The 56,727-nt window shown below is 38.1% G+C and overlaps 11 protein-coding genes across 12 annotated transcripts in view; 4 read left to right on the top strand and 7 right to left on the bottom strand.

Moving 5' to 3' along the window:
* Positions 1–1,207: 1,207 nt before the first annotated feature.
* On the bottom strand, positions 1,208–5,197 carry LOC103403048 (protein PECTIC ARABINOGALACTAN SYNTHESIS-RELATED). Its single transcript, XM_008341861.4, has 11 exons — positions 4,833–5,197; positions 4,659–4,709; positions 4,480–4,570; positions 4,290–4,366; positions 3,554–3,642; positions 3,168–3,287; positions 2,967–3,083; positions 2,655–2,798; positions 2,453–2,576; positions 2,161–2,352; positions 1,208–1,850 (listed from the first exon to the last, which is right to left on the bottom strand). The coding sequence occupies exons 1-11, from the start codon at positions 5,142–5,144 to the stop codon at positions 1,491–1,493; spliced, it is 1,677 nt and encodes a 558-aa protein (XP_008340083.1). The 5' UTR covers positions 5,145–5,197; the 3' UTR covers positions 1,208–1,490.
* A 694-nt stretch (positions 5,198–5,891) lies between these two features.
* Positions 5,892–9,115, top strand: LOC103403049 (ribose-phosphate pyrophosphokinase 4-like). The gene is made up of 7 exons (XM_029095399.2): positions 5,892–6,655; positions 6,772–7,087; positions 7,301–7,396; positions 7,516–7,584; positions 7,965–8,093; positions 8,391–8,490; positions 8,595–9,115. Exons 1-7 carry the CDS (start codon positions 6,291–6,293, stop codon positions 8,726–8,728), a joined length of 1,209 nt encoding a protein of 402 aa, XP_028951232.1. The 5' UTR covers positions 5,892–6,290; the 3' UTR covers positions 8,729–9,115.
* Positions 9,116–9,539: 424 nt separating this feature from the next.
* On the bottom strand, positions 9,540–13,134 carry LOC103403050 (uncharacterized). Of its 2 annotated transcripts, XM_008341863.4 has the most exons (10): positions 12,030–13,134; positions 11,781–11,938; positions 11,615–11,698; positions 11,465–11,517; positions 11,290–11,371; positions 10,846–10,953; positions 10,541–10,664; positions 10,301–10,386; positions 9,845–10,102; positions 9,540–9,719 (listed from the first exon to the last, which is right to left on the bottom strand). In XM_008341863.4, exons 1-9 carry the CDS (start codon positions 12,898–12,900, stop codon positions 9,884–9,886), a joined length of 1,785 nt encoding a protein of 594 aa, XP_008340085.1. In that variant the 5' UTR covers positions 12,901–13,134; the 3' UTR covers positions 9,540–9,719; positions 9,845–9,883. The 2 variants fall into 2 exon arrangements, with proteins under 2 accessions (XP_008340085.1, XP_070671311.1); XM_070815210.1 differs by lacking the exon at positions 9,540–9,719 and having other exon boundaries at positions 9,843–10,102; positions 12,030–13,041.
* Positions 13,135–19,372: 6,238 nt separating this feature from the next.
* LOC103403052 (peroxidase 57-like) lies at positions 19,373–20,793 on the bottom strand. Its single transcript, XM_008341866.3, has 2 exons — positions 20,456–20,793; positions 19,373–20,316 (listed from the first exon to the last, which is right to left on the bottom strand). The coding sequence occupies exons 1-2, from the start codon at positions 20,690–20,692 to the stop codon at positions 19,543–19,545; spliced, it is 1,011 nt and encodes a 336-aa protein (XP_008340088.1). The 5' UTR covers positions 20,693–20,793; the 3' UTR covers positions 19,373–19,542.
* A 1,675-nt stretch (positions 20,794–22,468) lies between these two features.
* Positions 22,469–24,141, bottom strand: LOC103403051 (peroxidase 57-like). Its single transcript, XM_008341865.4, has 2 exons — positions 23,717–24,141; positions 22,469–23,503 (listed from the first exon to the last, which is right to left on the bottom strand). Exons 1-2 carry the CDS (start codon positions 23,960–23,962, stop codon positions 22,727–22,729), a joined length of 1,023 nt encoding a protein of 340 aa, XP_008340087.1. The 5' UTR covers positions 23,963–24,141; the 3' UTR covers positions 22,469–22,726.
* A 2,718-nt stretch (positions 24,142–26,859) lies between these two features.
* Positions 26,860–30,181, top strand: LOC103403318 (lysM domain receptor-like kinase 3). The gene is made up of 10 exons (XM_008342132.4): positions 26,860–27,665; positions 28,064–28,285; positions 28,399–28,538; positions 28,620–28,709; positions 28,800–28,905; positions 28,977–29,128; positions 29,222–29,319; positions 29,408–29,546; positions 29,641–29,739; positions 29,952–30,181. The coding sequence occupies exons 1-10, from the start codon at positions 27,008–27,010 to the stop codon at positions 30,120–30,122; spliced, it is 1,875 nt and encodes a 624-aa protein (XP_008340354.1). The 5' UTR covers positions 26,860–27,007; the 3' UTR covers positions 30,123–30,181.
* A 383-nt stretch (positions 30,182–30,564) lies between these two features.
* On the top strand, positions 30,565–34,113 carry LOC103403053 (AP-1 complex subunit mu-2-like). Its single transcript, XM_008341867.4, has 11 exons — positions 30,565–31,023; positions 31,281–31,427; positions 31,531–31,593; positions 31,682–31,858; positions 31,962–32,065; positions 32,482–32,589; positions 32,707–32,803; positions 32,928–33,025; positions 33,115–33,256; positions 33,362–33,484; positions 33,744–34,113. The coding sequence occupies exons 1-11, from the start codon at positions 30,895–30,897 to the stop codon at positions 33,840–33,842; spliced, it is 1,287 nt and encodes a 428-aa protein (XP_008340089.1). The 5' UTR covers positions 30,565–30,894; the 3' UTR covers positions 33,843–34,113.
* A 472-nt stretch (positions 34,114–34,585) lies between these two features.
* Positions 34,586–37,445, bottom strand: LOC103403054 (L-tryptophan--pyruvate aminotransferase 1-like). The gene is made up of 5 exons (XM_008341868.4): positions 37,186–37,445; positions 36,708–37,014; positions 35,661–35,953; positions 35,266–35,570; positions 34,586–34,899 (listed from the first exon to the last, which is right to left on the bottom strand). Exons 1-5 carry the CDS (start codon positions 37,296–37,298, stop codon positions 34,700–34,702), a joined length of 1,218 nt encoding a protein of 405 aa, XP_008340090.1. The 5' UTR covers positions 37,299–37,445; the 3' UTR covers positions 34,586–34,699.
* A 3,473-nt stretch (positions 37,446–40,918) lies between these two features.
* On the bottom strand, positions 40,919–44,472 carry LOC103403055 (uncharacterized). The gene is made up of 8 exons (XM_070815614.1): positions 43,609–44,472; positions 43,386–43,480; positions 43,124–43,227; positions 42,903–43,003; positions 42,438–42,541; positions 41,713–42,150; positions 41,489–41,620; positions 40,919–41,393 (listed from the first exon to the last, which is right to left on the bottom strand). The coding sequence occupies exons 1-8, from the start codon at positions 43,879–43,881 to the stop codon at positions 41,234–41,236; spliced, it is 1,407 nt and encodes a 468-aa protein (XP_070671715.1). The 5' UTR covers positions 43,882–44,472; the 3' UTR covers positions 40,919–41,233.
* Positions 44,473–49,017: 4,545 nt separating this feature from the next.
* Positions 49,018–51,765, top strand: LOC103431863 (large ribosomal subunit protein mL101 (rPPR4)-like). The gene is made up of 2 exons (XM_008370034.4): positions 49,018–49,759; positions 50,360–51,765. Exons 1-2 carry the CDS (start codon positions 49,535–49,537, stop codon positions 51,602–51,604), a joined length of 1,470 nt encoding a protein of 489 aa, XP_008368256.1. The 5' UTR covers positions 49,018–49,534; the 3' UTR covers positions 51,605–51,765.
* Positions 51,766–53,962: 2,197 nt separating this feature from the next.
* The window catches only part of LOC103431861 (protein neprosin-like), a 4,670-nt gene continuing 1,905 nt past the window's right edge, over positions 53,963–56,727 (bottom strand). The window contains exons 4-7 of the mRNA XM_008370033.4: positions 56,547–56,711; positions 56,011–56,064; positions 55,736–55,882; positions 53,963–54,598 (exon numbers count right to left, since the gene is read on the bottom strand). Of these exons, the coding sequence (XP_008368255.1) occupies positions 54,221–54,598; positions 55,736–55,882; positions 56,011–56,064; positions 56,547–56,711 (744 nt within the window). The 3' untranslated portion in view covers positions 53,963–54,220. The remainder of the gene's footprint in view (positions 54,599–55,735; positions 55,883–56,010; positions 56,065–56,546; positions 56,712–56,727) is intronic.

The following is a 56,727-nucleotide window of genomic DNA, read 5'->3' as shown; positions in this document are numbered from 1 at the left end:
GCGTAGTCAGGGCCCAAAGCGGACAATATCGTGCTACGGTGGTAGAGCGGGCCCGGGATGTGGTGGACCCCGGGCCGGGATGTGACAAATTGTTATAAGAGCCTAACCCTGGCCATGGTGTGCCGACGATGTCATCGGGCCCCTTAAGGGGGGTGGATTGTAAGATTCCACATCTCCCAGGGGAGTGATCCTTATATGTATATTCTCATCCCTATCTAGCATGAGGCTTTTTGGTAGCTCCCTGGCTTCGGGTTCCATCGGAACTTCGAAGTTAAGTGAGTAGTGCGCAAGAGCAATCCTATGATGGGTGACCCATTGGGAAGTTCTCATGTGAGTTCCCAGAAACAAAACTGTGAGGGCGTAGTCGGGGACCAAAACGGACAATATCGTGCTACGGTGGTAGAGTGTGCCTGGGATGTGATTGACCTCGGGCTGGGATGTGACAGTTGTATATCTCAAGTTCAAATACTTCTCACACTTTTAGTGCAAAATATCACTTTATTTGAGAAAAAAAAAAGTTCATACTCATGCCAAGACTGTAAGCATAATTTCCACCCAAAAATGAAATTGATTATTGAATGTTTTTTATTCATGATCACACATATCCAGAGAAACAAGGGTGTTCAAAGACGAAACTTGAGTATACATAAATTCATTCTTATTTAAAGCACATATATGGTTATCTTATTTAAAACATATATATGGTTTTGATCGTATTAAACAAGTTTAGGTGATCTTATTTCTGATTTTATCACATTTCATATTACCACTATTTTCAAAATCTTAGATTTGGATTTAAGCCATAAAACAAAATATGGGCCACTCTTAACAACCCCATCTAACAAGGCACGAATTTCTCCTTGCATAAATACACATCTGCGTGGACCTTCATTTGATCCTAATTTTTGGGTAATTTATTTCTTTTTTTACAATTTCATGATAATTACGATTTAATGATATTCCTACTTTTCTCGGTACAAAAAAGTTTAGGAAATGGAAAGGCTACTCCATCCGAGGACCAAGGCATAATATAAGCCTCTTTAAGGACTTACAGAAGAGGTCTTAGCCATTTTGGTGAAAGTTTTACATTTAACTTCTATAAATAAAGAGCAGTAAGATAAAATTTCGATTAACAAAGTATTAAAATAAACTAAACACCATGGACTAGGCTGCTAGGTGCTAAAATAATGGATCACAAAAATCAGCATGGAGTGATTCAAGCAGCGTTCACTGCCTGAAAAACATCTTTCACATTTCTCTAATAATTTACACAGTTCTGATAATGATACAGGCAAAACTATTTGACATTCTTGACACAACCGCAAATGAGTTTGATGCATGCCCTGGTTTTCCCTCAATTTTCTTCATCACATAGTGCAACATTCTTTCAAACCTTTCGGGGAGAAGTTCGCGATTTCATTTCACAGGTATACAATCTCCGGGCTCTTGGAATAATCAAGTGTATTCGGTTTGCCAACCTTATATTTTGTTCAAGCTTTACACATGCAAGGAGTTAGAGGGTTCTCCCACAAGTCATAGTTAGGGAAGGTCGCTTCTGGTAATCCAGTTCGTGTTTCGTGGGTAGTCACTACATCGTCTGCAAAGGTGGCCCATCCCATGTAAGGGTCCCCAAAAGATTTAGACATCAGCCCCTTGTCTGGTTTTATTGATTTTTGACGATGACCCATGTACCGGCGTGCCCCTATGATCAGCTTAGCAAAGTTGCCTCCGTGGGTCATCACGAATACATCAGACTTCAAGCATACCAGGAAGTCAAGCGCTGCCAAGCTAGTCACATGCTTCCTGAATTTATCCAACTCCTGCTTAGCCGCCAACTCCTCTTTCGTTACCTTTTATGAATAGTAAAATGAGCATATCAATCAAGAGGGGGGAAAAGAAGGATTTCAAGTGAAGAAGTTTCCGCATGTCCCCTAAGTTTCCGCTTTTAAAAGATTACATATTTATACGAAGTAACCCCAGCTAGAATTATACCGAACCCCATTTTCTGAATTCAACTAGTCATCCAAGTAAGATATTCTTAATAACGGAAGGGGTATAATCTTTTAGATCTGACTTACTAACACTTCAAAACTAATGGGCTGTCTTCACCAGACAAGTTCAGTCAGTAGTGCTATGGTAGAATAAATTAGAAGTTCATACCAGATTTGGGAACATGTTCCTCAACGGCGCCATCCTGTTGTGGCCACCATAAACCTGTCCTGAAGCAACATAAATTTGAGTTTCCTTAGGATAGCCCATTGCTCGAAGAATGACAGCCACTTCCCCAGGCTCAAGGGGGCATCGCCCTTCCTTTCGCTTCTGCAGGGCTAGTTGCCATAGATGGGTACCATTCTGCATACCAAAATCACCATCAAAAGAAAAAGAAACACAATAAGACTGATATTCTTTCAAAGTTCTGACTCCATAAAGTTGACCTAGGTATGTTATTTACCTTGTACCGTCTTGGCCATTCTTTATGTCTGTATTCTGCCATTAGAGCTTTCTCTTCCCTTGTGCCCACAAAATCACAGAAAGATAGGCCTACCATCCCTTTCTCAAACCTAAGATGAAGAGCCCTGCAAGTGTAGAATTGTTAGTGAAGTTAAGGTACAATTACCAGAAATTTGAATGGATTTAAGTACAATGTTACATACATATAAGGATTGGAACCTCCAGTGCGATTTCTCATCCTTGACGCCAATAAATCAGCCATCTCCTCTATCTCAGGTAGAAATTTAAGAGCATGATAATTCACCCTGCACCTTAGCCTGTTGATTTCTTGAGGGACATTGTCGTACCTGAAACCAGAGAGGTATGATATTATTAACTTGTTATACATTCTTGATTTCTAACAGATATAAACACTTACATTTTTTAAAGATAAAAGAAACTTTCAGTCCTTTTCTTTCTACAAGAGTGTGACTTGTGAGCTTTGGACAGCACCTGTATAAGAATTCCCAACTTACCCGAGTCGATCGACAAAAGGTTTTAGGGCCATTATCTTCTTCTCCTTGATTCGCGGCAGAACATTGTCTATGTAAAATTGAGCAGGTGCATATTTTGGAATGTTCTTTACTGTTCGTCTAAAGAAAAAAATTTACATATCAGTGCGAGTTGCAGAGAAAAATCTATACAAATTGGGGGGAGAGAGAGAGAGAGAGCTTAACCTTATACTTGTAAATAGCTCAGCTTTGTCAGTAAACCACTCAGGAATATCACGAACAATTCGTACATCATCCTTCAGGTAATCAATGAAATGGTCAACATCAAAGATATCTTCAAATTTCCTGCAGAAGTTGTAATACTCAAATCAAGAATTGCAAGCATAAGAGATCCCAAAACAAGATCTTATGAAGCAATTTCAAATAGGGATACTTTCAAAAGATCTTTAAAAGCATGAAAGCAAAAAGATTAGTTTTTCAAGATCTGTAACAGAGACCATTAACATCAAAATGGTATTTTCCTGTTATTTAATTGTGTATATAGTTATATACTGTTTTTATGACTTTACACTAATATGACAGTACTTATAAAAATAGAGGCAAAATCTCACGTTTGGTCTTTCCAAATCTGGTCCTGCTTCAGCACAGGCAAAATAAGGGTGGCATTCATTATTTTGGCTACAGCTACTGCATTGCATATCTGCATGGAAAACATACACATGACAGTTCACATACAACAATAAGGCAGAATCATCCGGCTAAACTTACAGAACCATATCTCAAACTAATATGCAAATAAGCAAGCAGACTAGCGCAACCATTATAATCCAATGGAAAATTGCTTTCTGTAAACCATGGAAAAGCAATGGAAAATAAGGGGTTGAAAAAGTAGCTAAGTGAACAATTTTATATTTGAACAGAGAAATTCAGCCAAGCTACAAGGTCATATAAAAGATCAGTCAAGCTCTTATGACGAAGACAACAGCAGAGAAAAAGTAATGAGCTTAAAGCCATTGAAAGAGAGACAAGCTAACAAACAAACAAATCAACCGCAGTGCCGCACCGGCAGACAAGCTGTTGCCTTCAGACAGCCATCCCCAGCTGGACACCAAGCACAAAAACATATTATGGTCGTTGTAACAGATTAACTGTGACAGCCACCATTTAACATTGCAACCAATCTGTAGGAGCTCTTCTCGGTGCAATTCTAGAACCTTCTTGAAAAAGTGAAATTTTTGTCTTACATCTTCTCTAAGTTACTCTTTCACTTCATTCTTACAATGTGCACAAATTAGAGGAAATAAAGATTTCTTGAACAGATAAACAATAAGACCGAGTAGAACATACTGCAATTCTTTGCTGATTTAGGCCACCCTCAGCATGAATAAATATGTACCCAGTTGTTTCGTTTTCAGGTGGAAGATCTGCACAATGCCGGAAAGATTATAAATTTAGAAAGGTGGAACTAGACATAGTAATAAAGAAGATCATAGATCTAGTGCAACACGTCAACAACAAAAACAAGAGCTCAGCTCACCTGAAATGCCACCAAGGCGGCGCTCGGCACAGGACTTCCAAGACGTGGTTGCTGAATACGGATTCTCCCAAAGCGAAGGCGATTCCTTGACCTAGAAAAGTAAATTTACATTAAAAAATCTCACAATTACATCACCGAAATTCTAACATTGACCAAGCAAACAGCTTTCCCCAACTTACATGAGGACAGTGAAGAGTAATGCCATCTTTTTTACACAAGTAAGGAGTATTCTGCAACACAAAGCCAAACAAACCAATTGAAAAACATCGATTTGCACAGCTCTAAGCAAGACTATCTTATCCCAATTGCCAAACACCAGAAATCCGAACAGAAAAAGCACCAAAAAGCCATACCACTCGTTTCACGATCGCCAGAATCGAGACCAGGCAGAAGACTGCGACGACGATGACGACGAAGAGTGAGATCCTGGAGCTGTTGGAGTCGTCGGCAATTGAGGGGCAGATGGATTGGAAATGGGAGAGGAAGGGACGGTCGCGATCTTTGTAGGGAGGGCGACCGCGGCCGTCGTCGTCGTCTTGGGGCTGAGTGTCGAATATCAGAGGGGAGGAGTCCTCGTCGCGCTTCATTGGAGAAGAAGTGGCTCGAGCCCCCACCGAGATGGAGTGCCTGAGCTCCGCCATGGCACGCTTCGGACTGTAAGTCATGTTTCTGGCTCTTGGTTTGTTATATGTGGAGAGTGGGGTTAAAGCCAAAGCCGGTTTAGTTTTTTATTATAATTTGCACGTTGCGTAATTTTATACAAATTTAAAAAAAAAATTTAGACAACAAATGTATAAAAAAGAGAAAGAAATAAATTAATATTAAGCTCGTTATTTATAAAATTTAAATTTAGTTCTCTTGTCGAGACATTAAATAAAATCGCTTTAGTTTGAGATTTGCTCGTAGTTATAGTCCGTAACTGCAGTTACTCTTGTTCTTGAGCTTCTAAATTCTAACTTTAGAAAATTAAGGTAACATTTCAAATTGAAAATTGAATTGAACAAAATAATTGATTTGGTTCAATTTTGATTAAGTGGTTGTTCTCGAACTCATCATCAATTGAAGCTCAAGTCTAAAATTCAACTTTCCCCATGAATTTTATCACCAAACTTAAAGAAAATTACCCGTAAAATTTGAATAATATATATTAATGTATTTAATTGGGTAAACTTAATTCAATGGTTAGGCCAATAAAAGCAGTTTTTCAATCAATGTAATTTTTTATTGACAAAGAATAAATTTATTAAAACTTAAAACCTCTAATATAACTGTTTCCTATACAATCAAAATTAAAAACCTCTATAGCCAAAGTTGGAAGATAAAAATCCCAAAAATGTGGGTTGGCAATAGCGAGGCTCACATGAGTTAATGCGTCTACTATAAAATTAGCATTCTTATAAATATACTTCCAACTGATATGCTGAAATTCAGAAGACAACCATTTGATATCTTCTATGATAGGTCTAAGATTCCAAGAAGGCATCCAAACATCTTGCATCACGTGAATGACAAGTTTAGAATCCCCTTCCACCATCAACTTCTTCTCAATCAATGTATGAGTTATTTTCTTTTCCAATCAAGATTTTGTAATTAAGTCTAAATCCAACAACAACAAAATAAAGAAAATTAGATAGATCTAAAACAAGTTAAAAAATTGAATAAAAAGCAAATATTTTGCTCGACGACGTCGTACAGAAATGGGCATTTTCGGACATTTAAAACTATAGCCGTACACCGGTGACCAACCAAAGCCGCCACGCAGACAGAGCACCGAGCAGCTCGGCGCTCTACTAGCACACCACTGCCGCCACATGGCGGCCACTCGACCTCTTCCGCCATCCTTCCAAAAACCTAACTTCCCACCCGCGCCCAAATCTCCCGATCCCTCCTCCGCCGCTTTCCACATCAAAGCCTCCAACTTTAGGAAGAAGAAGCAGAACGGCAGCAACATCATCAGGTGCGAGATCAAGAGCTTCGGCCACAACCTGACCATCGAGCCGGACTCTCCGGTTCACGTCTTCCGCGCCGCTTCCGAACCCCAATTGTCAATGGCTTCCGATTCGGCGGTGAAGAAGGCGAAGAAGGTCTGCCTCTTCTACTGCGCCGAGACCAAAGCCCTCGCCGAGAATGTCGCTGCCCAGTCCGACTCCATCGAGCTCCGCAGCATTACTTGGAGGTGAGAGGTCCGACTGCAAGCGTGGCAATTGGGCATTTGCCTCGAAAATTTTAATTTTTAATTTGTGGAATTTGGCTCTGTTGTGCTTCAATTTTTGTAAATTTGGATTCTTTTAGGAAATTTGATGATGGGTTTCCCAACATTTTCATACCCAATGCTCATGGAATTCGAGGGCAACATGTGGCGTTTCTCGCCTCGTTTAGCTCCCCGTCGGTGATTTTTGAGCAGCTCTCTGTGATTTATGCATTGCCCAAGTTGTTCATCTCCTCATTCACTCTGGTGCTTCCATTTTTTCCGACGGGGACTTCGGAGCGTATGGAGGATGAGGGAGATGTCGCCACCGCTTTCACGCTTGCCAGGGCCTTGTCAAACATTCCCATTTCGATGGGTGGGCCTACTAGTTTAGTTATCTATGATATCCATGCCTTGCAGGTTTTTCTATACCACATTTAGTAAACAAATTTGCCTTCTCTAAGCTCTTAGTACTGGTTTGGTACTGAGGTTCTTTTATAAAAAGTGGGTATAAGAAAAACTGAGCTCAAAAATGTGTTTTTCCAAAGCGCAACGATACCAAACCAGCCCTAAGATGAGCAATGTGCAACGATTATCTGACCTTGTTGTTTTGGTTGTTTGTTGCGTGTTTAGGAGCGGTTTTACTTTGGTGATAATATCTTACCATGCTTTGAGAGCGGGATCCCTTTGCTCAAAAATAGGCTCCAGCAGCTCCCTGATTCCGACAATGTAAACTGTTTTCTCCTCCCCTGTCTGTTGAGTCCTAGGAGTTTAGATGTTGATAAGGAGTAATTATTCATTAAAAAAATTATTTCTGACATTGTATGCTGATTATCTTCCCAATTTAGATATCCATTGCTTTTCCTGATGATGGTGCGTGGAAACGATTTCATAAGCAGCTACATCATTTCCCTACGGTATGATATGTTTTATTCTCCCTAGTAACAAGGAGGATCTGTTACCTGTGCATGTTTTTGTGTCTAATTCTAAGAGTCATCAAAATATCATCTAAGAGTATTCATTAAAACAGCATAATTATGATAATTGCATTATTTTCGTCACGTTTGTTCTGATTGTTTTGACTTTAAGGATCTGACTATTGATGCCTGTGCAATACACCTCATAGATATCCATCTATAGTCTTGTGTAAAAGGCACAGCTAAACAGTGTTTTTTTTTCAACTAATGTTGTGCGATCTCCTTCACTGACACTTTCACGAGCCTTACATTTGCTGCATGACGGCTTGCTTTAACTATGTTTCTTGCAGACTGCCTAACCTTTAAAGAGTTGAATGCAGATTGTCTGTGCTAAAGTTCGGGAAGGTGACCAACGAATTGTACGTATTAAGGAAGGAGACCCTAGAGGACGACATGTTGTGATCGTTGATGATTTGGTTCAGTCTGGTGGTACCTTGATCGAATGCCAGGTATCCAGATCCTGAGCGAACTTCTTATTTGCTGTCAACTCTATAATATTGGCCGTAACACAATGAACAATGTAATTCAGATAAAATACGGCTATTCGGCATGGGAAAGTTTTAAACTTGTCCGTAGGTTGGGACTTGAACTTAACTACTTGGCCCGTAGATGGACATTTGACTTATGCTGCATTTCTTGCCACATTATATTCCTGCTTTAGTTTCATTTTCACAGAGGAAAAAGAGTCCTTCCATTTGTTCACAAGTTAATCTGAAATGCCATATTACGTTTTCATCTTGTTTTAGAAAGTTTTAGCCGCCCATGGAGCAGCAAAAATCAGCGCGTATGTAACACATGGGATCTTTCCTAATCGATCATGGGAACGCTTTCAAAGTGATTATGGAGGTATTACATGGTCTACTTATTACAATTTGGTGCTAACTTGTTCAAGACTCTCCGAGTACAATTTCTAATTCCTTTGTGCATTCCTTCCTTGTTTTTCCAACCAGGGCACCCGGAGCACGGGCTGACCTACTTCTGGATTACGGACTCGTGTCCAGTGACAGTGAAAGATGTGAAGAACAACCCGCCATTTGAAGTTCTTAGCCTTGCTGGTTCCATAGCGACTACTCTTCAAATGTAAGAGTAAGGTATGAGCACTAGATAGAAAGTGTCCTCTTTGGTTTTTGCTATGTTTTTGCCCCACCCTTTCTTCCAATAAAGGGGTTGAATGGATTATAGAGGAGTCGTCAGGCATAGAGAAAAGTTAGCACTTGAGAATCCGGGTGCGGCGAAGAATTTTTCACTTTGTTTAAGAGATATGATGGCCGGCTTTAGAACTTGGATAACAATAAAACCCAACTTCAGTCAGTCAGCCATAATGTAGCTCTAGGAATAGGGCAAGCGCGAATAACCGTTGATAATGTACAAAGTGGTTCTTGCGTACACTTTCTTCAAGTTGTGGATTTTCGTAGTGTAATTCAGCGATCCGAATCAGTTTTCTAACTTTTTCAAGGATTATTCATGCCAATTTTGCCCAGTCAATAATTTTTAGTCTTTTGATTTTGATTGTCCACATTTCATTTCAAAATGAGAATCCTGGAAATCTTCAAATCGTGTCTGTTTATCGTATATCGTACGTTTAAAAATCATTTTAAATACTTTTATTTAAAATTAAACATGAACAATATCTGACAAAAAACATTATATACTTTCATTTATACAAGCCTCTTTGACCAGAAACAAAAAGTCTATCCATACAATATTATATGTATGTCTTATATTTACGTGCAAAACAAACAAAAGCTTTTGCTATTTATTTATCTTTCTTAAAAATGCTGGTTCGTTCTGCGGTTACAAGTCAAAAGTAATTCGTTTTACTCAAATTAATTAATTAAAAAAAAGGTTTATGTTGCAGTTACCCGATCAGTTCATTCTTTGCTTTACAAGTCGAATCAAACGAGAAAGATTTACATGGCACATGCGCACCAAGCTTTTGATATATGCACACCTGTCAAGCTTTTGATAGTTGCACGTGATGAACACACAAAAACATTTACAACTCAAATGACAAATCAAAATTATGTAACAATTTAGCCGCCACACATACATTTTTGAAGTAGCCTTCCTTGGACCTACAAGATAACAACGACGTGTATCACAACTCACGTACAACGTATAACATTCAGATTGAAGTTTCAAGTGGATGCATGATAGGTTGATGAACCTTGTGATGAAAGCGAAAAATGAGCACAATTACCTCTTAGTTAGAGCAAAACGAAAACACATCCCTCCTCTCTCACACTTCGTTTGAAACTCTTATGTAATTCAAGACCTTTTTTAGAGCCTTTCCACTGTCAATAGCCTCTCTCGCTCTATCCAGGGCAGAGGTTATGTCTTCTGCACCATCACATCCAAGTAAGTGATCAATCATTCCAGCATTCAACACTATTCGATCATAAGCTGGTCCCCTTTGACCACGAAGCGCTGTTAAGCCCAACTCTATATTCTTCACAACCTGAAGTTGCAGAAAATGTAATTATTCGTCACAAAACGCTGGCTTGTAAAAAAAATGAGTGCAAAAACCTGTGTTTGTATGTGTGTGCACGCATGTGGGTGCGCGTGCGCATGTGGGAGAGAGAGAGAGAGAGAGAGAGAGAGAGAGAGAGAGAGAGAGAGAGAGAGAGAGTGCATGCCACAAGATGGAAGGAATTACCGATCTATCAGTTCTTGGAGTGTCGGTGGGTTCAAAGCCATAGTCTACGGCATTAACCTCTAGACTGAAGCTCTGACGTGAAACACCTGCAAACCAATCTTTCGAGTCAGTTTTGATGGTAGGATACTTTATGCAAGAATCTCAACATTTGTGGCAGCTACATGCATAACGCAGAGCTTTGAAACTACCATTACAAGTGTTTGAGAAAATGCAGAAAATAACATAAGGACTTGAACAAACCATCAACTTGACAAGAGGATGCAAAGCTTGTTGAACGAAACCCTGAACAGTAGTTTACAGGAAGTCCTTGTGATGAATTTACTGACCGCAATCTGGTTGTCATTGAGAGAGCTCCTTCCTCACCCTTCAGTAATAGTAAAGTTAGACGGTAGTAGTTTATTTGAATTACTCGGCTGATTAAAGAATAGTAAAGTTAGACTCTAAATTCTTCTATCTAAGATTTCAAAAAGGTTGATTAAAAATATTAAACACTCTAGTATTTGAAGCACCATCCTCTTCAACTGCATAATCAGCAAAGTACCAACCTTCACCACCAAGCCAGCATTGACACCTCTTCTTTTCATAAGCATTAAGAGCGGCTCCTCAAAACCTTCATGATAAAACCCAGCAACAATAGCTTCCTTCCCCCGGGCCTGTTGAGAAAGCAATAGATTTTTCATATTTCTGTATGGTGCACCCCAAATTTGTATAACGATGCTAGGGTACTAATCACTTTGATCAATAATTCGATTGGAGGTATTGCAAGAGTAAATTCGGTTATTTGCTGATGCCTGCTAAATTTTCAGAATTTAAAGTAGATAAATCAATTGCACGGTAGGTAAAGAAGTATTCTAAATGCACACTATTTTGTGTAGTTTCTAAATTTTACACAGATTTCTCGGCAGAAAAATGCCAGTCGAGGTTTCCATAAGAATAGAAAGGATGAGCCTTACGAACAAGTTATTAAAGAAAACAGTGATGTGGCTTACCTTCACGAATTGCTGAACCTTTTCGGTTGTCGCCAGTGGGGGACGTTTCTTAATATGCTCTCTCAACTTAACTAATGAATATCTGCAGAATTCAAACAAATATTATTATCAGTTTCATCCCGATTAGAGTAAATACTAAGCAGAGCATGCCAAAATGTTGGCTAGAGATTCACACAGAGAAGGGCGGGCTTCACGTTGACTTATATAGGCAAAACCAATGTCTTCATCCTGAAATAACAAGATAAAGAATTTAACCACAACCCGAAAGACATAAAACCAAAGGAATCAGTAACCATTGCAAGAATTATATGGGAACCTCAGATACCTCAAGAAGTACTTTTGCTTGCAACGGGGTTAAGCTCGTATTTGCCCCCATAAACTTAAGCATCTGTTCTTCAGTAACTCCTCCCTAAAAAAACAAAAACCTTATCAAACCGGCCCTATTAGTTTATGCTATCGGGTCAATTGGTTGAGCAGAGCTGAAAGCTCACCTTAGGTGGCATCCAATCCAAGCCGTGAAGCAAGCAAGATTCGGAATAACAAGATCGAACCGCAGCAACGAACAATGTGCTTCTAAAGAAACGCGTGTTACCATCGTAAGGTTCACCATAGTGAGTAAGTGATTTAACATCAACAATTGGAGTATCACCTAATTAATCGATCATTAAGCAAATAATTCATCCTCTGAAAAAAAAAATTAAGAAAAACTAATTGGGATTATTAATTAGACTAGAGCTTACCGAACTCATCATCAAATGCAAGGCAGTAAGCTTTCAGCTCACGGTCCGTTTCTCTGTTCATCCGCTGACCAATCAACAATGCCGAAAGCAACGCTTCACTCACACTATCGGACAACGTCGCATCATCCACTGATTTCAACGGAAGAATGTCTCGCAGCACGCCTTGGACTTCTTCGAATCCTAGGTGGCCGCCGGCGAGGACCTCCCGGAGGGCGCCGACCAATCTCATCTCACTCGCGCCGTTCCCGACGAATTGGGGGCCGATTGAGCTTCCCGCGCCCACCAACGACCCCTCCGGATCGGCGATGAACACCACGTCCGCCGGAAGAGCCCGAACCAGAAGCGGCCAGAACTGGTTCATCGCCCGGATCTCGCCTTCGCTCCACTGCGTCGCCTCCGGAAAAGCGTTGGCGCGAATCGACATAGCCGCGAAAAACGCGCCGAGCTGCGACTTCGACACCGGCTCCTCATCCTTCAGCTCGCCCTTGACCGATCTGTAAATCGTGTCGAGCACCTTGAAGGCCTGATCCTCGCTGAGAGGCTTGGTCTGTGTGGGGCCCGTGCAAACCCTAGTCTGAGCGTCCAGCACCGTCTGATTCGGCTTCGGAATACCGGACCTCCGAAACGAAGATGAAATCGTCGGGTTTCGGGTATCGTATTCCGGGATGTTTGAATTTTTTACGGTGACGGACTCCAACACGGATTTGGTGGTTAAGGTTAGTTTTCTTCCGGTAAGGCGGTGGCCGTTATATGCGGGGAGGTTGAGGAGTGTTTGGGTGAGAGGCTGAGTGAGGCTGCGATGCTTAGCGGTGGTGGAAGTAGTGGAGATGGGGGTGAAAAGAGAAGGTTCTTGATTGAGAAGAGCTTTCATGGTTTGCTTTTCTTCGCTGCTGTGTTTTCTTCTTCCTCCTTCTAATGGTGCTGGTGCTGGTGCTGGTGCTGGTGCTGCTTGGGAAGAACGCAAAACTGAGATAGTGCGGTTGGGTATTGATGTTTTCTATGCACTCCAAACCTTTTGTTTGTCATTTATTATTTTAAAATTTCAACGTTCGGACGTGGTTTCTAGAAAGGACAAGGATTGTCTACTCTGCTTGCTTGTTCCGTGTCCTTCCATTCCCTCTGTTTGTGATCACAATTAAATCACGTCAACATTTTATATTACTATTTATTTTTATCTTATTATCTTAAAAAAACAATATAAAATGTTGACGTAGCTTAACCATGATCACACAAAACAAAAGAGCACGAGAACAAGAAGGGCAGACAATCCTTGTCCTTCTAGAAATGCAAGAGAATTTTTTTCAGACTTCTTTTATGAATTCTCTAACACTTTAACATTCAATGTTAATTTTCGTGATAATATTATAAAATATTGTATAAAAATATAAGGTGGCTAAGAATTTATAGAGAGCCTTTAGCTGTTTTTTTTATTTTTTTTTTATGAATACATTGATATTTTTACACTAAAGGGAGAGGGAGTTCGGCTAAGTCACACAATGGGCAAACCTAATTTGGTATTGAATTCGCCATCCACGAGATTCAAACCTAAGACCTCTCACTCCCAAATGAAAAGAAATATCATCAAACCGCAGTACTGAACAATGTTTTAAAAGGCAAAGGCGTGGACGAGACATTTGATTGACAGCTCCCGCCTAGATGAAAGCCTTAAGACGTGAGGCGACCTAATTTTTTAATACATATTTTATACATATAAAAATATAATAGTCACAAACAAGTTTAACTCACATAACCAAGTTTAATCAAACATTCAAATTAATCAATTTCAAACATCTACTTAAGTAAGTGCCTATTTATATGAGAGTTTTGGATAATATTTAAGTGGGATAGGTAGTCTTTAAAAAAGATAAATAAGAAGAAAAAAATATAACGAATTAAAAAAAAAAGAATAATATAACATTAAGAAAATAATAATCCACATAGAAAGATGTTTTCATTTCTACGTCAATCATAAGAATATTCAGAAAAATAATAAAAACAAAAACAAAACAATGCTTATCTAATATACATCTAGTATATGAGAAAATAAATATTAAAAATAAAAAGTGAACATAAAAGAGATAGTGGGATAATAAATGTTATTGAAGTGGGATTAGTTTAAAAAAAGTGAAGATAATGGGGTAATAGATGTGGCAAAGTAGAGTCAGTTTAAACATTAAAAAAAAAATTTAAAAACACCAACTCAGCCTAAAAAACCTGGTCGTCTTCTTCATATTCTTCATCTTCTTCATCTTCTTCGTTGGTGTTCATGACTTACAACTCAAAACAGTTTTGCAACTCTAAAAAAAAATTAGATTTTTGAAATTTAAAAAAAGAAAAAGGGACGCCCAATCGACACCTCAGGCACGCCCAAAGAAACCTAGGTGTGTATTTTGCCGAAAGAAGCCTACGCATGTATTTCGTCCCTCTGACCACCAGGATCAGAAATCGATCGATAGTTGGCAACTGGGTTTCCTCCTCCCTGGCTATGCTACATCCAGCTCGCTCACGATCACTTCTCCTCCTCTTCCGACGTCCTTCTCACCGTCTGCTTCGCCGACAAAGTTGTAGTGAGCCCACGTTTTTTCTCAAGGACAATCAGATGCATGGACACAAGAGAAAGCCACCGTATCTCGTATCTGACACGTTGAGGATATGGATACGGATACGTGTGGATACACACCTGATACGTATCGGAGTGAAGGGATACATTTAGGACTGATAAGATACGCGTATCGTATTGTCGAGATATCAGTATCCTACTTCTTGGATAAGTTTCAAACTAAAATAGGAGGATAATCAGAAATAATAATAATAATAATCACAATAAATCCGCACATAATTGTGATTGATCGAAGCTAGCTAACTGAAATCACATTAAAATCGGAGGATATTAGAAAGAAAAAAATTCGGATTTAACTCTCGAACCTCATAAATCATTCAGCTTGGGAGACTTTCACGAATCACCATTGACCGTCATCTGTCGTCTCCGTCGTCTCCATCTTCTCCATCTACAATGCTCCATCGTCTCATTCGTCTCTGTCTGCAACTGTTCGTGAGTGGTGAGCTTTCATTTTCACTTTGTTAATAGTTTCAAATCCGATGCTTTCCTGATCTTCCTCCTCAGCTTTACTGATTCAATGACTCCATAGTCCATTCGAAGCTTTAATCTGATTCCCCGAGGACAAAGCCCATCTCTGAAACTAAAAACTTAATCTGATTCGAAGCCTTTTGCTTTTCTCAAACTAATATTACAATATTACAATAATATATTATAATATCCATACCACTACTCCATAGTCCATTCGTAGCCTTAATTTGATTCCAAGTCTTTTGCTTTTCAGTTTTTAACTTTTTTGTATTATTATAATATTATTGTATTTTACGTATTATAATATATTATTGTGTAGTGGCATGGATATTCTTTTTACTTTTTCAAGTTTTAAGACTAATTGCTTGTTAGATGCAATATCTTTCTAACTGTTTAGAGTTTATTGAAACAGTTAATTAGAATTAGATGCCTCATTTTAGATTTTTCTAAATTAAACATCTGTTACTTTTCAACTTTTGATTAAAGTGCTTTTACTTTTAATTAAACTTTATATTCCAGGTAGATTCTTAATTTAAGTATTTTATAAATTATTTAAATCCATTTCTATGTAAAAAAAAATGCACTCAATAATATTCATTAATTTATTGCTATTTTTATGGAATCTCATCCCTTCCTCAATTTAAGGATTCAATTATATCTACTGGGGTTCAAGATTAATTGGATGAAATATAGTTTTTCCAATTTCCAACTCAACATTTTATATAGATTATAAAAAAAACAAGAGCTCGTTTATAATTAAAATTGAGATGTAGACTAGACTGCCTAATTTCATGCAACTGAAAATAAATTTGAATTTTTTAACAACTACTTATAGTAGAAACGTGAACTAAGAGTTTTCACATTTTTTTTATTTAAAATGAGTCCTTAGTCCAATAATTAATTATTAAGAGTTGACAAAATATTTTTTAGTGCAATGTTTTAATGTGAAAAGTTATCTTTTTTTTGGGTTACACAACTTACACATAACGTACCATAAGTTTTGTACGTACCAAAGTAAGGATAATACAACGTACTAATAACTTGGTACATACTAAATAAAGAATTGCATAACGTACCAAAAGCAATATTTTATAATGTACCAAAATACTAATATGTACCCAGATTAAATTTATATAACGTACCAATAACATACCAAATGATTGGTACGTTATATTTAATATATCTGTTTGGTACGTTATATTTAATATATGTGCATGTTATATTTCATAATTGTATGTTAATAGGATGTTTATGTGTTTTTAGAATTTAAAACAACAAATTATTTGAATAAGAAAAATTCATTTTGAACGAATTATGATAAGATAAGCTAGGAAGTTTGTGATGATTTTAGAATATTTGTGATATTATTTTCTGAACTAGTTGGTTAATTAAATACAATAAAAATCATAATTTTTAATTAAAAATTAGTAGAAGAATGTTTGATCAAAAGTTTAAAAGTTATAGATGTTTGATTAAAAAAATTCAAATTTGAGGCATCTATGTCAAAATGCCCCTTATTGAAATAAATTTGAACTTGAGTAATAAATTTGAATGCTTATTTTATAATGTTTTAGATATATTTATTTATTTATATATATTTTTAATTGCCATATCCCAGACATATCGTGTCTTCGTTTTTAGAAATTTGACATGCCCCATCATGTCATATTCCCGTATCCGTGTCCATGTCCATGCATTGTAATAAATTTGCCCATTTTCCATACGTACACTACGCATTTTCACGGCGGCCAAACGGTATTTAAGCTCAAATATGATAAATAAAACGAGTTCAACAAGTGCTAGATTGTTTATAGCTAGTTTCTGCCGGAGATTACTACGACTACGACGTTGTTCTTTGCTTCTTCCCAAAGAAGTCTCGTAACCTTGCAGGAAAAGTATTCAATAGACGTCAACTGTTTAATATTAATTAATTAGCTGTTAAATCCCCATATTTTACTTAACTCTTGTTTGGTTATTTCCTTTTCGATACTTAAATGCTTGAGCATTCAATTTTTATGATTTTCCCCGCTTGATTGTTTCTGTGGCTTAATCAACAAGTAATGCAGTGAGGATTACTGGGATTTTGGGTTGTTTTTCTAGCCTCTAGGCCAAACTTTCTTTGTTCCCAATTTGTTTGGTTTTTCGAAGATTCGTAGATTTCATCTGGCAAACTCTTTGAATGATTACGACTTAACATGTTGCAGGAGGAGCACTATGTTTCCAAGCGGCAGTATGTTTGGCCTCACGTTTCATGCAACCCGCGACTTCCTTCCAAGGGTACCAGAGCCGTGCTTGTCAGCTATCGAGACTGTGTGGGCGAGGCAAGCTGCGCAATGCTTTTTTTTTTTTTTTGCTACAAGAACTCACAATGCCCTTGTGTTAACTAAGATCTTGTTTGCAGGTCCAGAAGTTTGCGTTGCGATTTTTGTCAGTCGATGAGGCAGAGAGATTTATGATCTCTTTGAAGGTGAAATCATTACTGCAAACAAAATCCAGTGTGTTAGTAGATGAAATATCTTTTCCTTTGTATTGCAATGGTAATAGAGTTACGATTGGTTTTGTTTTTCAGGGGATCTTCGACATTGAACCTCTTAATACTGACATGGAATCTGAAGTTTCAGCACAGTGTGAGTTCGTTTATTCGGCTAGGCCACCCCTCGACCAGTAAATACAAAACCTGCAATCTCCTAAATTCTTCGTTTCCCCTTGAGCTGCGATGGTGTTTTGCTGAGTTTCCAGGGTTTGTACACGCTTTATCATGACTCCGGTTCAGACTTATACCACTCAAATACTGCCAAGCTTCGGCAATGCAGGTGAGCACTACTCATATGCTCATCCGATGATGCATATTCATAACTTTCAACAAAACTTTCCAGCCGTTCGTCCAGGTTTCACCACATAGCTGAATGACTATCGCGGCACCGTTGAACAAGGTAAATTATATTTATTTTTAGACAATTAAACAAGGTAGAATGTACGCCTTTGCAGATAACCAGAAATTTTACTACCATTAATCATGATTGAATGTACGCGCAGCTCAATCAACTGTATCAGAGTCTGTCAATCTCAACTCCCATATCATGCCTCCAAATTTCACCTCATGACTTGGGAACTCTCAACCTGTTTTTGAACAAGGTACATTCGCGACCTTAGCAGTAAACCGAAATTTTATTCAACGGAAAATTTGTCCTTGATTGAATGATTCAATGGCAGCACAATCATTTGTATCACAAGAAGTCATTCTCATATCCCAACTCGCAGTAACTATTTCTAACACCTCAAAGTTTCTCGTCATAGACAATTTTCTTCGTCAGTAGAACAATGTGATTCCATGTGATGAAGTATTAACACAAATGTTTGTTATGTAGCAGAGTTACAGGGGAGATGCTTCCCCCCAAGGTAGTAGCTTCACTTTTCTTTTTTTCTTCTCTGAGAATTATTGCAACGCATGAAATGGTAATTTGTTTCTAATTATTTATTTCTTCCCTGTTATTTTCCAGATATGTTGAGTAACATGGAGAGAGTTATCAGTGAAATGGGGGTTGATACGACTCTCTAGTTTTATTTCAATTTTTTTGTATATAAAGCTTTAACCATTTCATTTTATTTTATCTGCTTTTTCTTCTCTTTTAATCATATGGTTTAGGTTGAAAGTTGAAATTCAAGGTATTTTAAAAAAGAATTCTGGAAGGTTGTCATTAGTAATACATTCTAATGATATATCAGTCGTTTGTGAGTAAGAAATTTTATGTTTAACTTCCATATGTGGTAAGTGTTGGAATGAGTTGACTTTTGTGTAATTAGGGGGATTTTATTCCCGTTTGAGTTCGTATAATTAGAGTAAATATTATTGCACATTCTTACCTTATAAATCAAGTCAGTAATATATATTTGCCTCCTTGAGAAGAATAATATCAAGAATTGAAACTCCAAAATAAGCCTAAATTAACATGGTATCAGAGGCAGGGAGCATGTCCCATTGGCCCAGTGCGATGATGGTGGGTCCCTTGACCCTGCGTGTAGGGTGAATCCTCCTAAGTTGGGGACAATATCGTAGTATGTTGGAAGTGGGTCTTTGGCCTGTCTCTTTGATAATTTGACAAGATACAAGTGTTGTAACATGAATGAATTGGTAACCCCGTGATTGGCCATGTTGTAATTATTAAGTTGGAGATAACATCGATGTTGTTAGAAGTGGGCATTTGGCTCTCTCTCTCTCTCATAATTCGACAAGATGCACATATTACAACATGAATGAATTGGTAACCCCGTGATTGGCTTCGCTAAGGTTACACGGAAAAATCAATCAGCAAATAAGTCAGTCAACAAGAACAGTAATTGTTACAAAAATACAACAAGGTTCTTCCAAGCCAAGCCACAATTGATGTTTAAGAATTAAGAGCTGAAACATGTGCTCCTAGTCAGTTAGATAAATTTCCGACAATTTTTCCGTATCTCTCCTTGATCTTCAGTGAGAACATTGATTCTCCCCATCTTAATCATGGCGTTTGCAAATGCCCGAGCAAAAGAATCAGACCTAGCCAGTTTCTCCACCACCCCTCTGGTGCGAGGGTCGATCACCAAAACCTGATCCGACTCCATCAATCCTCTCCCCTGCATCAGGCTCTTGTAGTAGTGATTGTCCAGGACGAGCGGTGTGGTGGGGTCTGAGTCAACAGCCCTCTTTTTAGCCTCCTCCGCGGGCAATGCGTTGGGTGCAGGGCACTGTTGAGCAAGCTGAGCCGCAAACACTTCGTTTAGTGAAGGGTCTTTCGGCTTACCTGGTGCGAAATTGTACATCCTGTAATCGAAGAAGCTGCAGTGGACGGTGCCGATGGAGTGCGCTCCAGACAAGGCAACCATTTCCTCAAGGCTCAAGCCTTTTCTGGAGAAGAAGTCTATGAGCTCCTTCAGAGGTGTTGTGGGAGAAGGAAGTATGACGTCGGAGGCACGGGAAGTGCGGCTGTCGCGGCGTCCAGCAGGGACTTCGTAACGAGGCAAACCGGACAGAGCCACAGCTTCCCGTGAGGCAAAAGCTAAAATGTCGGCACATGAGACGGTTCCCGGGCACTCCTTTTCTACCCTAGCCTTGATCTGATCAATGACTTCTAAACCTCGGACCCCGAAGCTGGCCGGTGATAGCATCTCTACGGGCTCGCCAGAGGGTGTGACATCCAGCAGAAGTGACGCATCACAGCCCTGTATGTACATTCATGAATATATTTTAAGTAATAATCACAATTTGACATGCATGACCCTAAACGGCATTGCCACAAATGATATATTACATGTAAGGAATCAAGGCGTTATCCCAATAGGCACAGTAAACTGTATTTACCTTGACAAAGCAATCGTGGAAGAAGAGGCGAATGAGGGCAGCAGGAAGCTTTCGGTCCTTCTCTACAGCCTTGGCCACAACGTCAATCACAATTTTCTCCAAATTGGGACATTTCCGATTGTAAAATCCAACATGCAACCCGTTCCCCGGGTTGTTCACATCTGCCGAATAAGCAACGACGATCATGGAGCACAAGGTGACGGCAAAAACCGGCGCGGCAATTAAACGACTACCCATCTCCCCGGTAGAAGATCGGTGACTGTTTGTGACTTGAAGTGGCACAACCTTAGAGAGAATTGTTTGGTTTCTTTCTCTTTTTGTGCCACAGTCACGACGGAGACACGATGCGGGGCTGTGTTTATATACAAAGTGAGTGACTTAGGTTTGCCTTTGTTTTACCTCGTTATTCGTGGTTAAAATTGCAATACTATAGAAAGATGGTTTTTTTTTTTTCACCATTTGTTCGGCTCTTTTTGATTAATGGATACTATATCGTTTATAGTCAAAATTTAACTCCTAAATTTAAAAATGTTGTCATTTATAGTCAAAACCTCATATCAATTAAACGAAGTACCCTCAAATTGAAAATCAAAAGCCACATAGATAGGCTCTTTCTGTCTGTTCCTTTTTGTTCTTTTTTTTTTCTTTTTTGTGGTTTGATTATTTTCATATCCCAACCCGAGAGCATGAGAAAATATTAAGAGGTATTCATTCTGATGGAAATTAAGTCGATCAAATTGTCAAATTAATTTCTTAATTGAGAAACCTACAAGGCTACAATCAAGACGACCATGATGAAAATTTCACATAACTACAACTTCTGAATAGTTTTCTACAATAGTTAATTGGTATTTTTCAAAAAATTTCATAGAACTATAACTGATGCATTTTTTTAGCAAATGATATTATAATATTTTGCAAGTTTTTATTTTGATGGAAACTGCCATTACATGTTCTCATGCATTCTTCCGCATATGAGTCCTTAAACATAAGGGTTACCCTCATTACGTATTTAATTAAGTGATAGAATTTGAGCATAATATTTAGAAGTAGTGAAGCAATTTTAACACCATGGATCTGAAAAAGAAGAAAAGAAAAAATGAAAAAACAAAGGAGACAGAGGAAGTTCTTTGCGGCAAATCGGCATTCTCCCCAGAAAAAGGGCGTTGGAAGAGGACCATATATGTTTTTTGCCCCTTTATAAATTTCTGTGCTTTTTATTTTAGAAAAAATAATGAAAATGATTTGAAGACTTTGGGTTTTAATCAAAAGGACAAAAATGTGTTGTAAGTAAATAGTACCAGGAGTGACTTTTTAAGGTAAATATGTCTTTTTTGTTAAAAATGAACAATACTGAAGTGTTTCATTAAAACTTTTTTTTTCCTCTAAAAGATGGGATATAGTGGTTGACCGATCATTCCCATAATCTTATTAAAATAAAAGGAGAAATACAAACAAAGAGAACATAAAGCCAAACCTCGTTGAGGAAAAAATATAGCAAGTAATTAATACGGCCAGGAAATCAAAAATCAACCCCACGTACAAAGAAAACATATAGTAAAAATCATCTGAAATGATATTTGGTAGAAGCAGAAATATCATGAAAGCAGAAGCTGCACATGAAGGAACATTAGACCACCAACAATATGCAGCATGATTTGCACCAAAGTTAGCTAAGGCCTAAGCCACACAGTTGTCATCGCGAAACATATGGGAAACAAAAACACGCATATGCCTAATACGCCATAGGCAATTGCTCCAATCAACACGCATATAGCCCACACGGCCTATAGACTTGAAAGACCCATCAGTATTTACCTTGATCCACCCCACCATAGGAGGTTTCCATACAACAGGGATGAAACTCTAGTCAATCTTAGTTAGCGTTGCATGCCTACAATAATGAGTAATGCCCTATCATTTATTTGTGCCGTCTCTCTAATAGAGGTGCGAGCCCACCAACACATGTGGGCCTCATTTCTATTAAAAAGATGATACAAACGATAACATAACTAGATGATAAGAGTAACGTCTTTATTAAGAATAACTTCAAAGTTTCTTTTTCTGGTCAATTGAGTCCTTCTAAATTACATTCTTGATCAATTCCTGTTTCATATATTAAAAATAAAATCTTTGGTCGTGACATGTACGACGTCGTTGTGCATGACTAAACTTGCAGGGAAAGTGCCCGAGTGGATTCGATACACTACATGGATATTATGTACACAATTACTTTTTACACCATATGGATATACACAATTGGTCATAATGTTAGTTAAAGGTTCTGCAATTTTTCCTTATCTCTCCCTCATCTCGAGTGAGAACGTTTGTTCGCCCCATCTTGATCATGGCCTTGGCAAACCTTCGACTCCAAGCTTCAGAATCCGAGGCCAATGTCTTTACCAACGCGCTGGTGCGAGGATCAGAAACCATTATCTGATCCGACTGGAGCAAGGTTTTCCCTTGCAAAAGGTTCAGGTAGAAGTTGTTGTCCAGAACAAGTGGTGTTATTGGATCGAAGTCCACGGCCCTCTTTTTCGCTTCGTCTGCAGGCAATGTATTTTGTTTCGGGCACTTTGTGGACAGATCAGCAGCGTAGGTTGAGTTGAGGGCAGGGTCTTGGGGCTGAGATGTGTTGAAATTGTAGAGTCTGTAATCAAAGAAGCTACAATGGGCCACCCCGATGGAGTGTGCACCGCTCAACACAACCAGTTCGTCGAGGGTGATGCCTTTTCTGGTGAAGAAATCTATGATATCGTTGAAAGGTGTTGTAGGAGCAGGGAGGCCAACATCGGAAGCACGGGAAGTACGACTGTCGCGGCGTCCAGCGGGGACTTTGTGGCGGGGTAGACCAGCCAGAAAAACAGCTTCCCGAGCAGCAAAGGCTAGTATGTCGGCGCAAGAGACGGTTTGCGGGCACTCTTGTTCTAGCCTGGCCTTGATCTCATCAATGAGTTCAAAACCTCTAATGAAGTCATTTCCTTGTGCTTTTTTCTCTACAGGCTCCTTTGAGCGTGTGGTCTCCAACAGAATTGAGGCATCGCAGCCCTGTAAATTGTAATTGTTAAAAGCCTCAAGGGGGTGAACTCAACCAATCTAGACAATAAAATACTACGCGATATTTGTACCATCTTAACTGACTGACTACGTTTTGTACGAGAATCGAACATGTAGGTCTCAATGTAGGTGGATCTCGTCCCTATTAGCGAGATGTCTGGCATGTCAGTTGAGATGATATAAATAGTACAATGCTGTGCGTACCTTGACAAAGCAATCATGGGAAAAGAGGCGAATGAGGGCACCGGGGAGCTTTGGATCTTGCCGGTTAGCCTCGGACACGATGTCAGCCACAATTTTCTCCACATTCGGGCAACTGCGACTGTAGAAACCTACATTTAAGCCGTTCCCAAGGCCTTTTCCAGCTGCCTCTGTACAAGGAGCGATGATGACGACGATAACGATGCTTAAGGTGAAGATGATTGTCTCGATGATCATTAGACGACGCATAATGTCTATGTGTGTTAATTAATTAATGCGATTGATGGCGATTAGTGACTAATGCTTTTCTTAATTAATTGCAAATGTCACAATCAAACTACGTACCGGTGAATCATGGATGGTTGCCTGCCTTCCTTGGCGAGAGGGTGGTAGAGTGACAAGTAGGAATTTTGTCCACCGCTGCTTCTTCTGTTGCCCCCTCGCCGGTCACAAGATGGCAGCAAAGTCCAAAAGTAGCAGAGGTTTTCTTACGTTGGCGGGAAAATAGCAAATGTTTAGGGCTCAAATATTTTCCTGTAATTAGTTAACAAACATTCACAAGTTGATTTTCTTTCTATTTTCTTGTTGTATACTTGTTTCACAAGTTTCCTTTATTTAAGGCTTTTTATTCCAAATGATCTCTGAAATAGTAACAACTTATCATTTTGGTCTTTAAGATTTAAAATCAATATACATGGTTTTTTATATTGTTCACCGTCAATCATTGTGGTCTTCATGTGAAAAATCTTCAATTGAAGAAACCACTAGTTCAAGGGGAGGGGTTAATTTGACAAAGATACCCTTAAATTAACGAAGATTTCTCATATAATGACAAAAATGATTGACGATTGACAATCTCAAAGATCACTTATATCGATTTTAAATCTCAGGGACCAAAATGAGAAGTTATGACATATTCTAATTAATCTAATATCTAAACTATAAGAATGAAGATTTGAACATGAGTATATTGCTCTAACCAACTTGACTACATCGTCTACAATTCGTCCTTTTATTATTGTACCATGACTGTGACTGAGGTAAACGCATGCTCCAATGAAATATATTATAGATTTTTAAACAAATTATAATTGACAAACTTGACAGTAACTTGGCGAATTAAAATTGCCAGCCTGCTTCCTCCCTCCCAAAGACGCATTGACTTCTTGCATCAAAGTCTCTAAATATGTTTTCTCTTAGCGGGCACATAACTCCGAAGAACTAATCCCTAACTCCATGATTACCTACCCTAACCATCCACAATTAAACGTTAATTAGCTCTTCGTATCGCTAGCTAATTTCCAGTCGAACGACACCAGATAAAGGTAGAAGTAGATACGAAAAGGACACACCAGTGCTTAGCTAGCTCTTAGCAGAGTTCTCAAGGTATATAATTCTGATTAGTGACAAAATTAAAGCATAAGCATATATTTAATTGCTCAAGAACAATATACTGTTTCAGAAATCCAGAACATGGACGGCCGCGTGCCCCCCCCCCCCCCCCCCCGGTTAATTAAAAACAAAGAAAGAAAAAAGTTGTCTACTATTTTAACGGCCAAGAACAATATTCATGACTGTGACAAAAGTTGTGTACTATTTCAACGGCCAAGAACAATATTCTTGAGCAATACACTGTGACAAAAGTTGTCTACTAATTCTGGTTAGTGACAAAATTAAAGCATAAGCATATATCTAAACGGCCAACCATGCTTTACAGACGGCAAGAACAAAGCTGTCTACTATTTCATGACTGTGCATGAGCTACTGACTCACAACTTTTATTAATAATAAACTGCATAATAATGTCATAAGTTACAATGAAGCAACAAGCTAGTTCTCTCTGTCTATATCGATCGGTGGTTAATCTTGAACCGTCAGATCACATCTGTTATTAGATTTATAAAGAGTGACATTATTTGTAGACGTGAGTTAGGTCAGTTAATCAGAGAGTATGCTTACTCGTTTGTATTTAAGATTAAAATAGTCTTGTAACAAAATATCACACTAGTTATGGAAGGCTTATTAATTGAAACGGTGATTTTCGTCATCTTGAGACTTATTTTGTCTTTGCCCCATGAAACTATGATTTTCTTCCATTCCATCAAACAAAAGTTAAATTAAAATGTAGTATGGACATTTTGTTGTTACTCAAGTAAAGATAAGCCCCATGCTTGACAACGTGGCACTTACATGAGAATTTTGGTTGATCACCACGTATTTACCAAGCGGCTTGGTAAATAAGTAGTGATAAAAAAAACAAACTTTAATTTAGCGGCAAGAAAAATTGGAAAAACAAATTAAGTGAAAGGGAAGGAAGAAATTTAGGCTTGTGAATTATAAAGAGTGACATTATTTGTGGACGTGAGTTAGGTCAGTTAATCAGAGAGTGTGCTTACTCGTTTGTATTTAAGATTAAAATAGTCTTGTAACAAAATATCACACTAGTTATGGAAGGCTTATTAATTGAAACGGTGATTTTCGTCATCTTGAGACTTATTTTGTCTTTGCCCCTTGAAACTATGATTTTCTTCCATTCCATCAAACAGAAGTTAAATTAAAAAGTAGTATGGACATTTTGTTGTTACTCAAGTAAAGATAAGCCCCATGCTTGACGACGTGGCACTTACATGAGAATTTTGGTTGATCACCACGTATTTACCAAGCGGCTTGGTAAATAAGTAGTGATAAAAAAACAAACTTTAATTTAGCGGCAAGAAAAATTGGAAAAACAAATTAAGTGAAAGGGAAGGAAGAAATTTAGGCTTGTAAATTCAATCCTTAAGTTCAGTCGACGGTCAATGTTCATACTACTTTTTAATTTAAGACTTGTTTGACAAAGTTGACTAAATTTGGTGAAATGAGACTAAATGTAACGAAAATAGCAGTGTCGAGAGACAAAATAAGTTTAAAATGAGACCAAATGACAATTGCAAGGAAAATCAATTGATAAGCCTTGGTTGGAACGGTGCACATATTCATTCGGTCTAGCAGGCGCAGCACCCAAAATCCAAAAAGGTTCCGCGTTTATCTCAGCATGACAGTCCAAATAGCTGGTATATGTTGCAGTTGAACATGAAATAACTAATATAACCAAACTCCCCCCAAAACCAGACAAAAATCTGATGAAAGTCATAATTTTCGTCGATGCTTACAAAAATATGAACTCAGCTGTCTTTGCAATTACATCTCTTTGTGTTAATTGAGAAACAAACAAAAATAAACTGTGCTTTGATTCTTTGAAACTATGTTTTCGCCCGTCTCTCTGAAATCTTGACAGTCCACCATCCCACAGCCATGGCATCCCCCCATCTCCTCCTTCCATGCATGCTCCTCTCCCTATTTCTTAGTCTATTTTCTGCAGTTTTCGCTGCCGATGCATCCATCAGGTCTGCTCTCGTAAACCCTTTGAGTTGCTCTGCGAAAATCATGACATGTAACGCCTCGCTCTACCACATCAACATCGATCTGAAGGTAGAAGAAATTGCCACTTTGTACACCGTGAATCCATCCGAAATCAGACCTATAAAGCACAACAAGAAGCAAGATTACCTGATAAGTGTGCCTTGTTCTTGCAAAAACATATCCGGCACTGTTGGATACTTCTATGACACGACCTACAAGGTGAAACAATTTGACACGTTTTATAATGTGTCGACGAAGATTTACAGCGGGCAGCCTTTGTATATCGAAGAAGAGATACCGCAGTTTAAAACAGACGCTGATTTTCCCATCCATCTCCCATGCGGTTGCGTACAAAGCCAGTCTCAGATTGTGGTGACATATACAGTTCAGGAGCATGATACACTGTCGGATATTGGCACGCTACTGTCTGCGAAGATTGAAAACATTGAAAAAATGAACAAAAATATGACCGAGAATCCTTCATACATAGTTGTGGGTTGGGTGTTGTTTGTCCCCATGGAAAAGAATGGACTCAGAACATCAAAGCCAGGTGAGAGCTCTCTTTAAGAACTTCTTGAGTTGATTTCATTTGACTGAAATATCAAAAAATCTGTGTCCACAGTTTGAAAAGTAAAGATTCAATGTTTCTGTGTGTTAAGATGTCGGAGAGACGGACTGTCCGAGCACAGTTTTATACAAAAGGCTTTGATGCAATTAGCAATGGTGGAATCACTCATGATATGTTATTCTTTAGTTTTTTGGGGTTTTTGATATCTGACTTTTACATTTTTCAACAAAAAATAAGTTCTGAATCAAGTCGAAATTTAGTAGAAATCAGATTACGTATGTTTGTAATCTTACATACGTAAGTTTATACAAGAATTTCAGAAAATTCACAGATTATTTTCTGTCCGAGTTGATCCATGTTCCCTTTGTTTTGATCATCAGGATTCAGACACAAGTGGTCAATATTGGTTGCAATTTTATTAGCTGTGACATTGCTTTCAATCAGCACATTGATCTTTATCCTTTATCGGAGAAGAAAACCGGAACAAAATGTGGAAGTTCCAGATAAACCTGTATCGACAAGCTTGAAAAGCTCGAAAAGCTCGGCTCCTCACCGATCCTTGTCGTTGCATAATCAGTTGCTTCATAAAGAAAACATGGGAGGTCAGATAAAACTCCAGCAGCATCTCTGTAATGTAATAATTTGTGCATGTTAGTATGCCTGAAAGAGAGAAATTTCTGCTCATGACAATAAATCTACATTGTTTATTTCATAGATGTGGCAATTTTTGAATCAGACGGACTGGTCATATTCAGCCTTGAGGAGATTGAGGAGGCAACCGGTTACTTCGATGAAACTAAGAAAATCGGAGAGGGTGGATATGGTAGCGTGTTCCTCGGAGTAATAAGGGGGAAGGTATGGCAAGAACCCCACAAATTTTCTCCGTTTCTACTCGAAAAAAGCTATGAAACTAAGCTATAAATGTTCAACTTTCAGGAGGTTGCCATAAAGAAGATGAAGTCTAATAGTACCAAAGAATTTTTTGCAGAGCTAAAGGTCTTGTGCAAGATCCATCACATTAACGTGGTGAGCAATCATTTCGGAATAAATTGACCTCTAACACGGTGCGAAAGGAAGTGCTTTTAGTCTAATCACTTGTTTAAAAATCTGTTTTAGGTGGAGCTTTTGGGGTATGCCAGTGGAGATGACCACCTCTACCTGGTCTATGAGTATGTCCAGAATGGATCGCTGAGCGAACATCTTCATGATCCTTTACTTAAAGGTACTCAGATCATTGCGCGCACACGCCTCTCTAGTGTTTATGTGCGAAGCTAACCAAACGAATTAAATCAGGTCATCAGCCACTTTCTTGGACTGCAAGAACACAAATTGCAGTGGACGCTGCAAAAGGTATTGAGTACATTCATGACCACACAAAAGCGCGATATGTGCACCGTGATATAAAGACTAGTAACATTCTACTTGACGAGGGGTTCAGAGCAAAGGTATACCTGAAACATGAATCGTTATATCATTTCTGTTAAAAGATAGAATAAGTTCTTTCTTCTAATTAGTAGCTTAAAATCCATTTTCTGTAGGTAGCAGATTTTGGCTTGGCAAAGCTTGTTGGAAGAACCAATGAAGAAGATGTTTTCGCAACACGGCTGGTTGGAACACCGGGCTATCTTCCCCCAGAGTAAGCTTCGTTCGAGTTTACCTGCACATGGAAGCAAGTTTGCCCTAGTTTTTCATGTATCTGACTGTGTATGTGTTAATTCTGAAAGATCCGTGAAGGAGCTCCAGGTGACTCACAAAACCGATGTGTTTGCATTCGGAGTGGTACTAGCAGAGCTGATCACAGGGCAACGTGCGCTTTTCCGTGACAATCGAGAGCCTGGGAAGATGAAATCCTTAATTACAGTCGTAAGTTTCAACCCGACTTGAACAAAGACTCTGCATGTCCCTGATCACTAGTAGTACAATACAAATTTGATTGATTTGCTACTCATTTTGTCAGATAAAAAAGGTGTTCCAAGATGATCATCCAGAAGCAGCTTTAGAGGCTGCCACAGATGGAAACCTCAGAAGCAACTATCCTATGGAGGACATGTTCAAGGTGATCTAATGTATACTGCTTGGCTCGTTACAGTTAAGGAGCCACTCCGCCCTAACTGCAAATCACAGATTGACACAACAAAACAAAAAGTTTCTGCACACGTGTCAAATTGTAATTTGTCAAAACATTTTTGATAAAAAATTTTGGAAGGAGGAAACGCTTCTTCCAAAAAATTTCGATTAAAGTGAGTAAAAACATTACTTTGGTTGCAGATGGCAGAAATTGCAGAGTGGTGTATGAGTGAAGAAGCAGTGGAGAGGCCAGAGATGAGGGAGATTGTTGTGATGCTCTCGCAGATTGCGACATCTTCGATCGAGTGGGAAGCAACACTGGGTGGCAACAGCCAGGTTTTCAGTGGTGTATTTCAATTCACTGGAAGATGATCCAAACCCTGTAAACCGCATTGGATTGAAGTTCATGATTTATCAAGTGAATTTCCAGATAGTTTGTTGTATTTCTCCCCCCCCCCCCCCCCCTCTTAAGACTAACGGACGGGAGATCTATGTAACCATGTTGTGTTATATTCTAGCTCGTTTGTACTTAATCGATATTTGGCATATAAGGTGGAAAAGTAAAAAAAAAAAACACTTGAAATGCTTCTTCTTATAGAAAGCACTTTAAGTACTTTTTCATATTGCATTTTTTCTAAGCATTAATCCCAAAAATATTTTCACCATAAACGCTTTTAGCCATTTTAAATACACTTCTAAACGAGCCTATATTCTAAAATACAACAAGACATTATAAACATATGAAAAAGGATGGTTGTTTGTATGTAAAACATCAATTTCCAAATTAATATTAGAAAGGGAAATCCTGAATGGTAATTGAATTGTACATTACCTTGGAGTTTAACATGAAACGGCGTCGTAGAGAAGAGAGAGACGCGGGTCTCTAACGTCCGGAAAAAGCAAAATATTCACCGCGAACACCTCCATTTCCAAAACTCAAGACTCCTTCCTCTTCTTCAGACTCTGAGAGAGATTGAAGATGGCGGTTGATGTTCCAACCGTAGTAGCAGACGGCGAACGGAACCCTAACGCCTAAATCCTAAAGCCTCAAGATTCAGATTGAGATCTATTACTACGCCAATCGACTCCGCTGCTATATCCGAATCAGATCGCATCCAGTTGCTGCAACCGCCGATCAGATCTCATGGCAGGGGCAGTCTCGGCGCTGTTCCTCCTAGACATCAAAGGCCGCGTTCTCATCTGGCGCGACTACCGCGGCGACGTCTCCGCCGCTCAAGCTGAGCGCTTCTTCACTAAGCTCATCGAGAAAGAGGTCCAATAAAGCTTCTTCTTACCCAAATTTACTCAATTTTCCCCGGATTATGCACTTTATGTTTCTTAGTTGTTTGAGGAACTGATTGGTTGCTGAGAAAACGAAACCAAATTGTCGTTTATTGATAAATTATTCCCTTTTTTTTATCAGTTGATTCCGAAATTAGTGAGGCCAATTTGGATTTCATCTGTTATGTTAGAGTAGAAATTGATACTGGCATTTTTTTTTCTTTTCGTGCTTGTTGCGATGCGGTTCAGGTTGATCCGGAGTCTCATGATCCAGTTGTTCATGATAATGGCGTGAGCTACTTGTTTATACAGCATAACAATGTTTACTTGATGGCTGCGTCCCGGCAGAACTGCAATGCCGCTAGTCTTCTTTTCTTTCTACACCGCATAGTCGATGTAAGCTCTATTGGTAATTATGATAAGTTTCGTTCCTCATTCGTCGTTGTTTGTTTATGCACCTATGAATTGCGTAATTAGTAAATTGATTATTGGACGGCAGGTGTTCAAGCATTACTTTGAAGAGTTAGAAGAGGAATCGCTCAGGGATAACTTTGTGGTTGTGGTAAGGAGATGTTTGTGCCATTCATTTTGCTTAATTTTGGTCGTGAAACATTGCGATTTGATGTTATTTTTTTGTCCTTTGTTTGAAGTATGAGTTGCTGGATGAAATGATGGACTTTGGTTACCCTCAGTATACTGAGGCCAAGATTCTCAGTGAATTTATCAAGACTGATGCTTACAGGATGGAAGTTACACAGAGACCTCCCATGGCTGTAACAAATGCAGTGTCTTGGCGAAGTGAAGGGATACGTTACAAGAAGAATGAGGTACGTGCATTAGGAAAAATGAAGACTTCTTATTCTTCTTTGATGCCGCTGGTTTTGATGCCACAACCAGTGGATGACTTGCCTTTCTTTTTTTTTTTTCAAGGTTTTCCTGGATGTGGTGGAGAGTGTTAATATACTTGTTAACAGCAATGGACAAATCATTAGGTCGGATGTTGTTGGTGCATTGAAGATGAGAACTTATTTGAGGTGTTTTTCCGTCCTAACCCAGTTAAATTTATATCTGTGCTTTAGCATTCTAACTTGTGCCTTTTTCACTGAATATGCTTTCCAAATACCAAGTGAAGTCCGTTTAAGATTTGCTAGCTTGTTGTTTGGTTTATGCTAGAGTTATAATTCATTCGTATAAAGAAACCATGTTTATGAGGACAATGGTATAAATCGTAGTTTCAATTTCTCTTGTTGAGTACTCTGTTTCGTGGAGGACACTAACTTGATTGAAGTCATAAACCAGTTCACAGAAAGATAAAACTAGGGTTTGGGGAAATTCTCTGAAGAACACAAGAGGGACTTAATTTCTATTTACATCTTAAGAGTGATCTAGAGTGATCTGTTTTATATGCTGATACCATCTGGCAACTAGTGCTTACTCATTTTGCTTGCAGTGGTATGCCCGAGTGTAAGCTGGGCTTAAATGATAGAGTGTTATTGGAGGCACAAGGCCGAGCAACAAAAGGAAAAGCCATTGATTTGGAAGACATCAAATTTCATCAGTATGTAGCTTTCCTTGATTTATCTGAGTGCTGCATTTGTGTCGTACAAGTGTTTGAGATTTTACATAAACTAATCTTCCTGCAAGTCCTTACATTAAATCATAAAATTTGTTTTAGGTGTGTCCGTTTGGCTCGGTTTGAAAATGACCGGACAATATCCTTTGTACCACCTGATGGAGCTTTTGATCTCATGACATATAGGCTGAGTACACAGGTATCCCTCATGCTCTGCTGATTCTGTTTTATTTTCTTTGTGTCTGCGGACGCATTTAGTGGTGAGGGGAGGTTTATTTACTGCTTACATCATTCCAATTAATTGTTGTCATTTTCCCTTTCAGGTTAAGCCTTTAATTTGGGTTGAATGTCAAATTGAAAGGCATTCAAAAAGTCGCATTGAGATTCTGGTAAAAGCTAGAAGTCAGTTCAAGGAGCGTAGGTATTGAAAAAGTTATTTGGTCAATTGCTTTGTGCTTTGGGCACCCAAATGTTTATTCCCTTAGTACTCATGAAAATTTAACTGCACAGCACTGCTACAAATGTTGAGATTGAGGTGCCTGTGGTATCTGATGCAACTAATCCAGATGTTCGGACATCATTAGGATCTGCAGCATATGCACCTGAAAGTGATGCGCTTATCTGGAAAATAAGATCTTTTCCTGGAGGCAAGGTGTGGACTCGTCTTATTGCTAGTCTAAGAAGACTATCTTGTTGTATCTTGTGCCGTGCACTTTAGCCCCTTTTATTGATCTTGTTTGTAATCCAAATTGCCTAGGAATACATGTTGAGAGCAGAGTTTCGCCTTCCAAGTGTAACGGCTGAAGAATCAACTCCTGAGAGAAAAGCTCCTATACGTGTGAAGTTCGAGATACCATATTTTACTGTTTCTGGAATACAGGTATTCCTTTATGGATTGATTGCTTTGCTCTATTTTGGGGACATTCCGATCTCTTTCTACCATAAACTTGTTAACAGTTATTTGAATGGCTTGTCTAATATTCAAACAATGGTGAAATGGTTTTAGGGCCTGATATGATGATATCCCAGAGCAACTATAGAATTTGTATTCCAGATGTCAACATGTTAAATAATCAGCCATCATAGAGCTAGGAATTTGTTGTGTGCGGTTTTCTTATAAGCAAATTCGGGTTTTGTAGGTTCGTTACCTCAAGATTATTGAAAAAAGCGGATACCAAGCTCTTCCATGGGTGAGATACATAACCATGGCCGGCGAGTATGAATTAAGACTAGTATAAAGTTGCCCCTGCACGGTGTCTTCTGGGGTGCAGCATTCACGTACGATCCTGAATGGTTCAAACCCAAAACTGATGGATAGATAGACCGGCTTTGATTGCCCGTTGCCTGCGATCAGTAGTGATCGCAGTTTGTTGAGAATGAATTATCTGGCCTTTGCTTTTGTGCATGTACAATGAAGGTTTATCCAACAATGTTGTATGTTTATCGTTACCGGAAGGTAGATTTATTCAGTACGTTGAAATAAGATTTTGTTATTTTGGTTTTGGATTCTGTCTGGCTGTCATTTTTCCTATTCAATTTTTGTTTGTTTGGGGACCTGTCCGAATTAGTACATATTTTTTTCTTATCTTTTCTCTCCTCAATTGAGATTCGTATTGAAACAGAGGCTCGTTTCCTACGCGTTGCCGTGTACTTGGATCGGTCTTGGAAAAACCTCACTTCTATTTAATTTTGATTTCATTTACTGACGTGGTTGCCTAGGTTTTAAGTATCAAATTTTGAAGTTTTAACGATAAGGCCAAAATAAAAGGGTTTGAAAACTGAATTTTAACGACAAAATAAAGAGTAAAGTAAATAATACCAGGATTGACTTTTTAGTGTAAAAATGTGGTTTTTCGTTAAAGTGAATAGTACCGAGAGTTTTTCGTTAAAGTTCCTTTTATTTTGATCGAGCCTCGCCCAGTTTCATCTGTTTTGCTGTGGTACATTGCTCTTATACAAACAAGGCTCTGGTACGTTGCTCTTATACAAACAAGACTTGTTTTCGCCGCATTTCAGATTATACCAAAGAAACCGAATTACAAATAGAAAATAATAACTCTGCGATGGTCTGTGATTGAGTACTAGATTAAACTAATTAATGACCATTAGTAACGGATTTGATAGTTGATAATCTCTCCAAGAACTTGTTAAACACGTCTTCCCCGCTCAGCATGCTAATCCTGACGTACCTCTGATCAACGCCAAAGCGCCTCCCTGTTCTTCCTTGCACCTTAATCTGTCCTCTCAGAACCTTCTCTGTGTCTACATCCTCATTGGCCTCCATCCATGCAAATGCTGCGCATTGTACAAAAGCATTCCCAACATTAGAAGAGCCAATTTAATAAATATCATAATTTCATCGATGGGGAAGTCTTGAATCGGAGAAACAGAAAGAATGAATAGGTATGAGATTAACTAGCCTCCTTAGTTGATGCGATTTCTGTTTTTTCAAGTATTGGATCACGAACTTTAAGTGGAACCTAACTCACGCTTTGTTTTATTATGTGATGATAAACACATGGGACGTCAGGAATTGGAATAATGCCACTATCCAAATTTCATTAAACACACGAAATTAAGAATCAGAATGATTTCAATACCCATTTTATGTGTTTAGTTAGTTACTTAGATATAAAAAGAGAGTAAAAATTATGATTTTACCTGGATATGGTTCAGTGGACTCTCCAGAGAAGATGCAGTACTTTTGGGGGTAGTTGGGTAGGCTGAAAATTACACTTTGCTCGACCACTTTTCTTAACCTCTCCCATCTGTCCGCCATGATTCGACGGCAATGGTCGAAGAAGAGCTCAGAGTTGTCAGTGGACTTGCAGTTTTCATAGTCGTCGCAGATCACTCCCATTATCTTAGCAGCTCGTTGCTGGGAATCCTTGGACACACCAAGTGAGCTTAGCTCTACAAACTTTGACATCTTTCTGGCAACCTCTTTGTCCTTCACAATGGCCCATCTGATAAAATACAAGGCCGAAATGAATAAAGTAACTTTTTTTCAAGTGTCAATAACAATTCTCGTTATGATTTATTATACATGGACTCACCCAATGCGAGAACCGGCATGTCCGGTGCTTTTGGAGAATGTAAAGTACATGATGTCATGATCGGCCGGACAAGTAATTGGAGTGTACTGAGGCCAATAGTAGGCCAGGTCATGAATGAGCTTCCCTTGATCACCCCTGTTCTTCACGATGGCCTCTCGGATAGTGCCGTCGGGGTTGTTTGGGGTGTTGACCACTTCAATGTAAGGTCCATGTCCAGTTTTGTTAAAGGTATATGCATCGCCTGCCCATTTATACAATGCAGAACGAATATAGTCTGTTTCATCCGGATATGACTGCAAACATTAAGTAAATATTTGACACAACTTAGTTAATAACGACCTGAAAATTTAAGTAAAAATCGAAGTTATATGGAGTTTAATAGAAGGAAAACAAGTAATTAATTAGAGCGTAGAGAATCCAAAAGTAAGGTTGGCTGGAAGTAACCTGGTTAGTAACAAACAAGACATGGCCATGTTACTATGTTTAATTTTCCAAGGGTTTCAAAACACAGGACTACGTGCATATGTTTGTTGCATGTTCCCAAACATGATTATGTTTCAAAAAGACATATTTGCCTCTTTGTCGCATTTCCCATGCAAAACATCAGCATGTTCCGCGACAGTCGTCTCGTAATTTCACCCCTCACAACTCAAAACACCTTCCGCAGAGTGCAGATCGAATACTACTACATTCGCAGCATGCCAAAGGAAAACTATGACATAAATATCTGTACTTAAGTTTTATTGATCCGTTAAACAATTTGATATGTTATGTTTAAATTACCGAGTCTAAATTATCTAATATACAACTGTTTGAAGTTATATATATATATATATATATTATGAAGTAAAACAATTAATATAAACTGAGTAATCCAAATTGATTGTCAACCGCTGAAGCAGCAATCTGTTGATCCTTTGGAGTTGACTTCACTAATTAACAAAGCCAAAATCAAGATCCACAGGTGATCAACAAAATACAGAAAATCAACGGCCGTAATTTCATCAGGGAAACTTTGCCAAATGTCAACGAGTAGAGAACCCTCACCGAGTAGTAAGGGGCGGCAGACACAACGCTGACGGGCTCGGGCCCGCCAGGAGAAGTGAGAGCATACAGGGCAGCCTGATACAGCTGAGTCGAGCCTGTCCCCACCACGATATGCCGATCACCGTCTACGACGGCGTTTCCAACCGTACGATGAAGTCTTCTGACCGCCGCCTCCAATGCTGGCTCCAAAAACCAGCACACGCTGGTGAAGTCGCTGATATAGCTCATCAATTCGCTTCCGGAGATCACCATCGTACATTTGTCCCCCATCTTCCTCCAATAGGATTCGTACACTGCCGGGTCGCCCCTGTCATCATCAAAACCGGAAACACCATTAATGTCGATTGCATGTTAACCTAATTAGTAAACTAACCAAAACGATCAGTTGTTGGAAAGATTCGCGGCCATTAAACGACACTAAATAACAAAATGTTACATCCTCTCTACTCCAAATAACGAAGCTAAAGAGAGCACTTACTGTTCGAGGTTGAGGACATGGTCGGATGGCGGTATCGTGCCGCCGTTACCATTGGCCGGGGACACAGAGGAGGTTTTGCTATTGGAAGTAGGGTTCTCCGTGGTGCCGCACATTGTCTCTGTTGCTCTAACAAAACACAGCTATTAATTTGTCTTGAGTTTTTGATGTGGCTCTATTCTCTCTCTCTCAAGTCTCAAAGTTGGGTCTCCTCGTCTGTGTTTATGTCCCTATTTATAGAACAAAATATGGAGAGGGTGTCTACATTCAGGGACACCGAGGTGCATGAACCCTAATTCCTATTTCTTTCTTTTTTTTTCTTTTTTCCTTCTATTTCGTTAAAAAAAATATAAAAAAAATAAAAAAACTGACCATACCAAGCATGCTCCGTCCCCTTTTAACATGGAAAATATAAGAACCTCCCAATAAATAGGAAAGAACTCTCAACAGCAATGACCGTAATTAAACAGTGATCTGTTAGAGGGTAAGATTTTCTGAGCGAATTACTTTCCAATTTTGTTTTTCGAATAAACGATTTTATTTTTTTTTAGCAATAACAAACGATATTATCTACACTAGCGAGGGGGTAAGTTTACCCCACAATAAGCTAACAATAGTGTGGTTCAAATTCGTTTTTGGAGAGAATCAAATCTAAGACCTTTTACTTACAAACAAGTGAACAGAAAGACCAGTAGACCGTATTACTAAATGTTAATTACTTTCCAATTTTGGAGGAATTTTTTTATGCGTCCATCTTATATTTTAAGTTTCCCGTTATAACGTTCAGGTACCAACCACACCAAACGGTGAAAACTTATTAACTTGATATTTTTTTAACTCACGGTAATATTTAAATTTAAATTTTATATTTTGTGAAATTGACGTTAATGATCACGATTATTCACTAAATATATGTACATGTGCAGATAGATGCCAGTATAAACAAATGTATTTAAATTTTAAACAAGTCTAATTGTTACAGATCGTTTCCAGAAAAATTGGTAAATTATAGTAGATGATCCATATATTAACAAGGCTGGTATAGAAATTTCAAAACTAAAACCTTGTAACATGTATAGGGGTTCATGCCACTTGAACCCTAAACTTATTATATATCATGTTAAGAAAAAAATCATGTGAAAACAAAAAATCTCAAATTATATATTGGTAGGAAGTACGATACCTTATCACCTCCACGATCTTAGAACTAAAGTGAAGTAGATCCAACAAATTAAATAGCTTCACCTTCATACATAGATCCAAAAGAGACGTAGTATATCCAAACAAAAATTGAAATGAAGTAACTCTTCTATAGAGGGCAATCAAATTAGCAAACTCCTCTAAAGAGGAAAATCAAAACCAAACTCTAAGACAATTCTTTGGAAATGATTAAACATAAACAAAATAAAAAGGATACCAGCTGTACGCATAGTGTTGAACTAACTCAATCTGATCGCGACACAATCCGACATCTTTCATGCTTTCAGCTTCAATCCTAAATCGAAGGTGAAAATTAAATGAAAATCTTGCGCTTACTGTGTGCGTGGGCTAAAAGACAACAACTATGTACAGTGACAACATTTTGCAGCTAGGTTTTTAAAACAAATAAATAAAAGGAATATTCATTGAAGTGGTCCTTAGCTATTTCGATTGTTTTAAATGACAAAGCAATTCTAGTGTCTTTGTTGATCGTGAATTAATTCCTTTGAATAGGAAAATTGTTGAAGTCCTTTTAAAACTAAAGGCATAGTAAAGGCTTAAATCGAGCCAGTTTCCCACTTGATACAGTCGCTCGATTAGAAGTCAAACATGTTTACTCGAAGTATCTAGTAGTCGCAATTTTTCAAAATCAATCATTTGATCTATTTAGAAAGTGAAAAAAAAGGTATCTTAGCGCATTTTCTTTGAGAGATGCAAAATGCCTTAAAATATGTATTTTATAATTTTTGGTAGTCGGAAAACTCTCTAATTAGAGAGATGTAAAATATCCATTTTGGCTGACAAGTATTGTAAATAAAAACTTAAGTTTACACCTTTTTTTACATCTTCTGATAACGGGTCTCGCAAATCAAAGAGAGAAATATAAATGGAATCTCAAATTTGCTTCCTTTTTATAAAGTAGAACTCTCATTTACATCTATCGAAAATATAAAATGAGATGTAAATGTGATTTTTACATCTCAAATTTACATATCCGCATTAAAATGCTCTAACACGTTTAGTTTACACAATAACACAAAACAAATTAATGCATCAGTTGTTTATTCGGTCGGCCGATCGACTTCGATTCTTGACTTCAAATCAATGCTTTCTAGTCAGATTTTGACTTAAGGATCACAACTGAAGCCACATAAATTATTAGTATTTTTAGATTCCTCTCTTTCATTGGGGTCAAACATTGTTCAAGATGTGTAGTTTAGTCGACCAAATAATAGTTTAATTCTGAACTGTGTTGTTCTTTTGGTTTGAACACTATATTATAACTGTTAATTAATTAGTTAACTTTGGTTTTATGCTTTACAATTATGGAGTGGAGGTTTAAGAAATGAGTTTTGGTCCCGACACATGCATTGCGTTGCATCAACAAAAACATGCATATTCCCATGTGCCACCATTGATGATGATGATGATGATGCTCATGCATGTGCTGATTTTACTTACTAAGAGCGAGCCTACGTTTAATCCTTGCTAATTAACTGCATGATTTCGTTAATGCAGTATTAATACATAATTGACAAATATATAAGGATTTCGAGGCTTTCCATCATCTTAGGGCTCGTTTGGAATTGCTTTCAAAATGATAGAAAAAACTTTTGGTGAAAATGTTTTTGGAATCAATCATTTGTAAAAACACAAGTGAATCCTAAAACAGCACTTGAACTAATGTTTCCTAGAAAAAGCACCAATTATTTTGAAAGCACTTTCAAACGATTACTTATTGTTGTTGTGGTAGAACACTTTTTAATAAATCCAATTATCTTGGGTATCACATTACAATATTGTAAAAGTATTGTAGCCTAATTCTCATTAAGAGGCGGACGATCAAATGCATGGTTAAAAGTAACAATGGTGTAAGGATTTGTAATTTTAAAGATGATTTTTTCCTATTTATAAAAGATGTGGACTTAACTGTTACATGTCGTAAACCACAAAATGCAGTGTGTGTTGAAAACGTTGGCATTGTTATGATATGAATGCCCACACACACACATTTTCAATGCCCATGCAAAGTGAAATTGAATTTGGAAATGCATGAAGATTGTATTGTCAAAGGAAGTGCTGTAAACTTCAATGTGCAGTTAATGCATTAGTTTGGAGTTGCTCTATAAATAGAGCGCTCCGTATACTTTCAATATACAGAAAGATAGAAAGATCGATAACATCATCTATTCCTCCCTCTTTTATTTGTCATCCCCTAGTGCTATAGTTTCAGTATGATATTTTACACATGTTTCGCTCCTGTCATTAGTAAAGGTTATCTCTCTAACTTTTACATATTTATAAGTGTGTAATTAATCATAAAATCTATTTATATCTCACTTGTCTCTTTATTTGGATATTCTTGAGAAACAAAACGGATTTGGGCCTTTACAAAACGGAGCATAAAGATGTATGGGCCTAGAAGGTGTCGTAGGTCTAGTTCAGCCCAAGTTTAATTTGTCCAAGCAAGCAATGCACGTATGATCCAGATTTGTTGGAGTAAGGGAAAGAGGAAGGATCTAATGTAGCAATCGAATTTTGGGTGTATAACTTAAATTATATACTCTGTTTCCCAAATACATCAACTCTGGAAAGACCAAAGAGGTCTGATGTACAAAGCTAAACCCTATAAATATCTCTCACCACACTACAACAAGGCTATTCAAATTGTACCAGCAGTCGGAGGGTGAGTGAAAAAATTCGAAAAATCGAAGGAAGAAGAAATAAACATATACATGAGGTCAGGGAAGGGGAACAAAGGCTACTGCTGGTGCTAATGAATAGCTTTCTTTGTTTTTGATTTTAGATTCTAATTCTGTAGTATATTGCGTGAGAGCAATGGAATGCTGAACTAATGGTGTGTTTCGTTCGGTAAAGTCTGCGGAGTTTTTCTAAACACATGCTTTCTGCAGCGTTCGAAAATGCTGTCGTATATCAGATCAAACTGAACTCCGGCTCTCTCCCGATTAATAATGAAGAATATGTGATCAGCTTCCACAATCTTATAGTACCTGCATTGTAATCAAGTTCCACATTTATTGTTTTGTTCAATGACAAACAATGAAGAATACGTAGTGATGGTCAATCGAGAAGTGTTTGTACTAACCAGATGCCAGGTTGCAAAGGATGACAATCTGAATCATCTTTTACAAACCGACTGGGATGTTCAACGGGGAGAAGAGGGCGAGTCATGGAGATGGTATTCAAAGCTCCATCATTGTCCTGCCAATCCTCATCCCTGCACACGAATTATTCACACAAGGATTGAGTCACGACAATGCAATTGAATTCGAGTATTCAATTACTTTTAACATGTGCTTAAGAACACACCTATAGCCTTTGTATGGGGGAGGGACATCCGGAGGGTGGCGCCATTGGCTCATTTGCAATACTCTAATGAAAAGCAATGGATGAATTCCGCATATGCTTGATGGAACTGTGACACCCAACACCTTCCTCGTTCGCTTAGTGGCATAGCTGAAGTAGTATGTGTTGGGAAAGGAATGGAGATGGCTGTTGAGTCTTGCGGAGCCTTGAAGTGTGAGGTCTGGGAGAATCCAATCAGTAGAAGCGAATGGGCCTGAGTTTCCCAAGAGGCAATCAACAAGACCCCTAACGCCCACTTTCTTCCATGTCATGTTATAGTGATCAAACCCAAAGTTGTAATAAGCCTTCAGCCAGGGAATGTCCAACCAATCGTAAATTATCACTCCTAGCCGGCATAACTGCAACAGACATATAGGTTTCAAGGTTTTTCCATCTTCTGGCCTGCGAAATATAGAAACCACAGTTAGTATTTTAGCATTCAAAGATTATTATTAACAAATTTTCTGGTCGTTCTGTTTTTACCTTTTGTTTTGCATATGAAATTATGGGTTATTATAAATATAAAACAAAGGGAGACAAATATCCTGAGGTCACAAAAGACGATTCTTTCTATTGCTTTGCTCTTTTAGGCAGCCAATCATCGTATTGCATAAGTATGTGCATACGTATTTGCATTCGTCACACAGAGTTTATAGACAAAAGAATAAGATGATGAAATGGAAACTCACTGCATTCCATCCAAGTAGGTTCTTGTTGTTCCATTGAATGCTCCTGACAATGATGATATGCTCAATACCCAATTCTCATTTGTGTTCTCAAACCCCTTGAACGCCTGAATACAAACTCAAACGTTTCAATCAACAAAATGAAACATTTCGGTCAAAAGTAAAAGGATGATTCTTCACTTGGCAAAGGTAAAAGAGGATTTGGAGTGTTGTTTAAGGAATGTTCACTAAGAAAGCATTGTGACGAAAAATTTGAGTAGGGGTGCCTGACCACGTCATCCACAGGGTATACCTCTCACAAAAGCATGAGACCGTCTGTACTTTGATCCTGCTTGACCACTATTGGTCTTAGCGTGTGTGAGAGCTGCCCTCCCTACCCAAGTATCTCTCACTCGGAAGAAAAACTAGTCTAAAACCAATTCATATTCTTGACTATAGCATTAATTTTAGGATGCTAATTGGACTAACCTTATCAGCAAGCATTTGCTGCAGCACACGGACAACCTGTGCTCCGGCAGAATGGCCGACAAAGTGAAGAGGGTGATCCTCATCCCATTCAGGGTAGTGCCCTGCATAACCCAATCACAAATTAGCAATCAGAGACTCGCTATGAGCCTATGAGGCCTATTATTTCCGTACAATTTATTTCATCAAATTACAAAACAAATGAACATGAGGAAAGCGCGAACCTTGTTCGTAAACTCGACCGAATTGTGAGTGCCCACAAGCCTTGCTGTGTTCTTCACCGTAATCGACTCGCCCGCCCTTCAAATAGTAGAACAATTCACGAGCCCTGAAACCCCAAAACCCTCCATTAAACCTTGTTAGCAATAGGATGCAGAACAAAACAGCTATTGGGGGAAATATCCGAGGTCCTTAGTATGATTCTCGCTAACCAATTATCACTTGTATCGGAAAAAGGAAAATACTTTGAGGCTCCAAAGCACAAACCTATCATAAATGCTCGTTAGAGATCCCAAATCCGGCACCAGAACCCTCTCATCCTTCTTCTCCGCCCCGGCGAAATACGATAAACCTCCCAATCTCTGCAAAACACACGAAATCCGAAACACCCAGTTACAAAAAATGAACAAAATTCGATTTCGAACCGCAAAATGCTCCATTTTGCGGAAGGAACCGGAACCCATTTCTGAAAAAATCAAAACAAACATACCCCTTTGCCAAAACCAAATATCCCATGGACCAAAACAATAGGTGGCAGGCTGCCATTGGCCGGCGGGTCTCTCTGCGCCACCACATCCTTCACCTCAATGCTCATGTTCCGCTTCGATTGCAAATTGCTCAGCGCCTGCGACAGATCGCCGGCCACGGCGGTGCTGAAGATGTAAAACCCGTACAGCAAGTGAACCAGGCTGCTCACAAAAAGCTCCGAAAATTGCAGGGCCGCAATCCATAGTCTTATCATTTTCTCCAAACTTCTCAACATTTATTATTACAGAGACTTCTCCTTCCTCAAGAAACACAAAACCCAGAAGGCTCCTTGTTGCAGAAAACGAAAAGGTTCGAGCTTTTTTATATAAGCATGAAATTTGAAGGATTCATGAAGGTCCCCCTTCTATACAATTTCAATAGAAGGGGACAAATCCGAAAATCCAAAGTCTCTGAAACTCCGCGGTTCTTTGTTTTTGTATCAAACAAGAGGGAGAGGAATAAAAGGAGGTTAAAAAAAGAGGAAATGGTATAAGGATTAGTCTTTGTATGCTTTTGAGAAATTGGAAAAAAATGGAAAAAATTGGAAAAAAATGGGAGTTGGAACTGCAACCACAATTCTCTCGTTTCCCAACTATATGCGTCTCACGCGAGTCACAATCCTCTCAGCCAATCAAAGGGGCCTACTGTTAGTTCCTTCTTTTGTCGTTTGAGTTCAAGGCAGAGAGGAGGGAGAGAGAGAGGGAGCAAAATAGAGGCCAGAAAAAAGCAAAAGCTGTAGAGAAAGAGAGGGAGAGAGGGTTGGTGGTATGGATTGACGCAACGTGTCCCCTTTAGAAAACTGCTCCAAGAAATTATAATAACTTGCAGGGGTAGGTCACGCTGGAGAAAATTTTCAACGTGTTTCATTTGTTATTATACAAATAATGAGATATGTATGATAAAAAGTTAATAAACTTAAAAATAAAATTTTTCATCACTCATATTAAAATATATGGTGTACTACTTGTGTTCCTGTCTCAACTAAAAATTTCTCGCTGAGTAAAATGATCAGCACTCAACAAACGTTGTTTTAGCTAATTAAATTGATAAATAAACAGTAATCCAATTTAGATTCTTAGGGTTTGGGATAAGGATTTTGTATGTGTTAATTGTGGATGAGGGCAACAAACTTCTAGGCGTTTCTACAATGAAGGCAGATTGTCTACTCTCGTGTCATAGTGCCCTTCTTATTTTTTTTTTTATTTGTATGGTTATAGTTAAGTCACGTCAATATTTTATATTAATGTTTTAATAAAGATAATAAGATAAAAAATAATAAAAATATAAAGTATTAATATGGTTTAACTATGACAACACAAATAAGAAAAAATAACCATAACAGGAAGGCAGACAACCTGCCTCCTACAATTTGTGTCGCTCATAAACTTGAAAACTTTGAAAGGTAGCCCCAACCCACAACCGACCAAAAACAACGGTCCTTGAATTCAACATCCAACAAAGAAACCCATATTTCCAAATCACGCGCTTTCAACGAAAGGCGGAGTTTGACCAAACAAAAATAGGTTAGGCCAAGATGAGAATAGCAACATATATGGATTGATTTTATTTTGAACGTTACGGTTTAATAATATTATATTATAAAAAAAAACTTACACAAGTTATGTATTATTAAATCAAATATTGTCAAATTAGAATGTCACGTGATGCAAAATCCGTTATATGTTAGTTATTTTCATATATGAGACATGAAAAACTAGTTCTTTTATTTGGATCAATCATGAAAAATTTGTTGCATGTATGTTAGTTATTTTCATATATGCAAGCACACATCTGCTAGCTACTAACAGTTTCAAACCTCTCATGGTATGGTCGGTTGTTCTTAATTTCTTACACGCTGACCACATTTGACTTCGCTTTGCTAGTCTTCAATAGAGAAAAATTAACCGATGATGATGCTATAGTTTGTGTTCATTGTTGAATAGATACTGCACTTTATGACGTACAATTTAATGAGAAGAGTATGAAAGTCTGCATTTTATCATAATAAGGCATAATAAAATGATCCTGTGAAGGAATAATGTGAGATATTTTATCAAACGTATTGATGCTTAAATCAGTGAGGACTTTGGTACAACAAAAAGTGTCAAGTTTGTGATCTTCGTTAGATTGCTTCGATCACTAGTGTGGATAAGTATGCAAATGGATAGGGACATGGAAGCAAACACAAGATGTACGTGGTTCACCCATATTGGCTACGTCCACGGAGTAGAGGAGTTCTCATTAATTGTGAAGGGTTTACACAAGTACATAGGTTCAAGCTCTCATTTTGTAAGTACTAGTGAATGATTTAGTACAAATGACATTAGGAAATATTGTGAGATAATGATCTCTATTTATAGAAGAGAGTTTCTAGTTTCACTCTGACATTGACACGTGTCGTGTTGTGATTGTCTTCTGATGTCGACACGTGTCGCGCTGTGATTGGCCTTCTGGTTGGAGGGAAACTCTTCTGGATCCTTGACGGTATAACGTTGACCGGTGCTCAGTAGTTTCGAGATTGATCAAGCATTGTACAAACAAAACGCATGGTTTCTTTCTTTACAAACGAACTCACAGTCGGATCAAGGTGGTATAAGAATATTGAAAGAATACAAAAGATATTGGAATCAATGCATTGGCCCCCATTGGGATTGTGAATAGTTTGTTAGGTCCCATATATTTTTCTTTGTGGGAAAAATTAGGCGCTTATTAGTTTGTTTTAGCTGTTTTTTGTACGCTATTTTGTTTTAATTTCTTCAAATATTTTGTAAAACTTTTATTCTGACTCAGTGATAACATAAAAATGAATGCTTAGGCAGTTAGGCATATAACAATGATAAAAAGTGGAGGCAATTGCTTTCATTGGCGCCCTAACGTGATGCCCTAGTGATTAGGGTTAAGTTTTGGTATGAACTTGGTGCAGAAAATTAGGGTTAGTAAACTACACAGATTCGAGAGATATGGCCCGATATTCACATAATAATAATTTGTATACGCTATTTTGTTGTTAATTTATCTTAACTATTTTTTATAAGCTATTATTGTCACATCCCGAGCTTAAAATATTTATACCATAACGTAATTAATGCCAGTTAACCCAAAAGGATTTCATCAGAACTCTGAAGTTAAGCGAGTTCGTGCGAGAGCAATCCCATGATGGATGATCCATTAGGAAGTTCTCGTGTGAGTTCCCAGAAACAAAACCGTGAGGGTGTGGTCGAGGTCCAAAGCAGACAATATCATGCTACGGTGGTGTCGAGCCCGGGATGTGGTGGGGGCCCGGGCCGGGATGTGACACTTTTGTTTTAATTAAAACAGAACATAAATAAAAAATATGGGGCATAAATGTAATTTCATACAACCAAATTTTACTTTTTTGTTCAAGCTTCATCTACATATTGTCAACCAAAAGTCTATGAAATTACCAGTTTAACTCTCTAATTAAAACAGAACATGAATAAGAAATATGAGGTAGAAATATAATTTCACACAACTAAATTTTTCTGTTTTTTTTAAGCTTTACCCACATATAATCCTAATATATATCTAATTAAAAAAAAAAAAAAAAAAAAAAAACCGTCTTCACTCCCACATTCTCTATCACTCCTCCTCCTATTTCAAAAGCGCGGTAAGGGATGGTGTCCGGTGTCCGCACGTTTTGCAAAACGTGGTGGGGTTTTGATGAATGGCCCATGCAAATTTATTGTTTTTTTCTTTCTTTTAAAAAGGGGATAAATGTTATTTAATACTATTATTTAGTGATATTTTTCTTCATTTGTAAATGAAATGTCTTTAAATTTGGTTATCATCAAAGACGAATTTAAATCATATTATTGTTAGTCTATTATGAAGTTAAGTCCACTCCTTATTATTAAAAAAAATGGACCAACTGGTTGCTTTGTTATGGTAGTCTACTTTTTCAAACTGAAAAGACTCATCAAGACATTTCAACATTTCTTAGCTAGCATCGTGTAATCATTAGAGTCAGGAATCGATCTAAAAACATGTTGTATTAAATGTGGGCTTAAAATTTAGAGAACTTTAACGAAAAGCACCCGGTACTGTTCACTTTAACGAAAAACCACATTTTTACACTAAAAAGTCAATCATGGTACTATTCACTTTACGCTTTATTTTGTCTTTATCTTTAAAACTCAAAGTTTTCAAGTTCTTTTAATTAGTTTTTCTTAAAATTTATTATCTATTACTGAGCCACAACGTGATGGCTTATGCAAATTCCTTGTCGGCTGTAACTGGATAAATAAATAAAAAAGACAAACAAGTTGGCCCCCGGGGCAACTAGAAGCTGCCAGCGGGAGTAATCCCAGCCCCAAATAATAAATAATAATCCCCACCATTATCATAGAAACGGGGAGTTTGTCGAGCGGTAGTCCATCCTGCGCTGTTGCTAGTTGTACAAGGGGAGACTCGTGGCATGGTTTGATGATGAGTGCCACTGTGGTTTTGGATAATTGATGACTTATACGCCACTAAAAATAAAATGTTAGAAATATTATATTTTTATATAACATTTGTGTATCATTTGATATGATAAATTGATGTGTACATATCAGGTTAATAATAAATTTAGCCGATTTAATGTTAGTTATATACATCACTTGCCACATGGTACAATAATGTAATTAAAAAATGTGATCTTTCTAGTATTACTCACCATCAAAAATTGCTTATCATAACTTCGCCTTTTGCTGTGGTACTTACCACAAGTTTTATATTACATTTGTACTACCTCTCTAATAGAAATAAAACTGAACAAAATAAGTAGATCCTACCTCTATTAAAAGGATCACACAAACGTGATATGAAAAATATGGTAATGGAATATTTTCATACGTAAATGGTCCCATATTAACTATTTGTTAAGCAAGAACACATGAATTGGATGGACTAAACATAGTTCCGGTTTCATGTTTGGCAGCTAAACTAAATTTTGTATTGGATTAAACGACTAATAATTCACTAAGTAATTAATAAAAATGTTTAAACAAAATTGTGAAATGCAAAAAAAAAGAAAAAAAAGGATAACTGTAAACTACCAGAAACGAATGCGACAAGACGAATACGTTTGCTTTGATGATAGGCTGGCCACGTGAAAGTCCAGCGCCAAATCTGAAAGTCGGAAAGCAAAGGCCAAATATTTGGTCAGCAGAATCTCCGCTATTCCGAAAACTTCTAGTGCATCATTTGCCAATTGCCACATTAATCACATGACGTAATTGATGATTAAAAACTGCTAATCTAAATTTTCAAAACGTCGTCGTTCTAGAAGTGGAGATTCTAGATTGTAAAGTAGGCCCAACCCCAAAACCGAACTCTCTCAAAATTACTGGGAGGGCACTCCGCACTCCTCGTTTTTTCTTCTTCTACATTTATTCCATTGTTTCCGTCTCTTGATTTCATTTTATTTTTCCAATCCAAAGGTTGAAAACAATAGAAAGGAGTACCGTAACAGAACAAACGGAGATTGCGAGAATCAGTTTCGTTTCAAAAGCATCATCATTCGAGTGCGAAAATCAATTTCCTTTCAAGAGCATCATCATTCGAGAGTGAAGATTCTGAAATTAATAACGCTACTTAGACGCACATGCTGAAATTCTATAATACAAGTGTTTTTCCACATATAATAGGACACATTTCTATTAAAAAGTGTGCACGAAAGAGTGTCGTTTTGTGCGTCTAAATAATTCAGTTCAGTCTTACTGGCCCAAAACTTCCTAACCTTATGGCAATTTTCATTGGGCTTTAAGCTAGCAGGCCCAAATTACATTCTCAGCCCAAAAATTCCCTCCCCCATCGATTTTCATTTGCGGCAAAAACCCCTCGATCACTCTCTTCCTCTCTCGCAAAACCCTAGTTCCAGAGATCTAATGGCGCTGCAACAGTTCGGGCGGACGAAGAGCGTGACGAAGCGGTCGAGCAAGTACTTGGAGGAGGCTCTATACCTGAGGCTGTTCAAAGACGGCGGCTCCGAGGTGAGCGTTCGGCAGCAGCTCAATGAAGTCCTCAAGGGCCGAAAGCGAGTTTACAAATGGGAGGTCGGCGACACTCTCAAGAAGCTTCGCGAACGCAAGCTTTACTACCCTGCTCTCAAGGTCCGTAATCCCAAAATCCCAACATTTGTTATTGGTTACGGATTTTGCTGCGTATTTTTTACACAAAAGTTGCTCAATTTATGATCGCAGAGAGCAGTATTTATAGCTGATTGATTTGTTGAATTTATGCCGAGCTTAGAGGTAGGATTTGATGGATTATTATTTAATGTGTATGATTTTGAAAACTTAGTAAAATGGTTGAAATTATTTATTGTAGTTTTGATGATTTTGCTCGAAAAATGTTGCATATTTTTTGTATTGAGAGGTTAGAATGTATGGTTGTTTGTCGAATCGCCAATGTGAACTTACGCTTATATGTATTTTACATGTATTATGGCTATTCTTTGTATGTTTTTCTTAGGGGTGAATTGTTCTTGATAGATGCCAATTTGAATTGATTTGTTATATCCAGCTCGAGATTAGTATTCCGTGTGGATTTCATACAATCTTTTTTCTAGTCTCTTTTCAGAAAGATATTGGATAAGATAAAGCTTGATCCTTCAACATTTTTCTTTGTTGCCTTTTTATGTTTCTTGTTTTCCCTGTTATAATTTGAACTGCAAGACTAGACGTAGATGCTAAAGCTGTTTAACATTACAGCTCTCGGAAGCTATGGATAGAAGAGGAATGAACAAGACAGTCAGTGATCAGGCAATACATCTTGATCTTGTTGCTAAAGTCCGGGGTATTCCTGCTGCAGAAAGTTATTTCATTGATCTTCCTGAGTCAGCAAAGACCCATCTTTGTTACGGGGCCCTGCTCAACTGTTACTGTAAGGAATTGATGACTGAAAAAGCTGAAGCCCTTATAGAAAAGATGAAGGCTCTTAACCTACCTTTAACCTCCATGCCTTATAACAGCCTTATGACCCTTTACACAAAAACTGGAAAGCCGGATAAGATCCCAGCCATTGTACAAGAAATGAAGGCCTGTAATGTCATGCTCGATTCCTATTCATACAATGTCTGGATGCGGGCACTGGCTGCTGTTAATGATATTTCTGGGGCTGAAAGGGTTATTGATGAGATGAAGAGGGATGGTCGAGTTGCCAGTGATTGGACCACGTATAGCAACTTAGCTTCAATTTTTGTTGAAGCTGGCATGTTTGAGAAGGCAGAAAATGCGCTTAAAGAATTGGAGAAGAAAAATTTGTGCCGAGATCTTTCGGCTTTCCAATTCCTCATTACATTGTATGGTAAAACAGGGAACCTGCGTGAAATTTATCGGGTATGGCGTTCCTTGAGGCTGGCTTTCCCTAAAACTGCAAATATCAGCTATCTGAATATGATCCAGGTGTTGGTCAACTTGAATGATGTCCCAGGTGCAGAGAAAACTTTCAGAGAATGGGAATGCCAGTGCTCAACCTATGATATTCGGGTAGCAAATGTTTTGATTGGAGCTTATGCTGAACAGGGTATGCTAGAGAAGGCCAAGGAACTCAAGGAGCTGGCCCGCAGGAGAGGAGCCAAGCCTAATGCAAAAACCTGGGAGATCTTTCTGGATTATTATCTGAAGTCTGGAGAATATCAATTGGCGGTTGATTGTGTTGCCAATGCAATATCCATTGGTAGGGGGGATGGTAGGAAGTGGAGTCCATCACATAAAATTGTCAAAACTTTGATGGAGAATTTCGAGCAAGAGAAGGATGTTGATGGTGCAGAAGGTTTTCTGGAGATTCTGAAGAAGTCCGTAGAATCCTTAGGGCTTGAGGTGTTTGAATCATTGATCAGAACTTATGCTGCTGCTGGAAGGACAAGTCCTGCTATGCGTGCTCGTTTGAAAATGGAGAAATTGGAGGTGAGTGAAGCCAGTGAAAAGTTGCTCGAGGCCGTATGTGTGGAATGAGATTTGGTTATCTTCCCATATATGTATTTTCTTCAGAGATTCTATTTCTAGAAAACGAGTTTCCTTGTTCTTGCTTAGGGGTTTATGTTCTGATAATAAAACGTTCCTTTGTGCACCATAACAAGCAATCATATGATTATTGTTGTAGTTTTGATGCTGAATTCAATTCTCGACTTATTCTGCGTTGCACCATTTAACAGTATTCAGTTCTGAGAAGAACCAGGATCCCTTTGATCTCTCATCCAAGCCCACCATCCAGATTATTAAGTCGAACCATGTTCCACCCAAGAAGCCCAACTTCTAGTAGGGACACATCGACCACTACATGTGCATCTCTAATAAAAACATGTAATTTTTGTTGTATTTTTGTCTAACTCGAACTTATGTTTGTCACACGTTATGTGATAGATATGTTAATTGGATTGTCTTACCGAAGTTTCTTCTGTGAAACGAACACTTAGTCACCACTCGCAAGAGAGTATTGGATAGGATTGTCTCATGCATCAACTTACTCACGTAATGGGTGAGCTCTTGTACACTTGTCCAAACGATAGCTCACCATTATGAGTAAATGCCGCATGATACATTCGTGTTCGATGAAAAATTCTACTATGTAGACGGGTGCAAACTCACAAGGGAGTGAAACCCTTTGTCACCCCACTCGGCCCCCACCATTGAGTGAGACGAAGACTTGGCCTACCAAAACTTTCTCCACACCACATGTACAGTTAGTGAGAGCTCCATTAAAACGTAATGGAAGACCAGGCATTCCATTTGAATAATCTTTTCGAAAGTCAATGCTCTTAACAGTCAACCACTGAGAGAGCGAGAGAGAGAGAGAGAGAGAGAGAGAGAGAGAGAGAGAGAGAGAGAGAGAGAGAGAGAGTTATATATATATGGAATACGACTTCAATTCATGCAACATCATGGCATGTGAATGTGATGTTCATGTGCTCATCTCATCAGTCATGTCGATAATCCACATTCCATGCATTCTCTGGTTTAAATTACAGGTCAACAGATTTGACTTTTCCCTTATTCCACTAACCACCGACTTGGCTTCCAAGTCAGATTCTCTTTTTATCTCTTTTCTATTCCTCACTTGTTGCTCTGCTACAAAATAAGAGAGACTTCAAGGCATCCCTTTGTATCATTTCACTGCTGCGACAGTGGAGGATACATGAATTTTTCTTTTCAAAGCAAAATGGAACTCGCGAACTCGCACGTCATTTTACTTAGGTGCTCCTGACCTTTTAGTTTACTTCAACCTCTTTCGGACATCTTTTTAGACGTCTTATCTCTTTAACAATCATGCTCAAATATATGATCAAAAGAACATTAGATAATATATCCAATATACACTAACCCTAATACTAGACGACTCGTTTCCATTGGAAGGAATCTGGTTTGCATGATAGTGTCGACACCTTTTTTATATAGCATCAAGCTTAATTATGACTAATAAGAAATAAAGTAAACTTTAAGAAAAAGACTGAATCCCAAATCATGCATGGAGGAGGCATCGTCGACATTTTCATGTGGGAACACGAAACAAGGACTCAGAAATATGCTTAACATTGGTACTGTATGTCAATAATTAATATGTTATATAAATAGTTTTGGGGTTCTAGGTAATTAAATACATTATTGTATAGTTTAATGATTTTGTGTGCGTGTGTGTGAAACAGTGTCATTGTCTTCAAAGGCAAGGAACCCAACGTATAATCCTTGGGTACAGCTTCGGCTTCACAGTTGTAACCTTCGGCACGCATGGGATGGGACACCAACTTGTAATTATCCTTAATTAACAAAAAAAGTTTAGTTAATCTTATATATTATTATGCTTTAAGCACTGGACCACATGGTAATGATATATAGCTATAGACTATAAGGTTTTTTTTTTATGCAAAATAAACTAGATAGGGTGTTTAAGGCTACACTATTTTATTATTTTGGGTTTTTGAAACATTTTCCACTCAATAACGTTTACTTTTCTTTTGAACCAATTATGATTTTTTTTTTGCTTCTAAAAAGGAGATCAGTGGGTGGATTGACTAAGACAGTTTACCTTTTTGAGAGTCGAAAAGACTCTCAAGACGTGCTGTGTTTGAATACGGACTTGAAATTCATCTCTATCACTGGACCATCCTATGACGGTTGACCAATTATGATTGTTGGGAGAATGTAATTTTCAATGGGAAGCGATTTATATGATTTTTCGCATTCTACATGCATTTAACTCTTTTTTGATTTGGTCAATCTGATGGCTAAAAAAATCCAAAATAAGTGAAAATTAATTGCGCAAAAATATACACAATTTCGCATATACAACATAGGTGAAAACAAATCACAAAAGAATGAAAAATGACAAGCCATAGTATATTCACTATTTTTTTTTTTTGTTGCCCAAAATTTACATAGAAGTCCCTAAGGGTGGTATAATGAATAAATCACCAGTCAGCTGGGAGAAAAAGAAAGAGGGATTAACAAAGGAAGACAAATACAAGAATACCCAAACTGAACTGCCGATGGATTAACCCAAAATCACCCAAGAAAAAAGAAAATTGAAAAATTGAATATTATGTAAATATAAAACCCTAGCTGTATACCTTTCCCTTAGGGACACCTCACATTTCTTCCAGGACCTCCATAGTAAAAATAATTCCCCCAAACGTTGTTAATCCCCCCTTGAATGTCATAGCAATTTGGATGATCAGCCAAAACTTTGAGGTTGGATAATGGGATTAAGCTATTATCCCAATCCACAACCTGCATGTTTCGAAAATATGAAGCTTTTCCAAACCCTTCACCTGCAAAGTGCCCACTGCCCATCTGTGTGGCTGTGTGGGAGCCTGAAGGCCTCGAGTTCACAACTTCTCCACCAAATTGTACCATGCTTGCGTGGTTTTGAAGGTGAGTGAACAAGAATGATGGCCAGTATCCGACTAGGACTCCGTTCCCGAATTCCAGCCACCAATTTCCATGCTTTGGATCCTACAATATGCACAAGTAATTAGCGTTACTATAAGTTTTTACTTTCTTCTTCTTCACCAGTGTGACTCACCCATGAAAACTAGTTAGTTGGTTCGTGAAACTAATACATTTTTTAATTATTATTCGAGCGATATTGAGGAGGGGAAATTAAACAGACAACTTAGGTACTTAAACACTTTAGCTACAACGGACTTGCATGCATGGTGATTACAAAAGCAAATGGGAAGTGAGTAAAATGGATAAAGTAAAACCAAGTTTATTGTACTATGTCACATTGAGGAGTCAAAATAAGGAAAACCTTGAAAAGAAAAAGCAAATGATGGAAGAGCCAAGGAGCTCTTTCTCTAGTGAAAAAAAAGAAGGGAATCTAGCAAAGCAGAAAGCACGAGGAATTTACAGCCCATTATTTTGGAATTTACCACTGCAGCAGGCACGCCTGCGGATAATTTTTTATTTTTATTTCTGGTGTTAGGGTTTTCTTTATTTTTATCATTTCTGGATAAATTGTTTGTTGTTGCAGTTCAGGCTTTTGGCTAAGGTTATTTAACATGGCAATCCTCTAGCACATGGGACACTGCTAAATCTGTGGAGGGCCTAATACCGACCATCGGATTTGCAGACTTTTTGAACTTTTCCTGATTTGGGAAACTATACAAATCGCTCGGTCAAAGTGTCATCCATCACCAAATAACTATCCTGTATAGTATTTACCTTCCAGGTATATAGGGACCTAGAACATTCTTGGCTATGGGTCCTTAAGCACCTAACTTTGCATGCACAAAAATGGACCGATAAGGTGCGAGTATGATTCTCTCCCCTCCTAATCTCTCTCTTCTTATCTTCCCTCCTATTTAAACGGTTAAGATTGAGCTATATCAACATCTTGTTTTGAATTTTTTGTAGGGAAGAAGACAAAAACAAAAGTATGAGAGGAGGGGAGGGAAGATAAGGAAAATAAGAGGGGAGAGAATCCTGCATAACTTTTTTATCGAGTGAGAAAACGATATATATTCATTGAAATCAAATAAGGTGACATAACTAAAAACCTGTAGATCACTACTATTTCCATGCCAGATTTACTAGGGTTTTTTTATTGGGGGGGGGGGGTGTGGACCTGGTATGAAAAGAAAAGTTTACCTTCCAAATTAACAAGCTAATATCAAATTGTCCTCCATGGTAGGAAGAAGTTGGAGAAATTGCAGCTCCAATGGCAATTCTACTATTGGTCTGAACAAATCCAGAACACAGTAAATTGTAGCATCCAGTTGCTTGATATGCATCCGTCTGCAAAATAAATAATAAAATAATAATAATTATTATGGTCTGTAATTATTATTATTACATCTTACTCATTATCAGTATTATTATATCTTATGCTTGTCGTCGAAGGCAAGGTGATTTTGTATACTTACAGTCCAATAAGTAAAGAATCTAGGGTAGTTGTCCCCATACAGCTCTGGACTGACCTGCACAAAATTAAATGAATTTAGCCCCCCCCCCCCCATTAATGTTATAGATTACAATGCAGAAGAACAAGATGAAGACGACGACTCAAAGGATAGAGGTAGTTGAGCTGTGTTCACTGCCTTAAATGTCAAAATGATTGATTTGTACTAAATGTGTTGAAATTCAAATACTCTGCCACCATCGTATTGCGCCTTACACCGTATCTTTCATGGTTTAAATCACTCTTAAACTTGTAATCCTACATAAATAAATAAAGTCGGAGAGACACTCAACATGCAATAAAGACCGTAAATATGGATATATAGTCAATTTATTGTCTGCTTAGTGTCAGTCGGTTGTATTTTCTATTAAAAATTTGTAATCGGTTCTATCTGTGCATGTTTCGAGAATCCTAGCCCTACAAGTTCAATAATTAAACAGAGAAAGAGAGAGATTTCAAGGTTAATTAGAGGGGAAGTTTAGTGATGAAAGATAAACATGCCTGCCAACCAGCTTCAATGGTGTTGAGGTCATCACCAAATGAACCAGAGATGACCCACATCTGAGACAAGCTGAATTCATATTGATTAACAACTTTGGGGGCCCACACATTGATACTAGCTTTGGCTCCATAGTATTGGTCTCCACTCACATACCCAACTGCATGCTGCAAACCCAATTAT

Source organism: Malus domestica, chromosome 16 (assembly GCF_042453785.1).
Source record: "Malus domestica chromosome 16, GDT2T_hap1".
NCBI lineage: Eukaryota > Viridiplantae > Streptophyta > Magnoliopsida > Rosales > Rosaceae > Malus > Malus domestica.
The sequence above is the reverse complement of the archived record's forward strand: the minus strand, read 5'-3'. Positions and strand labels throughout refer to the sequence as shown.

Coding starts and splice junctions, on each gene's coding strand:
- LOC103403318 (XM_008342132.4), top strand. CDS start 27,008: ATGGCATCCCCCCATCTCCTCCTTCCATGCATGCTCCTCTCCCTATTT. Junction 28,906..28,976: donor TCATGATCCTTTACTTAAAG/GTACTCAGATCA, acceptor GAATTAAATCAG/GTCATCAGCCACTTTCTTGG. Junction 29,320..29,407: donor CCGGGCTATCTTCCCCCAGA/GTAAGCTTCGTT, acceptor TAATTCTGAAAG/ATCCGTGAAGGAGCTCCAGG.
- LOC103403050 (XM_008341863.4), bottom strand. CDS start 12,900: ATGAAAGCTCTTCTCAATCAAGAACCTTCTCTTTTCACCCCCATCTCC. Junction 11,699..11,780: donor TGGATTGGATGCCACCTAAG/GTGAGCTTTCAG, acceptor TTGTTTTTTTAG/GGAGGAGTTACTGAAGAACA. Junction 11,518..11,614: donor AAGCAAAAGTACTTCTTGAG/GTATCTGAGGTT, acceptor TTGTTATTTCAG/GATGAAGACATTGGTTTTGC.
- LOC103403051 (XM_008341865.4), bottom strand. CDS start 23,962: ATGCGTCGTCTAATGATCATCGAGACAATCATCTTCACCTTAAGCATC. Junction 23,504..23,716: donor CCCATGATTGCTTTGTCAAG/GTACGCACAGCA, acceptor TACAATTTACAG/GGCTGCGATGCCTCAATTCT.
- LOC103403049 (XM_029095399.2), top strand. CDS start 6,291: ATGGCGGCCACTCGACCTCTTCCGCCATCCTTCCAAAAACCTAACTTC. Junction 6,656..6,771: donor CTCCGCAGCATTACTTGGAG/GTGAGAGGTCCG, acceptor GGATTCTTTTAG/GAAATTTGATGATGGGTTTC. Junction 7,585..7,964: donor AGCTACATCATTTCCCTACG/GTATGATATGTT, acceptor AGTTGAATGCAG/ATTGTCTGTGCTAAAGTTCG.
- LOC103403054 (XM_008341868.4), bottom strand. CDS start 37,298: ATGTGCGGCACCACGGAGAACCCTACTTCCAATAGCAAAACCTCCTCT. Junction 37,015..37,185: donor CATGTCCTCAACCTCGAACA/GTAAGTGCTCTC, acceptor TGATGATGACAG/GGGCGACCCGGCAGTGTACG. Junction 35,954..36,707: donor CTGCCGCCCCTTACTACTCG/GTGAGGGTTCTC, acceptor TAATGTTTGCAG/TCATATCCGGATGAAACAGA.
- LOC103403048 (XM_008341861.4), bottom strand. CDS start 5,144: ATGACTTACAGTCCGAAGCGTGCCATGGCGGAGCTCAGGCACTCCATC. Junction 4,367..4,479: donor CCGCCTTGGTGGCATTTCAG/GTGAGCTGAGCT, acceptor GGCATTGTGCAG/ATCTTCCACCTGAAAACGAA. Junction 3,288..3,553: donor CAGATTTGGAAAGACCAAAC/GTGAGATTTTGC, acceptor CAACTTCTGCAG/GAAATTTGAAGATATCTTTG.
- LOC103403052 (XM_008341866.3), bottom strand. CDS start 20,692: ATGGGTAGTCGTTTAATTGCCGCGCCGGTTTTTGCCGTCACCTTGTGC. Junction 20,317..20,455: donor TCCACGATTGCTTTGTCAAG/GTAAATACAGTT, acceptor ATGTACATACAG/GGCTGTGATGCGTCACTTCT.
- LOC103431863 (XM_008370034.4), top strand. CDS start 49,535: ATGGCGCTGCAACAGTTCGGGCGGACGAAGAGCGTGACGAAGCGGTCG. Junction 49,760..50,359: donor TTTACTACCCTGCTCTCAAG/GTCCGTAATCCC, acceptor TTAACATTACAG/CTCTCGGAAGCTATGGATAG.
- LOC103403055 (XM_070815614.1), bottom strand. CDS start 43,881: ATGTTGAGAAGTTTGGAGAAAATGATAAGACTATGGATTGCGGCCCTG. Junction 43,228..43,385: donor CTAACGAGCATTTATGATAG/GTTTGTGCTTTG, acceptor TTGGGGTTTCAG/GGCTCGTGAATTGTTCTACT. Junction 41,394..41,488: donor CCTTTGCAACCTGGCATCTG/GTTAGTACAAAC, acceptor ATTACAATGCAG/GTACTATAAGATTGTGGAAG.
- LOC103403053 (XM_008341867.4), top strand. CDS start 30,895: ATGGCAGGGGCAGTCTCGGCGCTGTTCCTCCTAGACATCAAAGGCCGC. Junction 32,066..32,481: donor AAGATGAGAACTTATTTGAG/GTGTTTTTCCGT, acceptor TTTTGCTTGCAG/TGGTATGCCCGAGTGTAAGC. Junction 33,485..33,743: donor TTACTGTTTCTGGAATACAG/GTATTCCTTTAT, acceptor CGGGTTTTGTAG/GTTCGTTACCTCAAGATTAT.